The following is a 72,089-nucleotide window of genomic DNA, read 5'->3' as shown; positions in this document are numbered from 1 at the left end:
CAAGTATGTATAGCTATAGGGGGTGCAGAAGTAGCAGTTGCCCTCGGGCCATGGCGCCTAAGGAGCCAAAAGAAGACAACAGTATTATAAATGGCACATGATAGGTGCGGGACCTGTTCCGACATTTGCATTGGGGCCCAGGAGCTTCAAGTTACGCCTCTGAGTGTAGTTAATATTGGGGTCTGTGAGATAAGACTTGGGTCCTTTGTGAAATGGATCCAAGGACATAATTATCTTTGTGGTTTGAATGCTAATATTATCATGTATTAAGTATGTAAATTAGGATGGCAACCAGTGCTAACCAGTCTTAGGTCCCAAACTATGAATTTAGATAGATCAGTTACTGATTTAAAGGAGTTATCTGGGTTATTAAAATTGATGGCTTATTTGCACAGTCGCTACAAATGTAACGGCGCATGCAAGTACGTACGAAGAGGAGGCCCCTTCAAACAGCTGATAGCCTGGGCTGCTGACAGTCGGACCGCCACCAATCTTATATTGATAGCCTATCCTAAGGATAGGCCATCAATTTTAACAACCCAGATAACCCATTTAACCCCTTAACGCACTTTGACGTGCACTTACGTCAAGGTACAGGGGAGAAGTATGGAGCTCTCATCGGTGGACCCATAGCGCGATCGAGGGGCACCAATGGTTGTCATGGCAGCCCAGGGGCCTAATGAAGGCCCCCAAGACTGCCTTCACTCTGCCTCTGTTAAAGAGGCTCTGTCACCATCTCGTATTGCCATCAAACCCCTATCTCGTATTGCAGCAGATCGGCGCTGCAATGTAGATTACAGTAACGTTTTGTTTTTTTCAAAAACGAGCATTTTTGGCCAAGTTATGACCATTTTTATATTTATGCAAATGAGCCTTTCTTAAGTACAACTGGGCGTGTTTAAAGTTATGTACAAGTGGGCGTGTATTGTGTGTACATCTGGGCGTTTTTACTTGTTTTACTAGCTGGGCGTTGTGAATAGAAGTGTATGATGCTGACGAATCAGCATCATCCAATTCTCTTCGTTAACACCCAGCTTCTGGCAGTGCATAGACACACAGCGTGTTCTCGAGAGATCAAGCTGTGACGTCACTTCCTGCCCCAGGTCCTGCATCGTGTCGGACGAGCGAGGACACATCGGCACCAGGCGACAAAAACTGATCAAAAAGTCTTACGTACCAAAAAATGGTACCAATAAAAAACACAGCTTGTGCTGCAAATATTAAGCCCTCACATCCACGAAAAAATGTAAAAGTTATGGCTTTCAGAATATGGAAAAATAATAAATATGGTTAAGCCGTAATCGTGTTGACCAGCAGAATAAAGTAAATTTGACATTTTTACCGCACGGTGAAAGACGTAAAAACAAAACCTAAAAGAAAATCGAGGAATCACAGTTTTTTCCAATTCTACACCACTTAGAATTTTTTTCATATTCCCAGTACATTATATGGTATTTTAAACGGTGCCAGTATAAACTACAACTCCTCCCGCAAAAAAAACAAGCCCTTACATCACTCCCTTGACGAAAAAATAAAAAAGTTATGGCTCATAGAAGGCGGGGACTGTAAAACGAAAATGAAAAAAAAAAGGCTTGGATACTAAGGGTATCACCACTTACAAAAACTTTTGATATGTCATAGAGACATATCAGAAGTTTTGATTGGTGGAATCCATGTTCTGAAACCCCCACAGCTCCTGAAACGAAGGTGCAGAAGCGCTCAGCTGAGTGCCCTACACTTTCGGCTGTTTCGCTACTCTATGTGAGCCGGATTCAGTCTAACTAAAGGCGCTGATCACAGCCGAAAGTGTAGGGCACTTAGCTGAGTGATGGTCTGGCTCTCAGTCCCTGGAACCCCACTGATCAAAAATTCTGATGTCTCTATGACATAGAAAAAGTTTTTTGATAGTGCTGTTAAGGTCCTTTTACACGGACCGACGAATCTGGGCAATATATATTGAGTTGCGTTTCTCTCGTAATACCTTCTGTGTTAGGGCGGAAAAAAATCAATCAAAATAGAATTTCTGCAAAAAAAAACTAATTTGTACATTTCACTTCTACTTTGCTTTAATTCTGTGAAAGGTCTAAAGGGTTAAGAAGCTTTCTGAATGCGGTTTTGAATACTTTGAGGGGTGCAGTTTTTAAAATGGGGTGATTTATGGGGGTTTGTATTGTATGGGCCTCTCAAAGCCACTTTAGAACTGAACTGGTCCCTGAAAACATAGCTTTTGAAATTTTCTTGAAAATGTGAGAAATTTCTGCTTAAGTTCTAAACCTGAGGGACGTGGTCTGAACACTGGCGGGAGCGGACTTATGGCGGATGAGCTCCGCTGATCCCTGGAAACATCAGCCTCCATCCTCCCTCAGGGAACCGGTAATTTCTCCCTGGTGTGCCAGGTAATGCTCTGGCTTGTTACCTGAACGCTGTGGGGACGGTATATTCCTCTCTGGAGCGGTCCGGACAGCGGGTGAAAGACGTAAAAACAAAACCTAAAAGAAAATCGAGGAATCACAGTTTTTTCCAATTCTACACCACTTAGAATATTTTTCATATTCCCAGTACATTATATGGTATTTTAAACGGTGCCAGTATAAACTACAACTCCTCCCGCAAAAAAAACAAGCCCTCACATCACTCCCTTGACGAAAAAATAAAAAAGTTATGGCTCATAGAAGGCGGGGACTGTAAAACGAAAATGAAAAAAAAAAAGGCTTGGATACTAAGGGTATCACCACTTACAAAAACTTTTGATATGTCATAGAGACATATCAGAAGTTTTGATTGGTGGAATCCATGTTCTGAAACCCCCACAGCTCCTGAAACGAAGGTGCAGAAGCGCTCAGCTGAGTGCCCTACACTTTCGGCTGTTTCGCTACTCTATGTGAGCCGGATTCAGTCTAACTAAAGGCGCTGATCACAGCCGAAAGTGTAGGGCACTTAGCTGAGTGATGGTCTGGCTCTCAGTCCCTGGAACCCCACTGATCAAAAATTCTGATGTCTCTATGACATAGAAAAAGTTTCTGGATAGTGCTGTTAAGGTCCTTTTACACGGACCGACGAATCTGGGCAATATATATTGAGTTGCGTTTCTCTCGTAATACCTTCTGTGTTAGGGCGGAAAAAAATCAATTAAAATAGAATTTCTGCAAAAAAAAAATAATTTGTACATTTCACTTCTACTTTGCTTTAATTCTGTGAAAGGTCTAAAGGGTTAAGAAGCTTTCTGAATGCGGTTTTGAATACTTTGAGGGGTGCAGTTTTTAAAATGGGGTGATTTATGGGGGTTTGTATTGTATGGGCCTCTCAAAGCCACTTTAGAACTGAACTGGTCCCTGAAAACATAGCTTTTGAAATTTTCTTGAAAATGTGAGAAATTTCTGCTTAAGTTCTAAACCTGAGGGGCGTGGTCTGAACACTGGCGGGAGCGGACTTATGGCGGATGAGCTCCGCTGATCCCTGGAAACATCAGCCTCCATCCTCCCTCAGGGAACCGGTAATTTCTCCCTGGTGTGCCAGGTAATGCTCTGGCTTGTTACCCGAACGCTGTGGGGACGGTATATTCCTCTCTGGAGCGGTCCGGACAGCGGGGCCAAGTCTGTGGACCAGATCCCCGACCTGAATTTATTACCGGAAGTGTGCGAGCCCCACTTCCGGCGCGCTTGGCAGAGAGTTCTTGGGGCCTGCGGCTGTGGAGTGGAGCATTTTTAAATGCTCCCTCCTCTCCTCACTGCCCTCCTGGAAGCATATGCGGATGGGATTTCTGCCATACATCTTGCGCTGGTGTGCTACTGGATGCGGCCGACATTTTGAGACTTACTGCTCCAACTCTCCGAGACAGCTCCTTTCCTTCCTGGTGGTGCGGTGTGAGAACATATTATTTGGCTGAACCAAATTCTTGGAGGTATTATACACCCAACCTGTGGCCCCACGCATTATATTACATGTAATTATGTGACTGTGTTGTAGCATATGAGGACTCCCCTCCTCCCCTATGCAAACGATAATTTGAAGTATATTCCTGGTGCACTAGCCTGAGTGTTCTTTTTTTGCACGAAAATACTATCTTTGATCTGTTTGTAATGGATCCCTACATACAATCCAAAATCACTGACAAGATAGATAAATCAGTAGGAGCGGCATCTGGGCAACGCATGTCGAGGCCCTCTGAGGCCTCGGCCTCTTCCTCCGCTACTGCAGACACCCCTACAGAACCGTTCATGCTGGATGTCCTAAACGCTATAACGGAATCCCGTACGGTACTGTCAGAAAAAATAGATGCTCTCCAGAAGGACTTGCGAGCTAAAATGGATGAAATGGAGAACCTTTTGAGAAGATGTAATATTCGTTTTGTTGGTCTGCCGGAGGGGACTGAAACCCCGGATCCTGCTGCCTTTTTGTAAAATTGGCTCAAATCGACCTTTGGGCAAACAGCCTATGTTCTGCGTGGAATGTGCGCACCGTATCCCGACCAGAACTCCTCCGCCCGAAGCACCTCCTTGTACATTTATAGCCAAATATCGAAATTTCAAGGATAGAGACAAGCTGCTAGAACTTGCAAGGAAACAAGGTCCTCTGAAACATGATAATCAGGATGTACGAGTGTTCCTGGGTAACTCTTTGGAGGCAACGCTTTACTGAGGCCAAGAAATCTCTGCGGGAGAAGCAAATCCCTTACTCGATGGTTTACCCGGCGAAACTCAGGCTGGTGCACAATGGCTCAACCATTTTTTTGGACAAACCGGAGAATGTTTTCACGTAGGATGTAGTCCCTTTATTCCTGACGACCTTCCTCTCCCGGCACATGAGTGCAGTATGTTTGCTGGACTCGTTCCACATGACGTGGACTATATTTGAAAGTTATATATGGAACTACCTCTATGTGTGGTGTGAGATGGACCCAGTTACTTCGCTCCTGTTCCACATTGTGCTATGGAGATAGACTGCTCCCTATAGTCTTCTTATATGCCAGTTGTATTTCTTAATATGTGGTCCACTCAGCCAAATTTTTCTACTTCCTAAATTTGTGACGCAATTAGGGGAGGGGGTTCACCCCCTCACACATCTAACCGTCTAACAGTATTCTCTAATCCCAGTTTTACCTTGTGCAGGATAGTTACTGCAATTGGGAATGAAACCCGTCTCATGTTTGGAAGGATGGGTAGGGTGGGATGGGGTGGGATGGGGTGGGATGGGGTGTGGTTTGTTTGTTTTAGCTTTCCATAATTTCAGTCATCTACGTCTGATGCAACTCTATCTGCAACTCTATCTGCGGATCAGTAAATTCAAGAGAGCACTATTGCCTAGCAGCGCTGGGGTCCTGGGTTCAAATCCAACCAAGAACAACATCTGCATGGAGTTTGTATGTTCTCCCCGTGTTTGCATGGGTTTCCTCCAGATGCTCTGGTTTCCTCCCAAAAAACATACTGATAGGGAATTTAGATTGTGAGCCCTGATGGGGACAGTAAAAGAGGAATATGTTGGTGCTATATAAGGAACATAAATAAATCAATAAATCTCTGGTATTCAATTTCCTCTCCAGTTATAGTCCTCATATAATACTGCACCAAGAGACTCACTTGCTGCGCTCTAAACTCAAAGCCAATCATAGGCCCTGGGTTAAATATGGATATATGTTTTTCCATCCATTCCTGTGGGGTCTCCTTGCTGGTTCACAAATCTTTACAATGTGTGGTCACGTCTGTTAAAACTGATCCTAGAGGGAGATTTGTTATTCTACTATGCCAGGTATACCTTCCATCATTTATTCTAGTGAATGTTTACAATCCTCCTCCTCTATCTGTCCAGCTACTAAATTATGTGATGGTTCTGGTGACGGATCTGGGCTCTGCGCCCCTCTTATTACTTGGAGATTTTAATCTCCTCCTCTCTCTGGAGTTAGATAAATATCTCGTTGATCGGCGCTCGCTACATCAGCCTATTGTCGGGCCGCTGTAAAAGCCGCTTAAGTCCACACTCTACAAACAACTTATGCGGGTCACTTCTACTAAACTTGATAGAGCCTTGGATAGGTGGTTTCACACCATTCCTTCCATATATGATTGATCCCCTTGATATCAGATAGAGATCGTCTCATTCAAGTAAAAAGTCTTTCACCAAGTTTACTATACTCCCTCTAAATTGTTTAGGATGGGGAAACTTCCTTCTCCTGTTTGCCATTGTTGCCAGAGGGGGGATGGTTCCTTTCTCCACATGTTTTGGTAGTACCCAGTTATACACAACAACTGAAGTAAAGGAATTTATTGAAATGAAGTTGGACTCCCCCTGTATTTTAGATCCCAAAGTCTGCTTACTACTCTAGGTGGAAGACCTTATTCCTGTTGTGGCTACCAGATCCCTCATGATGCTCCTATTTTTTTATGCAAAAAAAACTATACTATTACACTGGAAGTACCCCAAGATTCCTACACTGCAAGCGTGGATTACTTTAATAAACTCCAATCTCCCCCTTTTCAAACTTACATATGAAGCAAGGGGGGTGCCCAGATAAATTTGCAAAAATATGGCAATCTTGGGTGGCTAACGCCCATACTTGCTAGTCCTTGCAAGTACTGAATGTATTGACCAAATTTTACCAGTAACATAAAGTCCAATGTGTCACGAGAAAACAATCTCAGAATCGCTTGGATAGGTAAAAGCATTCCCAAGCTATTATCCCATAAAGTGAGATATGTCAGATTTGAAAAATAAGGCTCTGTCAGGAAGGCCAAAAGTGGCCGCAGCGGGAAGGGGTTAAAAAAGAAAAATAATATTTGTAGTTATGGTGGATAGATTTACTCTGACACATGTGACACATGCAGTCAAAAACCTTGCATATAAGTCAGCGTTGGATACTTATAAATCAACTTTACTGTTAAAAAATATATAAAAAAAAGTCTGGGTCTTCTGAGCACTCATAGTCTCTGCTGCATTTTCTAGAGGTATTATTTGAGCACCATATGAAATTGTTTTATTGACATTGTAAGCGGGGCACTATTTCCGCATTAAAAGGAATTGATTATTATGTTAGTATACTGTTGTGCTATTATTTTGGCATTATACGGCACGGTTACTTTCATGTAATGAAAAAAATACAGTACATTGACTAAATGGACGTGTCCAATAACAATTGGTGTCCACCATCTGTAACAGAACCTTGTGGTGGCAGTGGGAGTGAAAAATCAAGCAGAAAAAGTAAGTACATGGAAGTTGGCTGAGCTGAGATGCCTAAGTGGTTAGCATTACTGTCTTTTTTTTTTTAATTCTTTTATTTGTCATTTTGTTATTTTATATCTCAAATCGTACAAATAATATACACAACATAGTGCAAAAATGGCATTGAAATCATGCAACAGATCCCAGGTCAGTTATCAGCCTCACATCAACTCATGAGTTCACCTGAGAGTACCATGTCGCTGAAAATACTTATGTAAGAAAACTCCGGTATGCACCCTGAACCCGCAGCCGTGCATGGTATGTCCTAAATGTGCATAAGAGCATTAAAGAGAGCAACAGAGACAGAAAGAAAGAAGGAGAGGCCAATAAGTAAGGAAAGATAGAATAGAAAATGGGGAGTGAGTAAGCACGAAGGGAAGAGGGGGGAGGGGGGGAGCTGACCTGACATTCCGGGTCTAGACAGGAGTTCACGAGGCCATGATAATTTTATATTCCTCGGTCATTTGGAAACGAATCCATTCACGCCATGTTTTTAGGAAGGAGGCATGAGTCCCCTTCATTGATGCCGTGAGGTCCTCCATTCTCATGATTTCCTGGATCTTGCTGAACCACATGCCCACCGTCGGCGGACAGGACTGTCTCCACAGTGCAGGAACACATGCCCTAGCCGTGTTTAACAGGTGTCTAACTACCGAACGTCTATACACAGGCAGTGGGACCTCACACAGATGAAGCAGGAAGAGGCCCGGGCCCGGGGATCTCGGTAGAAGGTAATCCGTAAACTTTGAGGAAATGCGCCACACCTCGGACCAGAACCTAGTCAGGAGTGGGCAGTCCCAGAAAATATGCAGGATTGTACCCACATGGTCCCCACATCTCCAGCATAATGGCGAGGCCGCCGGGATCATAGCATGCAATCTGGAAGGCACCCTGTACCAACGGGACAATATCTTAAACCCTGCCTCTTGGAATCTACTGGCCATGGAGGACTTATGTGTCATGGTAAACATACGGTCTTGTTGTTCAGGTGTAAATGTTTCGCCCAGATCCCTCTCCCAGCTGAGCAAGTACGGAGGTGGCGGCAGGTTGGTGGGGGAGATCAAGAACGCATAGATTCTGGATAAAGCATGTCGGATTGTGCCTGTGCACAGGAGTTCAAACGCGGAGCAGTCTCGCAATTGCTCTCCAGGATGTTCTAAGGACGCTAGGAAATGTTGCAACTGGGTAACCTGCCATGTTGAGAAAGGGACAGGGTCCGACAGGGCTTGAATTTGATCGCTCTTCATCCACCTCCCCTCCTGCTGAAATTGTCGGGCCTGCCACTTACCCGCCCGCAGCCATACTTGGAATGGACCGCTATCCAGTCCCGGTGGGAAGGCAGGGTTGCCCAAGATCGGGAATAGCGGGGAGGGGGACGGTGAGATCTCTGCCCGAGTAAACACCCGCGCAGCGACTGCCAGAGTGGGGCCAATTGTCGGGTGTAACCGCGCAACCCTGGGAACATGTCTGCCCAACCACGGCATAGCCTGCAATGGGATAGACATGAACGCCTGTTCCATAGACACCCATTCTTTCGTCCCGCCGTGCCGGAACCAGTCTAAGATTCGTGTCAAGTGGGAGGCGTGATGATAGGAGACAAAGTCCGGAAGACCAATGCCCCCCTCCCCCTTTACACGAAAGAGCAAAGATCGGGCGATACGTGCTGGTTTCCCTGCCCATATGAATTTGTGCATCAGGGACAGCAGAGACTGAAAGAACGGGCGTGGGATATGGATCGGTAGGGCCTGTAGGAGATACAGAATCCGTGGCAAGATGTTCATTTTAAAAATCGCACACCTACCGAACCAGGTAAAAGTGCCCGACGTCCAAGAGTCCAGGTCCGCCTTTATACGTTGAAGAAGCAAAGGGAAGTTCACCGCATAAAGGCGAGAAAGATACCCGGGAAGTCGGACTCCCAGGTATTTTAGCGAATCTCCTGCCCATTTGAAGGAAAAGGACTCCGACAGTTCAGTCACCAGAGCCTGTGGTAACGAGATATTAAGGGCCTCTGACTTCTGGTAGTTTATTTTAAAGTTGGATAATCTCGAGTATCTACCCAGCTCCGCCATCAGGTTAGGCAAGGAAATTCTAGGGGCTGTGAGGAAGAACAGCAGGTCATCTGCGTAAGCGGCAACCTTGTGTTGTCTGCCTCACAAGTCCACGCCTGTAATGTCCGGGTTGGAGCGGATGTGACACAGCAAGGGCTCCAGGCATAAAATAAAAATCAGTGGTGATAGAGGGCAGCCTTGGCGTGTGCCGTTAGTAATCGTAAAGGAGGATGAGAGTTGCCCATTGACCTTGACCTGTGCTGACGGGGAGGAGTAGAGACCAGAGATCCATGACATCATATGAGTCCCTATTCCTATATGTCGAAGGGTGGCCAACATAAAGTCCCAACTGACCCTGTCGAAGGCCTTTTCTGCGTCCGTTGACAAAAAACAAGTGGGGAGTGACGTGACCGCCGCCTGGTACATTAAATTAATTGCCCGTGTGGTGTTATCTCTCGCTTCCCGTAAGGGCATAAAACCCACTTGGTCCATATGTATCACGGTTTGAAGGAGCGGAGACAACCGATATGCCAGAATCTTTGCAAAGAGTTTCAAATCTACGTCCAGTAGAGAAATAGGACGGTAACTCTGGCATAGGGATGGGTCCTTCCCTTCCTTGGGTATGACCGTAATGTGAGCCCTCAGCGTGTCCCTGGGAATGGAACCCCCTTCGGTGAGTGAATTAAAAGCCCGGATGAAGTGGGGTGCGAGCACTTCTGAATAAGTTTTATAGTACGGCAGAGACAGGCCATCCGGTGCCGGGGCCTTCCCCGTAGGGGAGTCCTTCAGTGCCCATGACCACTCCTCTGGGGTGATGGGGGCCTCTATGGCCGCAAGATCATCAAGTGGGATGGATTTCATCCCAGAGGATCGAAGGTACTCCTCGATCCTCTCTAGGTGGCTGCCGCCGTCCTGTGAGGAGGGTGCCTTTGGGAGATTGTAGAGAGAGTGGTAATAGGCACGGAAGGTCTCAGAGATGTCATGTGGAAGTTGCAGTAGTTTGTTATGAGTACCTATGATGTGTGGGACGTATGTACGCGATCTGGTTTTCCGGAGGGCGCGGGCCAAGGTCCTACTGGGTTTATTACTGAATTCATAAAAATGTCTTCTACATTTGACTAGGGTGGCCTTCGCCTTGGCCAGACAGAGTGAACGCACCTGCTCCTAATAACCGGTCCTGTGAAACTTTATGGGACTGTTCCAGTCGGTGGATGCGTAACAGTAGGTCTCTGAGATGTGCCGTTCGCTCCTTTTTGAGTTTGGCTCCCAGACGTATAAGGGAGCCGCGCACCACGCATTTATGAGCCTCCCATATACAGAATGGGTCCATCCCTGGTGTATCATTTCTATCTAAATATTCCACCAGGTCCCGACGTACTTCGGAGACCTCCTACGTATCCTGTAGGAGCGACTCATTCAGCCGCCACTGCCAGGTGGGAGGATGGGCCAATGGGCGCGCTAGGGTGATGGTAATAAGGGCATGGTCAGATAACGTTATGTCATCTATTGAGGATGATGTAAGGCTAGGGAGGTGTGTGTGACGCAGGAAAAAATAGTCTAACCTGGAATAGGAGTTGTGAGGCGCCGAGTAGTATGTGTAGTCTTTGACTGAAGGATGCATAACCCGCCATGTGTCAACAAGTTGATGGTCATGCAGCAATCGCCGTATGCGACGATGTGCTGCCCTGGGTAGGGAGGAGTGCCCTCGTGATGTGTCTAATACGGGGTCTAGGGTGACATTTAAATCCCCCCCCATGACTAGGGTACCTTCCAGAAAGCCCTCCAGAGCCCTCAAAACTCTGTCCAGGTAGGCCACCTGACCAGAGTTAGGGAGATAGTATGAGGCCAGTGTGTACAGTGCATTATCCAACTTACCCTTTACGAAGAGGTACCGTCCCGCTTCATCTGCGCAGGTGTCCCCGTGTTCCCAGTGTAGGGAACGAGAGACCAGAATGGAGACTCCCTTGGTCTTGGAGTCGGGGGACGCACTATGATACCCTGCGGGGTAGTTGGTGTCCGTAAGCTTCGGGATGCTATCTACCCGGAAGTGGGTTTCCTGTAGAAAGGCCACGTGCGCTTTTCGTTTCCACAGGAGACGGAGAATGGAGGACCTCTTTTCCGGAACATTCAGACCCTATGCGTTTAGGGAGACAACAGTAATGTCAGTCATGGCAGCGTAAATTTCAGGTGTGGACAGAGGGGGAAGGGGGGAGAAAGACGAGGAAGAAAAAGAGGGAAAAAAGAAGAACGAATATATTCAGAGCAAGCTCTCTAAAGTCGGAGTACAACACCTCTCCACTACTCAACGCGAGCTGTGCCGCCCGCAGGAAACCTTCAAACACGACACAGCTACACGGAACCCTAATAGGGAACAAGGAAAGACCGGAGTGTAAAGACAGCGCAACAACAGTTAAAATGTCAACTAGAAAATTCAAGTAACCAAAGTGCTTGAGAGCCCCGGACTCACCCTATTAACAGTTAACATTCCTAGTATTCACCTTCCCCTCCGTGATAACCCAGGTTAGGCAAATGAAACAGTTAAAGCAGGTGAACTAGATAAAACCTCCCCCAACAGGTGTGGACCTGCCCGCCCCCACAACCCACAATGATACAACCAGCTATATGGCAGTTCCAGCAATGTGTTCCTGACAGTCCTCCAGGAACCCTATGGGAAAAAGGGGAGAAGGGAAATGCAAAATGTAGCGCAGAAAAATGTCTACAATAAAGGCGTCTGTAGACATTCAGTCCCTCCGCGGCGATCGTCGTCCAGGGGGATGGAGGTCATCAGGCCCCGACCCTCGGTCTCTGCGTGGAGGTCGACGTTCCCTGGCTCGGATGGCTCTGCTCCAGGTCGGATCTGCTGACGAGACCCAAAATCCGGGTACGGACCTCCTCTGGGAGCAAATGGCGTCGGCGGTTTGGTCCAGTCTGGTAACCGCACCGGCGTGGTCTCCAAGAATCTGAATGTTTCCTTCAGGTCGTCAGGAGAGCGGACAGCAAAAGACATTCCCTGCTTGCGAAGGATGTGGAAAGGGTGCCCCCACCTGTATGTTGCGCCTGCTGCCCTTGTTGCTTCCAATAACGGGCGGACCGTTCTGCGCATGGAGAGTGTCAGTCTGGATACATCTGGCAGGACGGTGATATCGGCGCCATTGTATGGGACAGTCCCTTTTTCCCAGGCTCTGCGGGCAATCTCCTCTTTTTGCTTGTAGAAATGAACTCTACAGATAACATCCCTGGGTCGATTGCCGTCTCCATTCCTGGGACCTGCCAGTCTGTGAACTCTGTCCATCTCTATGGGCATATCTCGCGGACGCTCCAGGAGCTTGTTGAAAATGTGGGTCACAGCATCGTACAGTCCATCGGGGGGTACAGACTCGGGCAAACCCCTCAGTTTCAAGTTGTTCCGCCTTCCCCTGTTCTTGACATCATCTAAGTGTAGAGAGAGGTCTCGGAGCTGCGTAGCTTGGGTAGCCAAGGACTGGGAGAGGACCGATATGTCCAGGGAGTCGACGGAGTGCTGGCGTTCTAGGGTGTCCACTCTCACTGCTAGGGCACGTACCTCCTGGGTGACCTCGCCTATGGCCCTGTCGTGTTTCTCCTCCAGTCGTGCGAGGCGGAGGTCTAAATCCGTTTTAGTGGGCAGTACCTTGACCATCTCCCAGAGTTCTGCCAGTGTCCGTTCCATGGAGAGCGGGGGGCCCGAGGACAGGCCGGTGTGGTGGACTCCTGTTTGCCCTGATGAGGTGGGGGAGAGGGTCTCCCGGAAGATGACCGGTAACCCCTGGCTCTGCTGACTGCTTGGCACGGGTAGGGGCCGCAGGTGGTAGTGGCGTCTCCAATGTCCCGCATATGGGCGCCATGTCAGGGGGCCCAGGACTGGTAACGGGCTGGTGGTGGCTATACAGGGGGGGCGAGATCTCTATCTGGGCCAGTGGAGGGGGCCCTGTGCTTTCTGCCCCACACTGACCTCTATCTGCCGGCTGCATTCCTCCTCCAGGCCCTGCGGTGTCGGCGCCGGGCTGTAACTGGCCGGAGTGAGAGGAGGGCGGGGTGTGCCCCTGCTGGATTCTGGAGGGCTGGCTGCGGCCTGTTGGAGGGGACGAGGAGGCCCGTTGCGGGGTGTTTCCCGGCGCGGATCGGAGGAACCGGGCGATATTAGAGGTGCCCGAGGTGTTCCGACGGTGCTTCCCCCTAGTCATAATAAGTCCTGCGGCTGTTTTGTGAGCCCTGTCGGGCGATATTCGGCGGGGTGAGTCCGGAGCTGCAGTTGCACGCGTCCTCACACCGCCATGCCTAAGCCACGCCCCTAGCATTACTGTCTTGATGGCTCGTTTGGCCGACAGCTATCTCTCCCAACTCCCACATACACATGCAAACTACTCAGAAGAGCTTTCATGTGTTTTTAATGTATAGAGGGGAATAAGCCGTTACTAGAGCTGTGACCTCTGGCAGTGACTTATCTCCCATTGAAACAAAAGTTCAAGAATTTTGAAAGTCAACATCCCCGATTCTTATTTTCCCCACATTATATAACGCCCAAATCAGCAGGTTTGGCTGACGTTCATTTACAGTATATGGGCACCTTAAGTATTGGGCAGGTGATATAATTATTGTGCGTGCATCTTCTCAAATTATGACCCGTTGAGGGTACTTGAGGAACAGGGAAAATAAACTCTGTCTAAAGTGTTATTTAGCTATTCTAAAAAGCAACATTTCTTCTGCTTCAACCATTATTTGGTATACTTGGAATTGTATGTTTAGGGTTTTTGCCTTGGTGAATGATCCATTATCAGTTGAACTTCAGTCCATGGAGGTAAATCCTCATATTTCCTTGTAAAATTTGCAGGTGCAATTGTAGTTGTATGACTGTGCTTCACTGTTGGGATGAGGTTGGATTACCAAACATAATATTCTTCATTTACATCAGTTCCCTTTCCAATTCATCTATCGGCAGAGCATTTTTGCAGTAGGTTTCTGGCTCACCCAGGTGGTCTTTAGGCCTGAGTCTAAACTGTATAGAGTAGTGGGCTATGCATGTCATCAATTCCGTATGATTATTACAGCAGATTTCACCTTTTGCCATGCATAGGGGGAAATCCTGGGCAAAATCCACATTGGATAAATCTGCCACATTCGAACTCAGCCTAGAAAGGAAGAAATTTGTGGTATTGGAACAATTATCCAATGTGTATGGCCAGCTTAAATTGCTTTTAGAAAAGTGAAGTAGTTATGATTCCAAAGGTAAATCACAGCATTATCTCTCCCTTCTATGTGGCTTTAAATAGGTTATTAATTTAGAGTAGAGATTGGGTAGTCTAACGAGAGTACTGTCTGAAATAGAAATACTGACCCATGTTTATTATTTTAAAAGGAGAAAATTAGAGGCCCAAAAGTATGGCTAAGGATTCGTTCACATCTGCGTCGGGACTCCATTCATGGGTTCCGTTGAACCTTTTCGTCAGGGGAACCTATGAACAGAAACCAACACCATTGATTTCAATGGTGACGGATCCGGTGCAAATGGTTTGCGTTTGTCATGGTTGTGTAAGGGTTCCGTTGTTTTGATAGATTCAATACCGTAGCCGACTGCTCTATTGATTCCGTCAACACAACGGAACCCTTACACAATCGTGACAAACGGAAACCATTTCCACCGGATTCGTCCCCATTGAAAGCAATGGTGATGCAGTTTGGATTCCGTTCATGGGTTCCCCAGACTAAAAAACCCAGACGGAACTGATGAATGGAGTCCCGACGCAGATGTGAACGAAGCCTAAGGCTTCATTCACATCTGCGTTGTGGCATCCGTTTTAGCAGATCCATTGAAATTGAAAAAACCGGACAGACTAAATGCAACGGAAGGTAAAATATGTTTGTTTTTGACGGATCAGTTTACCTGATCCGTCAAAAAACGGACTCTTTTCTTTCCCTTTGTGTCAGTTTGTAATCAGCTATACTCCGTTTTTAACGGATGCATTTTTATCTTTGCATCTTTCTTGCTTTAATCTTTAGTCTGCGCATGTGCAGAGAAAAAATGGAACCGTTAAACGTAATGCATAACTGATACAAACGGATGGCATATCAGTTTGTATGCGTCATCCATTGACTTCAATGTTAAAAAAAACCGGAATGCTCCTTTCCGTCAGTTTTGACAGAAACAATAGCGCAGCAGACTACGGCATTTCTTCTGTCATAAAACCGGAAACCTGACGGAACGGAACCTAACTGATGCAAAAATAAAGCCCAGTGAAATTAATGTTTTTTTTTTACGGAAACGTTGACTTCCGTTCTTGTGGTCCTCTGACGGATACGCTAGAATGGAAGCCACAACGCAGTGTGAACGCAGCCTAACAGGTGTAAAAAAATATCTAACATTCAGACAATTCCAAATACACCAGGTTTATTAAGAGACAATTTAAGGCTTCGTTCACATCTGCGTTGGGGTCCCGTTCTGACGTTCCGTCTGAGGTTTCCGTCAAAACGGGACCCTGAGCAGACACAAACTGACAACGACGGAAACTAGGGGTTTCTGTTTCCATCACCATTGATTTCAATGGTGACGGATCCGGTGCCCATGGTTTCCGTTTGTGTCTGTTGTGCACCGGGCCCGTCGTTTTGCCGGAAGCTATAGCGTAGTCGACTTGATTTCAATGGTGACGGAAACAGAAACGTCAGTTTGTGTCTGCTCAGGGTCCCGCTCTGAAGGAAACCTCCGACAAAACATCAGAACGGGCCCCAACACAGATGTGAACGAAGCCTAACGGGTACAAAATACATCAGTAATAAATGTGGGCCATTGTGTGTGCACTTTGATGAAATAATCAGCGAATAATAAACTGTTCCCTAGCTCACTCCTAACACAATCACATTAACACAACAATCCTGGTAAATAATTCTAATCAGGTTCAGAACGAGTGATAGATAAAATGTAAGTGTATTCTGTGTAAAAAGGAATATTTGTCAGCAGACATCCTAATTTCGTTTCCATAATCAAACTAATTTACTTTACAGACCCTTGGCCAAGACCTGATGTTAAATAGAAAATAAATGAGTGAATTCCTATTTGATTCTATTGTTTCCCAAGAGCTATTCAACACCCTTATCTCACCCTCCCCCTGCTTCACAGCATCAACATGAATGTTTGGCTCCATGCTAATAGGGAATCAGCCATCCCAGCATGGCCACAGATGTAAAGATGCTACATAGATAGCCGATGGCCAGCATTACAGTCCTCAGCACAAGCCCCAGTCCAATGTAGTTCAATAAGGGGAGCTTATCAAACATTCTACAGTCGCAATTCGCAAAAAATTCGCAGCATTTACGCCACTGGTGCCACTATACCAAAAGTGGACAGGTTTAGCAGGAGGCGTATAATTTATGCCAGAAATTAGTTAGTTAGAGCGAAAATCTACGCCGGGCTCATAGCTGCAAGTTTGGATTGCTGAGACCCCCACCGTTGCTGAAAAGTGTAGAAGCGCTTAGCTGAGCTCCCCAAAACTTCGGCTGTGATCAGCGCTCCTCATTTGGCTGAAGACGGGATCATAGATTTTCTATGTGAGCCGTCATGAGCCTGACAGTGAGCACTGATCACAGCCGAAGGTGCAGGTCGCTCTGCTGAGCACTAATTTGTTTGAGCAACGGTGGGGGTGTCAGACCCGGACCCCCACCGATCCAAACTTTTGATGTCTCTATGACATATAAAAAGTTTGATGAAAGTGTAGTTACTCTTTAACCCCTTCCCGCAAATGGGCGTTACTGTACGTCCTTTTCAGCGGCTCGTTCCCGCAAATGGGCGTACAGTAACGTCCTGAGGATGAAGCAGGCACAGGAGCTGTGCGCGCTTCATCCCCAGCGGGTGTCGGCTGTAATATACAGCTGACATCCCGCTGCAACGGCGGCGATCACTGTTATGTCCGATCGCCGCCATTTAACCCCTCAAATGCCGCTGTCAATAGCGACAGCGGCATTTAAGTGATTGATACAGAGGGAGGGGGCTCCCTCCGTACCCCGTTGGCCCCCCGCGAAAAATCGCGGGTTTCTGATGGTTGCAATGGCAACCAGGAAGCCTAGCAATGGCTTCCTGGTTGCCAGGTACGGGAGCCTATTAGGTCCTGCCCGAGGCAGGACGTAATAGGCTCAACTGTCAGTTGTAAAGTGACAGTTACAATACACTGCACTACATCAGTACATACAGAAGTAGTGCAGTGTATTGTGCAGGGGATCAGAAGATCAGATCTTCCAGTCCCCTAGTATGTGTAAAATAAAAAGTAAAAAAAAAGTTTTAGATAAATAAATAAATAAAAGTTTTATGTAATAAAAACAATAATCATCTTGTGTCCCTGATCAAGTCCTTTATAATTAGAAAAAAATGGAAAAAAAGACAAAAACTAGACATAATAGGTATCGCCGCGTTCGTATCGGCGTGACCTATAAAAATATAATATTATTTATCCCGCACGGTGAACACCGTAAAAAAAATACAATAAAAAACAATGCCAGAATTTCCTTTTTTGGTCACGTTGTTTCCAATAAAATGGAATAAAAAGTGATCAAAAAGCCGCACGTACCCAAACTTGGTACCAATAAAAACTACAGTGTGTCATGCAAAAAACAAGCCCTCACAAAGCTCCGTCGACATAAAAATAAAAAAGTTATGGCTCTCAGGATATGGTGACACTAAAATATTTTATTTATAAAAAGGGTTTTTATTGTGTAAAAGTAGTAAAACATATAAAAACTATATAAATTTGGTATTGCCATAATCGTATCAAACCGCAGAATAAAGCAAACATGTTGTTTATACTGCACAGAGAACGCCGTTAAAAATTGATAAAAAAAAAACAGCGAGAGAATTTCTGTTTTTTGGTCTCCAAAAAATTAAATAAAAACTGATCACATTATCACATTTACCCCAAAATGATACTAATAAAAACGACAGCTCGTTCCATGAAAATCAAGCACTCACACAGCTCGTCAACGTAAAAATAAAAAGTTCTGACTCTTGGAACGCAATAATGCAAAACGACGGCCCAGACTAATTTATATGTGCAGCAGTTCTTCACCTAAAACCCCACGTCATCATTTGCAGCCCCCATTTGTAGACCCTGTAAATGCAGCGAAAACTATGACATTTTGGGGTCTGTGCTACATATGGGGCTAGTGAAGTCAAAGATTAGACAATGCTGGAGTGCGGATGTTTTGTACAATACCACGGACACCCTTTAGAAGTGCGACTCCTACACCCAAAAATCCGGCCTGTGCATGAAGGATTGGTTCAAAGCGTACGTCACTATCCATGGATCATTCATTGTATTATTCATTCTCCCCATTATTACATCATCCTATTATGACCTGTTGCACTCCGCACAGCTGACATATATCCTGATGTACTCCACATAGCTTACATATACCCTGATGTACTCCGCACAGATTACATATACCCTGATGTACTCCGCACAGCTTACATATACCCTGATGTACTCCGCACAGCTTACATATACCCTGATGTTCTCCGCACAGCTTACATATATCCTGATGTACTCCACATAGCTTACATATACCCTGATGTACTCCGCACAGCTTACATATACCCTGATGTACTCCGCACAGCTTACATATACCCTGATGTACTCCGCACAGCTTACATATACCCTGATGTACTCCACACAGCTTACATACACCCTGATGTACTCCACACAGATTACATATACCCTGATGTACTCCACCCAGCTTACATATACCCTGATGTACTCCTCACAGCTTACATATACCCTGATGTACTCCTCACAGCTTACATATACCCTGATGTACTCCACACAGATTACATATACCCTGATGTACTCCACCCAGCTTACATATACCCTGATGTACTCCTCACAGCTTACATATACCCTGATGTACTCCGCACAGATTACATATACCCTGATGTACTCCGCACAGATTACATATATCCTGATGAACTCCGCCCAGCTTACATATACCCTGATGTACTCCACCCAGCTTACATATACCCTGATGTACTCTGCACAGCTTACATATACCCTGATATACTCCGCACAGCTTACATATACCCTGATATACTCCGCACAGTTTACATATATCCTGATGTACTCCGCACAGCTTACATATACCCTGATGTACTCCGCCCAGCTTACATATACCCTGATGAACTCCGCCCACCTTACATATACCCTGATGTACTCCGCCCAGTTTACATATACCCTGATGTACTCCTCACATATTACATACACCCTGATGTACTCCTCACACATTACATATACCCTGATGTACTCTGCACAGCTTACATATACCCTGATGTACTCCGCACAGCTTACATATACCCTGATGTACTCCGCCCAGCTTACATATACCCTGATGTACTCCTCACAGCTTACATATACCCTGATGTACCCCACACAGCTTACATATACCCTGATGTACTCCGCACAGCTAACATATACCCTGATGCACTCCGCCCAGCTTACATATACCCTGATGCACTCCGCCCAGCTTACATATACCCTGATACACTCCACCCAGCTAACATATACCCTGATGCACTCTGCCCAGTTTACATATGCCCACATATTATAAGCTGAAACACCAGTAAAACACTAAACAAAACTACTACCAAGCAAAATCTGCGCTCCAAAAGCCAAATGGAGCTCCTTCTGGGCCTGGCAGTGTGCCCAAACAGCAGTTAATGACCACATATGGGGTATTACTGTACTCTGGAGAACCCCTTAACAATAATTTATGGGATGTGTGTCTACGGTGGTACAAGCTGGGCACAACACATTGGGCACTGAAATAGCATATATGTGGAAAATGGCAATTTTAAATCTGCAACATCCACTGTGCACTAATTTCTACAAAACCTTTGGGGTTAAAATGCTCACTACACTTCTAGATTAATTCCTTGAGGGGTGTAGTTTCCCAAATGGGGTCACTTTTCGGGGGTTTTCACTGTACTGGTACCTCAGCGCAATGCAACATGGAGTAAAAAAGAAATTTTGTAAAATCTCCACTCCAAAAACGAAATTGCGCTTTTTCCCTTTAGACTCTTGCTGTATGTCCAAATAGCAGTTTACAACCACATATGGGGTACTTCCCTATTCAGGAGAAATTTTGTCACACATTTTGGGGTGTCTTTTCTCCTGTATTGCTTGTGTAAATGAAAAATTATGTGCTAAATCTATAGGTTATTGGAAAAAAATTTTTTTTCATTTTCACGGCCCAATTCTAATAAAATCTATAAAACACCTGAGGGCTCAAAATGCTCACTACACCTCTAATTTAATTCTTTGATAGGTATAGTCTACAAAATGGGATCACACCTAGGGAATTTCTACTATACTGGTACTTCAGGGGCTCTGCAAATGTGACATGGCCCCCGGAAACCAATTCAGCAAAATCTGAGCTGCAAAATCCAAATGGTGCTCCGTCCCCTCTGAGCCCTGCCGTGGGTCCAAACAGCAGTTTATTACCACATATGGGGTATTGCCGTAATCAGGAGAAATTGCTTTACAAATGTTGAGGTGCTTTTTCTCCTTTATTCCTTATAAAAATTAGAAAATTCTATGTTTTTTCAGAAAAAAAGTCTATTTTCATCTTCACAGACTAATTCTAATAAATTCAGCAAAAAACCTGTGGGGTCAAAATGCCAACTATACCACTAGAAAAATTCCTTGAGGGGCAGAGTTTCCAAAATTGAGTCACTTTTGGGGGGTTTCCCCTGTTTAGGTCCCTCCAGGGCATTGCAAACACGACACAGCACCGAAAAATATTCCAGTAAAATCAGTGCTCCAAAATCCAAATGGCGCTCCTTCCCTTCTGAGCACTGCCGTGGTTCCAAGCAGCAGTTTATTACCACATGTGGGGTATTTCCGTAATCGGGAGAAGTAGCTTTACAAGTTTTGGGGTGCTTTTTCTCCTTTATTCCTTGCAAAAATTCGAAAATTCTAAGTTTTTCCACAATAAAAGTAGATTTTCATTTTCACAGACTAATTCGAATAAATTTAGCAGAAAATCTGTGGGGTCAAAATGCTAACTATACCCCTAGATAAATTCCCTGACGGGTGTAGTTTCAAAAATGGGGTCACTTTTGGGGGTTTCCACTGTTTTGGCACCACAAGACCTCTTCAAACCTGACATGGTGCGTAAAATATATTCTAAAAAATGGAGGCCCCAAAATCCTCTAGGTGCTCCTTTGCTTCTGAGGCCTGTGTTTCAGTCCATTAGCGCACTAGGGCCACATGCGGGACATTTCTAAAAACTGCAGAATCTGGGCAATAAATATTGAGTTGCATTTCTCAGGTAAAACCTTCTGTGTTACAGAAAAAAATGTATTACAAATGAATTTTGTAAAAAAAAATGAAATTTGTAAATTTCACCTCTACTTTCCTTCAATTCCTGTGAAACGCCTAAAGGGTTGAAACACTTTCTGAATGCTGTTTTGAATACTTTGAGGGGTGAAGTTTTAAAAATGGGGTGTTTTATGGGGGTTTCTATTATATAAGGCCCTCAAAACCACTTCAGAACTGAACTCGTCCCTGAAAAAAATAGCCTTTTGAAATGTTCTTAAAAATATGAGAAATTGCTGCTAAAGTTCTAAGCCTTGTAACGTCCTAGAAAAATAAAAGGATGTTCAAATAACGATGCAAACATAAAGTAGACATATGGGAAATGTTAATTAGTAACTATTTTGTGTGGTATTACTATCTGTTTTACAAGCAGATACATTTAAAATTAGAAAAATCATAATTTCTTCAAATTTTCTCTAAATTTTGGTGTTTTTCACAAATAAACAATAAATTTATCGACCAAATTTTTTCACTAACCTAAAGTACAATGTGTCACGAGAAAACAATCTCATAATCGCTTGGATAGGTAAAAGCATTCCAGAGTTATTACCACATAAAGTGACACATGTCAGATTTGAAAAAATGGGTCTGGTCCTGAAGGCCAAAAATAGCTTGGTCTTGAAGGGGTTAAAGAGGCCCTGTCACCAGTTTATTAATAACCCCTTTCCTAACTAATCTAATAGCTGCTATGATGCTGATAACTACAGTGTGAATTGTTTTAAAAAAACGTTTATTATTTGCCAAGTTATGAGCACTTTTCTAAATATGCTAATTTGGCTATACCTGCCAAATAGGAGGTGACTCTTTTCACTCTGGAGCAGTGTAATGTTTTCTGTATGATGCTGTCCAATCAGCATACAGCTTCACTCCGTTCCCTGCCCACCAACACAGCCTGATCATATAGTATACAGCTTCCATTCCCAAGTGTGTATTCAACTGGTTATATCTCCGGTTGTGTCACAGCTAGAACTGCGATCCTGGTGTCATATGTAAGATTATGCCATATGCCATCATATGCCAGCAGAACCGCTTTTCTAGGTGGTTCACAGCCTAAGATATGGCTATTTGAAGAGATTCCCCTTCCCTCCAGCTTTAATCTCACACTTTGTGAAGCAGCTTCATGCTGATAGGACAGAGGATGTGATGTAGCTCCACCTCAGGAGAATCGCTGGTGTTGACACCCACTTGGCTAGTACATCCTCATTTGCATATTTAGAAAAAAGCTCATAACTTTTAAGATAATAAACGTTCTGGGACACAATTTTCACTAGCGTTATCAGTGTGACAGCGTCTATTATATTAGATAGGGCATTACTAAACTAGTGACAGATCTTTTTTAAGCCAAAACCTGAATTGGATGCAAGAGAGCACACATATAAGAGTAGGAACACACTAGGCATAAACACTGCAGGATGTTACACAAGACTCATTGTGGAAATACGCAACGGATTCATTGTGGAAATCTGCAGCGTATTACAGCATCAGCAGTGTGGGTGAGATTTCAACAAATGTCGACCCCTCACAGCGGAAAAAAGAAGTCGAAAAAAAGTACATAAATTGACCTGCGGTGCAGTTTCCTCAACCGCAGCATGTCAATTAATGGAATCGCAGCTCTTCTGTTGCGGCTTTCCCCCATTTAATTGAATGGGGGGCTTAAAGAGTCTCTGTGAGCACATTATAAGTGCCCTATCTTCTACATAATGTGATCGGCGCTGTAATGTAGATTACAGCAGTGTTTTTTATTTAGATGAGTTTTGAATTATGACTTATTTTAGATTTATGCTACTGACTTTCTTAACCCCTTCCCGCTTTGGCCACTTTTGACGTTCCTGACATCGACTCATTTTTCAAATCTGACGTTTCCCTTTATGTGGTAATAACTTCGGAATGCTTTTACCTATCCAAGTGATTCTGAGATTGTTTTCTCGTGACACATTGGACTTTATGTTACTGGCAAAATTTGATCGATATGTTCAGTATTTAATTCTAAAAAACACAAAAATTTAGCAAAATATTGCATTTTTCTCAATTTAAATGTATCTGCTTGTAGGACAGGCAGTTATACCACACAAAATTGTTGCTAATTAACAACTCCCATATGTCTACTTTAGATTGGCATCGTTTTTTGAACATCCTTTTATTTTTCTAGGACGTTACAAGGCTTTGAACTTTAGCAGCAATTTCTCACATTTTTAAGAAAATTTCAAAGAAGCTATTTTTACAGGAGCCAGTTCAGTTGTGAAGTGGCTTTGAGGGCCTTATATATTAGAAACCCCCAAAAAGTCAACCCATTTTAAAAACTTCACCCCTCAAAGTATTCAAAACAGCATTTAGAAAATTTCTTAACCCTTTAGACGTTTCATAGGAATTAAAGCAAAGTAGAGGTGAAATTTACAAATTTCATATTTTTTTGCAGAAATTAATTTTTAATCCAATTTTTTTATAACACAGAAAGTTTTACCAGAGAAATGCAACTCAATATTTGTTGCCCAGATTCTGCAGTTTTAGGAAATATCCCATATGTGGCCCTAGCGTGCTACTGGACTGAATCACCGGCCTCAGAAGCAAAGGAGCACTTAAAGGATTTTGGGGCCTTATTTTTATTAGAATATATTTTAGGCACCATGTCAGGCTTGAAGTGCTCTTGCGGTGCCAAAACAGTGGAAATCCCCCAAAAGTGACCCCATTTTGGAAACTACACCCATTGAGGAAATTATCTAGAGGTAAAGTGGGAATTTTGACCCCACAGGTTTTTTGCAGAAATTATTGGAATTAGGCCATGAAAATCTACATTTTTTCAAAGAAAATTTAGGTTTAGCTAGTTTTTTCTAATTTCCACAAAGACTAAAGGAGAAAAAGCACCGCAAAATTTGTAAAGCAATTTCTCCCAAGTAAAACAATACCCCACATGTGGTCAAAAACGGCTGTTTGGACACACGGCAGGGCTTAGAAGGGATGGAGCGCTATTTGGCTTTTGGAGTTCAAATTTAGCAGGAATGGTTTGCGGAGGCCATGTCATATTTACAAAACCCCTGAGGGGACAAAACAGTGGAAACCCCCCACAAGTGACCCCATTTTGGAAACTACACCCATTGAGGAAATTATCTAGTGGCATAGTGAGCGTTTTGATCCCACAGGTTTTTTGCAGAAATTATTGGAAGTAGGCCCTGAAAATGACAATCTAAATTTTTTTAAAGAAAATGTAGGTTTAGCTAATTTTTTATCATTTTCACAAAGACTAAAGGAGAAAAAGCACTGCAAAATTTGTAAAGCAATTTCTCCCGAGTAAAACAATACCCCACATGTGGTCATAAACAAATGTTTGGACACACGGCAGGGCTTAGAAGAGAAAGAGCGCTATTTGGCTTTTGGAGATCACATTTAGCAGGAATGGTTTGCGGAGGCCATGTCGCATTTGCAAAGTCCCTAGGGGACCAAAACAGTGAATAAGCTCAAAAAGTGACTCCATTCAGGAAACTACACCCCTTGAGGAATTCATCTAGGGGTATAGTGAGCATTGTGACCCCCACAGGTGTTTCATAGAATTTATTAGAATTGGGCAGTGAAAATAAAAACAATCTTTCTTTCTTCAATAAGACGTAGCTTTAGCTCAACATTTTTCATTTTCTCAACAAATAAAGGAAAAAAAGAACCCAACATTTGTAAAGCAATTTCTCCCGAGTACGGCAATACCCCATATGTGGTCATAAACTGCTGTTTGGGCACACGGCAGGGCTCAGAAGGAAAGGAGTGCAGATTTTGCTGGATTGGTTTCTGGGTGCCTGTTGGACCAAAACAGTGGAAACTCCCCAGAAGTGACCCCATTTTGAAAACTACACCGCTCAATGCATTCACCTAGGGGTGTAGTGAGAATGTTAACCCTGCAGGTGTTTTGTAGAAATTAGTGTGCAGAGTGAAAATGGGATTTTTTCCATAGATATGCCAATATGTGGTGCCCAGCTTGTGCCACCATAACAAAACAGCTCTCTAATTATTATGCAGTGTTTCCCGGTTTTAGAAACACCCTACATGTGACCCTAATCTTTTGCCTGGACATTCAACCAGGCTCAGGAGTGAAAGTGTACCATGTAAAATTGAGGCCTAATTTGTCGATTTACAAAGTATTGGTTCACAACTGCAGAGGCTCATATAATAAAAAGAAAGTGTCCCCATTTTGTAAACTGAACCCCTCAAGGCATTTATTAAGGGGCATAGTGAGCATTTTCACCCTACAGGACTTTTCCATAAATGAATGCGCTGCGGATGGAATGCGGATGGAATGCGTTGCGGATTAATATTTTTTCCTAGATATGCCATTTCAGTGGCAAATATGTCATGTCCAGCTTATGCCACTGGAGACACACACCCCAAAAATTGTTAAAAGGGTTCTCCCGGGTATGGCGATGCCATATATGTGGAAGGAAACTGCTGTTTGGGTACGCTGTAGGGTTCAGAGGGGAGGGAGCGCCATTTGGCTTTTGGAGAGCGGATTTTGCTTGGTAGTAGATTTGTTTGAGTATTGCTGGTGTTTCCGTTTATAATGTGGGGGTACATGTAAGCTGGGCAGAGTATATCAGGGGCATAGTCAGGTGGTATAATAATGGAGTAAAAAAAACAATCAAATGATCCATAGATGTGTGTTACGCTGTGAAGCAATCCTTTCTGCACAGGCCGGTGTCGCACTGATAAATGTTCTTTCTTATGCCCCTTTTGGTCCACACTCCGCACCTTTGCAGTTTGGGGAATTTTGCTCTAAAGTGTTGTCCTGGTATAATACGGGCACCGTCGCTTCCAGCAGATATGTTTGGGCCCTCCCTTTCCTGGTTCCCTAATTTTAAAGGAACAGTGTCATGGCAAATAATTTTTTTATATGTTAAAGATGTTAGTGCTGTAATAAAAACGTTTATATTCATTTGTGTGTTTGTGTTTTACTGTTTCTTATTTTTACACTTTTTCTTCCCTATGGGGGCTGCCATTTTTTGTTCCATTTCTGTGTGTGTCGATTAACGACACACACAGACATGGAGTACGGCAGCCACAGTCCCATAGGGACTGTGAACGGCTCCCGTCCCATTCACGTCCGTGTACGGCGTCTGTGTGGGAACTGCGCATGCGCCGCTCCCACACAGTCCTATTCGAAATTGGCGCCGTCCGGCGCCATTTTCCTGTGGACCGGAAGTCGCGGCCGGACTGTAATATTACTACTTCCGGTCGCGGCTTCCGGACTTGTGCACATGGAACAGCGGCAGCAAAGGGAGCGGACGGGCCGGAGGGAGCCGCGGCGGCAGGAGCAGGTAAGACATTTCAATGTATGTTAGTGTTTGTGTGTGTTTACTACTGTATGTAAACCTACTACACTGTGGGTTACCTCAAAAAATGGCGACACACAGTGTAGGAGGTTAAACCTTTCAAACCCCTCGTTTATCCCGGCACTAGCCAGGATAAAGGAGGGGGGGGATGCTGAGAGCTCACTAGAGCGAGGGCTTTTAACCCAATGTTGCAATGCTGCCACATTGGGAACAGCTCCATCTAGTGACCAAAAATGGGTAGTATTATAAATTAGAAATAATTTATAATATTTCCTGGACTCGTGCAAAAAAAATAAATAAATTTGAACAATGTTTAATCACCCACACACTAAATGTTTAATTTTTTAAAAAAAAACATGTTTTTAGGGCAACACCATGCCTTTAAGGCCTTGATAAATCGCCTCTTGAAACAGAAGAAATGTTCCCCTCGGGCACAACTGCATATTTTTTATTTCCTGACTTATTGTAGCCATAACTAATTTTATTTTTTCATAGACGTAGTTGTATGAGTGCATTAGTTTGCGGGACGAGCTGTAGTTATTATTGGTACCATTTTGGGATACATGCAACTTTTTGATCATCTTTTATCCTATTTTTTGGGAGGCCAGGTAATCAAAAAAACTGCAATTCTGGCATAGTTTTTTTTTTTATATATACAGCGTTCACCACGCGTTATAAATTACATGTTCACGTTATTCTGCGGGTCAGTCCGATTCCGACGATACCTAATTTATAGAACTTTTTTATGTTTTACAACGCTTTGCACAATAAGATTTCTTTTGTAAAAATAATATATTTTTTCTGTCGCCATGTTGTGAGAACCATAACTTTTTTGTCGACGGAGCTGTATGAGGGCTTGTTTTTTGCGAGACGAGCTATAGATTTTATAGGTACCATTTTTGGATACGTGCGACTTTTTGATCACTTTTTATTCTAATATTTGTAGGGCAAAGTGACCAAAAAACAGAAACTCTGGTATAGTTTTTTACATTTATGTTTTACGCTGTTCACGGCGTGCAATAAATAATATAATATTTTATACCTCAGGTCGTTACGGTCGCGGCGATACCAAATACATATGGTTTATTTTTATTTTTCAATAATAAAGGACTTGATAAGGGAACAGGGCGACCGTGTTTTATTTTATTACTTGAAACTTTTATTATGTTTTCAAACTTTCATTTTTTTTCACTTTTTTTTACACTTTTTTTCAAGTCCCACTAGGGGACTTGAAGATCCAACTGTCAGATTTTTTTTTTCTAATACATTGCGCTACCTACGTAGTGCAATGTATTAGATCTGTCAGTTATTCACTGACAGCAAGCCGATTAGACTTCGCCTCCCGGCGGGGCCTAATCGACTTCCGTAATGGCAGAGTAGGAGGCCATTGTGTCTCCTGTTGCCATATTAGCAGTCTCCAGTCCTGATTGCTGGTCAGGGCTGGCGATCTGCTAGCAACCGCTAAGATGCAGCGATTGCTGCATCGAAGGGGTTAATGTCAAGGATCGGCGCTAGCTCTAGCATACAGCTGACTTCCACTGCTGATGACGCCGGATCAGCTCCTGAGCCGGCGCCATCTTGCCGGCGGCTACGAAAGCCGTTCAGGCTCAGCCGCCGGGCGGGTTCTAACTGGCTTCCGTGCTAGGCAGATTAGGCCTCCGGTTGCCATTGCAGCAACCGGAACCCCGGCAATTTCATTGCTGGGGTTCCGATGAGCTGCAAACACGTTAAATGCAGCGATCGCGTTTTAGTGCTGCATTTAAGGGGTTAATGGCAGGGATCTAAGCTAATTTCGGTCCCCGCCATTACAGCCGGATGTCAGCTGCAAGATACCGCTGACATCCGGCGATGATGGCACCGGCTTAGCTTCTGAGCCAGTGCCAAGCATTTGGCGTATGGATACGGCAAAATGCGGGAAGCACTAGCTTTCCATGGCGTACCCATACGTTAAATGTCGGGAAGGGGTTAATAGCCAACTGGGTGTGTTTTTACTTTTTTTTTTTCTTTATCAAGATTTTTATTTTGAAAAGTTTTTTTAACAGCATATAAAACATTGTACACCATTGCCCAAAAAAATTGCACGCAGTACAAAATACAAATTTTCACAGTGTATGAACAGTATATGAAATGCATGAACATCAATGGGAGGTAACCTCCCAGCCATCTAAAGTAAGTATGAATCAAAATACGGTGGTACTAACTGTACCATGTTCACATAAAGATAGTGCAATAAACATGGGGACCAGGCCCCAGTGAAGTAAGAGTTGGTACGTATAAGTGCCACAAATATAATATAACGCCAACACAAGACACCAGACAACAAAGGGAAACACAGACAGACATAGCGCATGGAGTAAGATCACAGAAGTTGCTCAGAACCTTCCATCCAGCCAGAGAGGTAGGTGTTTTTACTTTTTGACCAAGTGGGCGTTGTGGAGAGAAGTGTATGACGCGGACCAATCAGCATCATACACTTCTCCATTCATGTACTCGGTACATAGTGATCTCGCGAGATTACGCTTGCTGTGCTGTATGTTCCACACAAACGTTACCGAAGTGTCGGGATTGTGAATAGACATTGCGTCCTGGCTGGAGGTGATGTCTATTAACTCTCAAGACACTTCAATAACATTAATGTGTGAGTAAGTGACTGCACATCATGATCTAGAGATCACTATGTGCTGAGTAAATGAATGGAGAGAAGTGTATGACGCTGATTGGTCAGCATCATACACTTCTCTCCACAACGCCCACTTGGTCAAAAAGTAAAAACATGCACAGTTGGGCATTAAGAAATTCATTAGCATAAATTTAACATAGGCCATAGGACATTGATCGATTTTCTAAATAAAAAACACTGCTGTAATCTACATTACAGCGGCGATCACATCATGTACAAGAGAGGCCACTTATAATGTGGTGACTGAGCCTCTTTAAACCCACAACAAAGTGGTGTGTTTTGCAACAATTGGAGCGAAATCAGAGCGATTGGGAAATAGCAAGAAAAAAAAACAAGTTATACTTAGGGCTTGTTTACACGAACGTGTATTACGTCCGTGCAACGCGCGTGATTTTCACGCGTGTTGTACGGACCTATGTTAGTCTATGGGGCCGTGCAGACAGTCCGTTTGTTTTGCGCAGCGTGAGGCCGCTGCGAAAAACTCACGACATGTCCTATATTTGTGCGTTGTTCGCGCATCACGCACCCATTGAAGTCAATGGGTGCGTGAAAACCACGCATGGCACACGGAAGCACTTCCGTGAGACAAGCGTGCTTCGCGCAACAGCACTGAAAGGGATGAATGAAAACAGAAAAAAAACACGTGCTTTTCTGTTTACAAACATCCAAACGGAGTGTCATAATGATGGCGGCTGCGCATCATATGGTGATGACATACGGAGCTGTTAAGTGCCTTTTGCGCACGCAAAACTTCGCGTTTTTTTGTGTGCGCAAAACGCACACGCTCGTGTAAATTCGGCCTAACCCAGAGTTCCCTGCTTCTTCTCGAATCCAGCCTCTGGGGATGACGTTTCATCCCATGTGATGGGCTGCAGCGGTCACATGGCCTGCAATGTCATCCTAGGAGGCCGGACTACGCACAGAGAAGAGGGAGGAGGTAAGTATGAAAGTTGTTTTTTTTTGTATTTTCCGGCACTGCTTTACGCAGCGGAAACTCTGCCGGAAAACGCACCACAATGTGGTGCGATTTTTCAGACGCCATTCTCTGTGATATTCAGGGCGGATACGCTGCGCAACTTGACGCAGCGTATCCGCACCGAACACGCTGTGTGTGTTCCTAATCTTAGGCTTTCCTTTATATATTTTTTCTGTTTAGGTTCTGGGCTTTGCAAAAGCTGCACTGTGTGAACAATGCCTAATAGGCCATATACCTAATAGGCCAAGTGTTTTTAAAAATTATGGTTAGGAATAGTTCTAATAAGCTTGTACCATAAGGAAAAACAAGGTTGCTGTTTGAAACATTTCCAGATATACCGGAACTTGTGACTCTTTTGTTATATTACACACCAATCATGCAGCATCCACAATACAAAAGTCAATGGTATAGCAAACATCTATATACAAAAATGTCAAGTTACACTCAGAACATGTACATACTGAGATACAGACATTTACAATGATTCACGCCATCAGATCATGCTGACACGTTAGTCGTCTGGGTTTGTATGTCATACAAGACAATGACACACTACTATATATGTGTAGGCTTTCCCCATTAGTAACATCAACCAGTTTTACAATCACTGGTGCCTCGGAGCATTATACATACAGAACGAGTAGTTATACATCGGCACGTCAATCCGTTTCGAGTTTACAGCAATATTCCAGAACCATGAATCAGCCCAAAAAGGAATCTTAATAATGATGAATTAAGACGCGGCATGTCCTGGAATGTCTGTATAACATGTCATTATGACATCTTCAATATATAATTACTTGTGGCATGGATAATGGATTCTTACTCATGTATGACGCTCTGAATCTGTTATAGGTCAAAGCAATACTTTATACACTAATGTTATACAAATACCATTCACTGCATACGGTGGTAAGGGTGGTGCATAAACTTCTTAAATACCAAAGATTTTTAATTCATTGAAACACAAACCAGCTAGAGACCCCAGGTGTTGTATAAGATTAAAAAAAAACATGGCTGCTTTCTTCCAGAAAAGACGCCGCTCTTGTCCGTGGGTTGTGTCTGGTATTGCAGCGCATCATTGTTCCCTTCAAAATGGGATAAGCTTTAATACCAGACACAAACCATGGACAAGAGCGGCGTCTTTTCTGGAAGAAAGCAGCCATGTTTTTTTTTAATCTTATACAACACCTGGGGTCTCTAGCTGGTTTGTGTTTCAATGAATCAAAAATCTTTGGTATTTAAGAAGTTTATGCACCACCCTTACCACCGTATGCAGTGAATGGTATTTGTATAACATTAAGTTACATTTTCACTGGTCGGTGGGCATAATCTGTACAGGTGGAGAAGGGGTAGTATATCCGTGACATTGTCAATACCACAAAAATTAGGTAATGGGTGGATTTATTTTTTACTTTTTATTTCCAGTCTTTTATTTTTTCCTAGCTTTTTTTCTTAAGGGTATGTTCACACGCTAAACAAAAAACGTCTGAAAATACGGAGCTGATTTCAGAGAAAACAGCCTCTGATTTTCAGCCATTTTTTATGCATCAAGCTTTTTTTTGAAGCGTTTTTTTTACAGCCGTTTTTGGAGCTGTTTTTCTATTGAGACAATGAAAAACGGCTCAAAAAAATGGCTGAAGAAGTGACATGCACTTCTTTGTTACAAGGCGGTTTTTTATGTTCCGTTTTTACAAACGGCCGCGTAAAAAAACGCCTTGTGGGAACGAAACGCAGTTTTTCCCATTGAAATCAATGGGCAGATGCTTGGAGGCGTTCAGCACCCGTATTTTTAACCGTTTTTTGGGGCTAAAAATAGCCTGTGTGAACATACCGTGAGGGTATGTTCACACGGCAGCGTCCATTACGGCTGAAATTACGGAGCTGTTTTCAGGAGAAAACAGCTCCTGAATTTCAGATGTAATGGCGAGTGCAGCCGTTTTTCGCAGCGTCCATTACGGACATAATTGGAGCTGTTTTTCTATGGAGTCAATGGAAAACGGCTCCAATTATGTCCCAAGAAGTGACAGGCACTTCTTTGACGCGGGCGTCTTTTTTTAAAAAAATGAGCGTCGGCACAGAACGTCGTAAAGCCCATTCAAATGAATGCGCAGATGTTTGCCTGCGCATTGGAGCCGTATTTTCGGACGTAATTCGAGGTTAAAATGCCCGAATTACGTCCGTAAATAGGGGTGTGTGAAACCAGCCTTAAGGTATGTGCACACACACCTATTACGTCCGTAATTGACGGACGTATTTCGGCCGCAAGTACCGGACCGAACACAGTGCAGGGAGCCGGGCTCCTAGCATCATACTTATATACGATGCTAGGAGTCCCTGCCTCGCTGCAGGACAACTGTCCCGTACTGTAATCATGTTTTCAGTACGGGAGAGTTGTCCTGCAGCGAGGCAGGGACTCTTAGCATCGTACATAAGTATGATGCTAGGAGCCCGGCTCCCTGCACTGTGTATGTCAGACAGCCAGTGTATGCCCAGCCTTAGGGCAGATTTACACGAGCGGGTGCGTTTTGCGCACGCAAAAAACGCTGCATTTTGCGTGCGCAAAAGGCACTTAACAGCTCCGTGTGTCATCACATAGGATGCGCGGCTGCGTGATCTTCGCGCAGCCGCCATCATTATGACACTCTGTTTGGATGTTTGTAAACAGAAAAGCACGTGGTGCTTTTCTGTTTCCATTCATCCTTTTGACCGCTCTTGCGCGAATCACGCAGTTCGCACGGAAGTGCTTCCGTGTGCTGCTCGTGATTTTCACGCACCCATTGACTTCAATGGGTGCGTAATGCGCGAAAAACGCAGAAATATAGGACCTGTTGTGAGTTTTACCCAGTGGACTCACGCTGCGCAAAAATCACTGACAGTCTGCACTGCCCCATAGATTAACATAGGTCCGTGCGACGCGCATAAAAAAAAAATAAAAATCCGCGTTGCACGGACGTATTACACATTCGTGTAAATTCGCCCTTAGGGTATGTGTACACACGAAATAAAAAACGTCTCAAAATACGGAGCTGTTTTCAAGGGAAAACAGCTCCTGATTTTCAGACGTTTTTTAAGCCACTCGCGATTTTCACGGCTGTTTTTGTAGCTGTTTTTCTATAGTGTCTATGAAAAACGCCTCCAAAAACGGCTGGAGAAGTGACATGCACTTCTTTTTCACGGCCGTTTTTTTACGCGGCCGTTTTAATAAATGGCCACGTAAGAAACGGCCCGTTGGAACAGAACGCCGTTTTTCCCATTGAAATCAATGGGCAGATGTTTGTAGGCGTTCTACATCCGTGTGGACATACCCTTAGGCTGGGTTCACACGAGCGTGGCGTTTTTGCGCACGCAAAAACGCAGCGTTTTGCGTGCGCAAAAGCCACTTAACAGCTCCGTGTGGCTGCAGCATATGATGCGCGGCTGCGTGTTTTTCACGCAACCGCCATCATAATGACACTCCGTTTGGATGTTTGTAAACAGAAAAGCACGTGGTGCTTTTCTGTTTACATTCATCCTTTTGACCGCTCTTGCGCGAATCACGCAGTTCGCACGGAAGTGCTTCCGTGCGACACGCGTGGTTTTCACGCACCCATTGACTTCAATGGGTGCGTGATTCGCGCAAAACGCCCAAAGAACGGACATGTCGTGAGTTTTTTTCAGCGGACTCACGCTGAGTTAAAATCACGGACATGTCTGCACGGCCCCATAGACTAATATAGGTCCGTGCAAATCACGCGCGTTGCACGGACGTTTTTAACGTTCGTCTGAATAAAGCCTCACTCTACATTGAAGTCTGTAGGCCATACACACCGGGCTGTTTCTGCATTTCACATAGACTTTAGTGGAGAGTGGCCGTCCATGCTAGTCAAACATCTGTGGCATATCCCCTCAATACGCCTGCCGCCCTGGATAACGCCTTTAGGCCAGGATCACATACAGTTTTGATGCAGTTTTTGTCTGTTTTTTTTTTTTTTAGCCAAAGGCTGAAGTGGATCAAAAAGGAAGGAAAGGTATAAAGAAAAGACTGATGCATCTCCTTTCTTTTGTGTCCACTACTGTTTTTTGGCTCAAAGAAGAGAGCCAAAAACAGCCACAAAAACGGCAATATATGTATGATCCTGGCCAAAGGGGTTATCCGGGAAGTAAAAATTGTTTACACGTACGTAGCATGTGACTGCTGCAACCAATCAGAGGGCTCAGCGGCCATATGTTGTATTTTCGGCATTATACGAGTCCTCACAATAGAGCCCTGCTGAGCCCTCTGATTGGTTGCAGCGGTTACATGATACGTACATTTAAACAAGCACCGGAACCGCCGCCGAAGCGACAGCGCTGGATCGCCGGGGCAAGGATAGGTAAGTATTGCTTTTTTGTCAAACATGAAAGGAGCAAATTTTTGGAAAGTTAAGAAAAACCTTTCTGAAAGGTTTTCCTACTTTATTTGAACAGGATCGATCCCTATTTAGGCAAGAAAAAAAAAACATGTGGATAAAACACAGACCAAAAACAATAATGTGACTAATCCCTCAGGTAAAAGGGGTATTCCTAATTTACACATGGGAATCCACGGGATATGCCATAAATGTTTGATACAGATCTAGCTCTGATCTCCTGAACCCTGTGCTGCCTGGTGAAGCGTGCTTGGCTGTTTCCGTCTCTCCATTCATCAGTCACCTCACCAGGCAAGACGGGGGTCAGGTGACTGCCGTTCTGGGGACAGGTGCACATCCCCGAGCTGGGACTCGCATCTATCAGACATTTATGGAATATCCCATGGATATACCCTTTAAAGGAGGTTTTGTGGGGACCGAAAATGATTAGCAGGTACTCACTGCAGTAGATGACTACACTCACTAATATACATTCCGGTCCCCCGTTGCGCTGATTCTGAGATTTTATGTTTCATATCGATTTTTTGGGAATTTCGACAGAAGTTGGATACACAATGTGCATATTATAGAGTCATATGACATTTTAGCTTCTTGCAGGAAGTTAAGAATCGGTATCCATCAGGTTATTGATTCTGATATTTTAATGGATTTTTACAGAGCTGCCGGGGGACCAGTAGTCTAGTGGCGCAGTCTAACTTCATGACTCGTACAGTGAATACACTGCTGATACTTTTCGGTCCCTACATAACCCCTTTAAGGTCATACAGGGTGTGAAATATTTCTTACTCCACCTCATGGCTGTTGTACATGTTAAAAACTGTGGACGTCTTTCACAACCGTGGCATATTTTACGACTCCAATTAGCCATACCCTTTTTTTCTAGACAATTCATAAGTGTGTTGAGATATCGGTGTATAGTGTCTAAAACACATGGTGCACGACGTCATGTCCACGGTTTTGGTGCAATCTCCCCAGGGTCATTCCAGTCTTCATAAGGAATAGTGATCCACATTTATCAAAAATAGAAAAAAATGGCCTTGTTGCTCATAGCAACCAATTACAATGCAGCTTCCCTTAGCCCACACGATTGTTACTTATGGGGGCACTAAAAGGCCATGGTGCACTAGCAGAAGATACGGCTACGTCTCCATGTGGACCCCCTATCTGGACCCGTACCCTTATAAGTTTGTTGCAACTTTTTGTTGTAACCAAACCCTATTGATTAGGTTCTGTTCACATGTGCGTTGTGGTTTCCATTAAAAACGAAAACCACGACGCGCCATTGTCTAAGAGTCCCAACACTTAAAATATAACGTTATTTATCCCACACGGTGAAAAAAAGAGAAACACGAATTGCTGTTTTTTCGTCACCTGAACAAAAAAAATGAATATAAAGTGATCAAAAAGTCGTGCGTACCCCAAAATGGTACCAATAAAAAAAACAAGCCCTCATACCACTCCATTGACGGAAAAATTTAGTTATAGGTCTCAGAATATGGCCACAAAAAAACAATTTTTGTTAACCCATTGTTTTGATTTTGTAAAGTCAAAATTTTTTATAAAAAAAAAAGAATATATAAACTTTTTAAAAACAGCCATGAAAAAGTGAATGTCACTACTTGAGCCGTTTTTCATTGACTCTATAGAAAAACAGCTCCAAAAATGGCCGTGAAAAACGCAAGTTACTAAAAAAAACGGCAAAAAAATCAGGAGCTGTTTTCCCTTGAAAACAGCTTCGTATTTTTAGACGTTTTTGATTTTGCGTGCTCACATACCCTAAAGCTAACATGTCGTTTATACTACAGGGTAACAAAACAAACAAAAGCCCAAAAACAATGGAGGAACTGCTGTTTTTTAAACCAATTTTTCAGTGCACTTTATCATACATTAAATGGCGCCATAAAAACGACAACACGTCCTGCAAAAAAAACAAGCCCTCCTACGGCTAAGTCGACAAAAAAATAAAAAAGTTATGGCTCATGGAAGGCGGTGAGGAAAAAACGAAACTGAAAACACAAAATAGGCTTAAGGGGTAAAGGTCGTGCTCTCCGCCACTTTCCTGACACATTCCGCTTGGTAATTATGGTTTACAATCGGTTACTATGGGCAACTGCTCGTCTGCTGTAGACCATGTAGCAGCTTCCCCGAGGGACTGACACACAACCCTCCCCCTCTCTTTGCATTGAGAATACCAGCGGTTAGATAAGTGCCGCCAATTCCCGCCTCTCAGTGCGCGTAGCGCGCATGCGCAAGAACGGCTGCCGTGAGACGTCGAGTGACGTCCGCTCCAAGGTGGGCGTGTCCTTGTAGGAGCTGTTCTCCGTCACTCCCGGAGCGGGCTGCAGTAGACTGGAGGGAGCTGTACCGGGGAGGCCGGGGCTGACGTTCCCTACTCCTCCTCTTCCCTCACCCTACGGACACTCTGTGTCGCCGCGTCCGATATTTGGCAGGTAAGACGCCGCTATTTGTCATGACTCAGGAGACGCCGCTAGTTCCTCTTTCTCTGTGGCCTGTCCAACATGGCTCCCGGTACCGGCTCGTCGCCTATCAGGGACCCGGCCTGTTTTTGTAGTGCGTGTTTGCCGTTGGCCGGCAGGCGCCGTGTACGTTGAAGATGTTGGTGTCTCCGGCGGGTGGATCAGCGTGTGACCTTGTTATCTAACATGGATCACGTAGCTGTTATATCCCGCCGGCCCAACGCTGCCTACGTGACCTGACACCTGCTCCCCCCTCCTCATATCCAGCGGGCTACGGACGTTATGTGACTATCGTCCGATTCGCTTGCATAAGACGGTAATCGGCCATCGTTCTTAAAGGGGAAGTCCGCTCCATGTTCTCTGCTCATTGATACCGATCAACTTGCCAAATGAAAGCGCCAGTCCGCTATGGAGCAGCATTAAAAACCGCCATCGGCCCCTGTAGACAACATTGCATTTCCAGTGACTGAAATAGTAACAATCTTATTGTAATTCTCCATATTCAATCCGTATGGTGGCCCCTTTGTTCCAATCAGCAGTGGGGGTTCTCCGTGGGCCCTCCTACCAATAACACGATGTTTGAAGGTACATGTACTTTTTAAAGGGGCTGTATGAGATTTTAATACTTTCCCCAAAAAAAAAAACACCTTAAAAATAAGAAATTTGGTCTGTCTGACCCCGTTGCTGTTCTGATGGGTGCATGTTGGCGTAATACCCTGCGGCTGTGATTGGACAATGCGGTCAACCTGTGGTGGGGGATAGAAAAAGTGGGGATATTAAAGTTTTTTGTTTTTTTTACAGTTCATGGGGTTGTAGGAAAAAGTGCAAATCTTAGACAGCCCCTTTAATATTTACCCCCACCCCATGGGAAATTGCCCCATTGCAATAGAGAAAATATCGTATGTGTGATCCCACTGGGTGGTGTTTGCTTCAGTCATTTAAAGGGGGTCTGTAGTTAGTAACCTCCACTCTTTGAAATAAATCCACTGGTTGTCATTGGTTACGTCCTCCGGTCTGTTGACTGGGAAAATTGTTCAGATCCTGAAACCTACTTGTTGCCAATTTTTTTGCTCATTCTGAACTGTAACTTTCTAGGATGCTTTAATTAACAATTTTTTTTTTTAGTTCCTCTGCTTGCAATCAGTGGATGGAGATATTGTGTATATTCAGAGGCTATAACCTCCCACCACTTAGCTCGCTCATTCCAGTCTAGCCAAGCCCTCTCATGTAACCACCTCTGTCATGGCTGATTTAAAGCGGCCCGAGTAATGCCCACACAGGCTTGCTGACAGCGTGAATCAGACCGGGCTGCCTGCTGTATCTCCTCTGCTGTGTGTGAGATGTATGTGTCACAGCTGTGTTGCGCGTCACATGTGCAGGGCTTGACTGGTGCACCTGCTCTTTAAAGGGTTAATGTACCCCCCCCCTTCATTGGGGTAAACAGTGTTTGTGTCAGGTTAGGATTAGGGTGGGGGTGCTGTACAATAACATTCACTGAGGGTGTCCCCTTCCCCCACAAGTACAAGGGGCTGATGCAATCTGACAGTGTGAACAGATCTTCATCTCATCCTAGGGAGACACTCCTCCCCTCCCCCCTCTCTCCGCCTTCTCCTTCGGGTCATCCTCACCCCCGCCCGTCCCTGGTGTACAGGAGGAGGGGCAGCATTGCCATCAGACATTTTGTGTGTGTTTCCCTGGCATGTTGAGTTCACGTGAGGTGAGCTGCTGGGGAGAGGAGGTGCAGGAGAGGGGCCGATAATAACCCACTCATGATGGAGCCGCATATTCTGCTGTCACTACTCCCGGCCTGCTCTGCGGTGCAGCGGTGTAGCAGAGTCTTTGGAGGTGATCTTTTTTGGTATCGCAATTTGTTTTCTGTGCTTTTACATAGGGCTGCCGGTCAAACTACCCCATTGTTTTTATTCAGAGCTGTGGGGGTTTCATGAGACTTTTAGCTCTGCTACATTTGTGGGCACTCATCTTGTTTCGCTTTCACCTGACCGGTTAGTGCAATAAACACTTAGTCATAGTAATAATCACCTTTATTTATATAGCGACAGCATGTTACGCAGCACGTTACCATTTAGAGGGAACATAAACAGACCAGATCAGACATGACATAGTGACAAAGCTGATAATAAACCCTGCTCGTGAACACGGATGTAAAGTAAACTGCTGCTGTATACAAGTGGGTTTTTTCTTAGCCATAAAAGAGGTTTTCCTTCTGTTGCTCCATAGTCAGTAACTTCCTGGACGAGACCTCCGAGGACATCCTCATTGGCTGCCATCTTTACCGTGTGGTCAATGTGGGGTGGCAGGACTGGGTGAATGAGGAATATGTACCCTCTCCCAATTACTGCCTTTGTAGCAGCTTTTTTTGGAAAGTTTAGGACCCTTTTTGTAATGTATTTTGGCCTTGGATCAGGGTTGTGAATACGTCCTAAGGCACTGTCTGTAAGGTTGGATTCACACATGGTTTTTGTTGCAGATTTTGGAGCCAAAGCCGGACATGGTCTTAAAAGGAATGGGAAATAGAAAGGAAGAACTTATACTTCGTCTTCCTCCTAAATCCACTTCTGGTTTTGGCTAAAAAAAAATCCATCAAAATCTGCAACAAATACTATGTGTAAATCCAACCTAAGAATTATTATGGAATAAAATACTGTTAGGCTGGTTAACACCTGTGTTCTGCTCCGTCAGAGGACCCGAACACCGGAAATACCGAACGCAACGGTTCCAATTCACAACGGACACCACTGATGGAACCCGTTGTCTAAAATGGGTTCCGTCCGGTTTCATTCGGGGTGTCTGGGTTTTACCGGAAGCAGTAGCGCAGCATGCTACACTTTTTGAGACTTTTCGGCTGGATCTGAAACGTAGGTCCCTAATGACGCCTCCATCAAAGCCTCGGGGAGGATTACATATTTTAGTGGGGATTACATTAAAGGGGTTTTCCCATAAACAATATTTTTTACCTATTCACAGGATATCTGATGGGGGTCTGACTGCTGTTTTCGTGGCCCCATAGAAATGAATGGCTAAGTAAACTCCTTGTGATCGGTGGGGGTACCAGAGGTTGGACCCCCACCGATCAAATATTTATCGCCTATCCTGTGGATAGGTGATAAATATTGATTATGGGTAAACCCTTTTTAACTCTTTATTAGATATTTTTCTCTCTTGTTCTGCTAATATCTCACACATGGCTATGTGCTTGTCTCTATACATCCACCTGTAAGACGGCAATGTCACATGTCCGTACAGCGTAGGCATCCCATCCACAGAGCAGCTTTATGGAAAAAAAGCTGTTTGTCCTCACTAGGGAAGGTTGGGAAAAGTTTTCTAAAGGGCCTGTGAAAGGTGAAATCTTATTGGTTGCTATAGGCGACTGCTGCACTTTTCCTTTGCCTATGATCTCTTCAACACCTGAACTTTCCACCTAAGTATATTAGTTATTAAAAGCGTTAAACAGGTTATTAGAATTGATGGCCTATCCTTAGTCTAGGCTAGGGGTCTCAAGCACGTGGGCCGATTGCGGCCTCTGAGGCTGTCATCTACGGCCCGCGGGACATAGAGCCGCTAGTACAGGCTCTACTATGGGACTCTGTGGCATTCCCTGACATCCGTGTCCATATATGGACACACGATGTCTGGGGCTTCACCAGAGCGGAGTCCTGGGCAGAGCGCTAGTATAGGCTCTGCTCTGGGACTCTGGAATCCCCTGACATTGCTGTCTACATATGGATAGCGATATCTAGGGCTTCCCCAGAGCTGGACAGTGATGTCAGGAGCACAGCTGGAGTCCCAGGCAGAGTGCTAGAAGCGACTCTGCTCCGGGACTCAAGCTCTGGGCAAGCCCCTGACATCACTGTCCATATATGGCACTGTGGCAGCATCTACCGAGCCCACTTACCCGACCGAGTTTGAGACCCTTGGTCTAGGCCATCATTAGATCAGTGAGAGGGGCCGACTTTTGACACCACCGTCTATCAGCTGTCTGAAGGGGCCGCGGCGTTCGTACAAGCGCCACAGCCTCTTTGTTTACATAGTTCTCCTCTCCGTTCGTACTTGCACGTGCTGTTAGGGTATGTGCACACGCAAAATCAAAAACATCTGAAAATACGGAGCTGTTCTCAAGGGAGAACCGCTCCTGGTTTTCAGACGTTTTTTAAGCCACTCGTGTTTTTCGCTGTTTTTTACGGCCGTTTTTGGAGCGTTTTTTCTATAGAGTCAATGAAAAACTGCTCCAAAAATGGCTCAAGAAGTGACATGCACTTCTTTTTAGTGGCCGCTTTTCAAAACTGCTGCGTAAAAAAAACGCCCCGTCGGATGAGAATGCAGTTTTTCCCATTGAAATCAATGGGCAGATGTTTGGGGTTCTGCTTCCGATTTTCTCTCCGTTTCCCTATATTCTTTATACTTGGGTCTTATGCAGACAAGTGAGTCAAGCTCTGACAACATTGTCTGGTATCTCTAAAGTCATTTTATTGCATTTAACCAGCACTAAATGTGCCTATACACATGCAAGGGTGGACGCTTCTGGCAGCAGCTTCTCACGTGGGAGCAAAGGAATCCAACATGCCCAATCCTTCTTTCCCCTGACATCAGGAGAGTTTAAAATATATGTACACCTTTTGAGACCGCCGTTCTCCCGGTATCTAGAGGTCCCCGATTAAATTCATGTTCTGTAGTTTTTACCCTTTCCAGCTCCCCCCCCCCCCCCCCCCCCCCGTATTGTTGATCGGCGCTCTCTTAACGGATGAAGTATCTGCCAATGTAAAAGGACCTTTACTACATGGATATTAGTAGCAGCTGCTGCATATGATTGTAGGGGTTGGTTGCTTTGTTAGATTGGGTTCACAGTGCAGTTAAAAATGCGTTGTTGTTTTGCCTTGATTGAGGCAAAACTGATGCATTTTGCTGCGCCGCATTATGACTGCACCTTGTGAACCGAACACTTCCCATAAATGGGAACGTGCAGCTCCACTGCAGCCTGAAACAAGTGACCTCTGCTACGTTACTTAAAGCCTCACACCTCGTGCACACGACCGCATTCAGGTCGTGAAAGATGGTCCGTGGGGCAGACGGATTTCCCGGCCCGACCGCGGTTCAGGTGAACGGGACTTCTGCCATCAGACATTTATGACGCTAGGAGTCTCTGCCTCCCCGCGGAAATTCTGTTCTGTACTGTATCATTTTGTTCAGTGCAAAATAGCAGTTCCGTGAGGAAGCCGAGACTCCTAGCGTCATAAATGTCTATGATGGCAGAAGTCCCTTTTACCTGTATACACCGACAGTTTTTCATGGCCCTCACTCGGTCGTGTGCAAGAGGTGTAAGGGTATGTTCACACGGCAGCGTCCGATGCGGCTGAAATTACGGAGCTTTTTTCAGGAGAAAACAGCTCTGGCGTAATGGCATGTGCAGGCGTCTTTCGCTGCGTCCATTACGGACGTAATTGGAGCTGTGTTTCCATGGAGTCCATGCAAAACGGCTCCAATTACGTCTCAAGAAGTGACAGGCACTTCTTTGACGCGGGTGTCTTTTTTACGCTCTGCCTTTTGACAGCGGCGCGTAAAAAGAATGACCGTCGACACAGAACATTGTAAAACCCATTCAGATGAATGGGCAGATGTTTGTCGGCGCTTCGGGGCCATATTTTCGGACGTAATTCAAGGCTAAAACGCCCGAATTACGTCCGTAAATAGGGTGTGTGAACCCAGCCTTAGAGTCCTGTTGGCTGAAATAAAGCTCTGTTCACATCTGCGCGAACATTTCCATTCTGTTACCTCAATGGAACGGAATCGCCAGATTCGTAGACTAAAAACGACGACGCCTGGCGAAACCCAGTGACTAAATGTTTCCGTCAGGGTTTCTGTGATTTTGCTGGATAAAATATCTGTCTGGCAAAATGACCGAAACTGCGACGCAGATGTGAACAGAGCCTAAGTATGGAATGTTTATGATGCTGATAAATGTGTTGATGAGATTGAAGTGGGGGGTGTAACTTAATTTTAATGCGTGCTGGTTATATGACGAAATGTGCGTCCGTCCGTTTTTAGTCCTGTAGGTTTTTAATTTGATAATCTATTGATTTGTCCCGCAGCGCGGATTAGAGGTCACTCACGAGGACCAGGGCTGTTGTCTGGAGGCACTTACTGTTGGGATCAATGTTTGCTTGTTTTTCACCATATTATGGAACAATAGGAGTATATATCCTATTTTCTGACATGCAGATCTCATTGTGACCCACATACAGGTTGTGCTATTTTTACTCCCATAATTACATGGAAGCTTTCTTTAGCTCAGCCCATACCCTTGTCTAGTATCAGCTGATTTATACTCCTCATACTCAGTGCAACGAATGCATTACACAGCGGAGCACGAGATCAACAGGAAGTGCATCCTGATATCCGCCATCAGTAACGCGGCTTCCGTGGTCAGAAAAGTGTCATTTCAGAAATATTCCAGGGGACCTGTCGTTTTCTTATGTGCTTTATAAGCCACAGCATAAAGTTAACATGTTGTTTGCTGCGTGGTAATTGCCAAAAAAACATTGGAGGAATAAATGTTTTGTGTTTTTGTTTTTTGTTTTTCACGCAAAGATTTTGTTTGTTTTTTCAGTACATAATATGGTAAAATCAATGGTTCTATTCTAAACTACATCTCATCCTGCAAAATAATAAGTTCTCATATGGCTAGGTCTATGACTCTTGGAAGGCATGGATGAAAAAAACAAACTAAAATAGCTGCATCCTTAAGGGGTTAAAGGGTAATTTCCATTTAATAATCTGGTATACCCCTAGGTTATACCATAACATCGTGATCGGTGGCTCGACCTCTGGGTCCCTTTGATTTAAAGGGAATGTGTCGCTAGAAAAAAATTTTTTTTTTTTAGTTAAACAATTAGTGTGTGGGTGATTAAACATTGTTCTAATTTTTTTATTTTTTTCACAAGTCAGGAAATATTATAAATTAGATTCTAATTTATAATATTTCCCAGCGCTGGTCACTAGATGGAGCAATTCCCAAAATTGCAGCATTGCATGTGGTAAAGCAACCACATTGCTTTATGCTGCAAAATTTGAGAAAACTCACTCGCTCTAGTGAGCTCTCAGTATCCCCCCTCCTTTATCCTGGCTAGTGTCGGGAGAAACGAGGGGATTGAACGGTCTAACCTCCTACACTGTGTGTCGCCATTTTTTGAGCTAACACACAGTGTAGTAGGTTAACATACACTAGTAAACACACAGTAAAACACGAACATACACAGAAATAACTTACCTGCTCCTGCCGCCGCTCCCTCCGGTCTGTCCGCTCCGTTTGCTACCTCCGCTCTAAGTGCACAAGTCCGGAAGCCGCGACCGGAAGTAGTAATCTTACTGTCCGGCCGTGACTTCCGGTCCACAGGTAAATGGCGCCGGACGTCGCACAGTTCAACTGGGACTGTGTGGGAGCGGCGCATGCGCCGTTCCCACACAGACGGCGTACAGCATAGTGGATGGAACGGGCCCCGTTCGCATTCACTATGGGACTGTATGTGCCGTATTCCATGTCTGTATGTGTCGTTAATCGACACATACAGAAATGGAAAAAAAAATGGCAGCCCCCATAGGGAAGAAAAAGTGAAAAAATAAAAAAAAAGTAAAACACAAACACACAAAAATAAAAAAATGTTTAATAAAACACTCAAATCAAATTGATCGAAAAAAATTTTTTCCCCCGTGACACTGTTCCTTTAAGGGTTTTTTCCCATCAGGGACACTTAACATATCCACAGGATATGCCATAAATGTCAGATAGTTGTGGGTTCCACCTCGCTGAGATACGCTCTCTTCTACATACATGGCCGGAAATTACAAGTCGCAGCGGGAACAGAGAAAGATTAGGGGCCCCGTTCTAGAGACAGGTGGGACCCATGTCTATTTGACATTTGTCATATCCTGTGGATATGCCATAAGTGTCCCTGATGGGGAAAACCCCTTTAACTCCTCCACAGAGGCGCTCCTGGCAACCCGTTGTGCAGGGAACTGCAGCACAGCCCCATTCACTTAAACAGGACTATGCTGCACAAAGAGCGTCACTATTCAGGGAACTGCTGTTGTTCCTTTCAGTCTAATGCCCGCTGATCAGTAAGTGATGGCCCATCCTAGTGCAACGACAACACTTTTATTTTAGTATGAAAACCTCTTTAGGGAATGTTCACATGCAGCAGATTTGTTGTAGAAATTTCTGTAACGGCAAATTCTGTAAATTGCTCTTGCTGATTATCCGTAAACTTTATTTTCCAGGTTCTGCCTTGGAGGTCGTCCTTCTGTCAATGTGAAAGAGAGCACACCCTCATGTGTGTCCACCTAGTAAGATGTATTTCTTCAGTCATGCCTGAGGAATAAGAAATCTCGTGACTAAATGTCAGCAATGATAAATGATCTTCCTGGAATTGAAGTGTTTCCCCAGATTCCTAGAATGAAGATCCCTTCCACCTTCTAAAGCAACAGCCTACCAAAAAATGCTTCATAGTCTAAGGATGCCAACTACCTAGATTCATGCGCCCGATCTGTACAGTTGTGGATGGGTTACCATCAGAAGGCACCTTAAGCTCGTTTCCTGGCCCCGTTTCTGTCTTTGAAATGTCGATGCTTCGTGCTTTAGACCCAGTCCAGACTTGGCTGGGACAAGAGCTGGAGAAATGTGGCATTGATGCCATGATATACACTAGATATGTCTTAAGTCTTCTGCTACATGACAGCTATGACTACGACCTTCAAGAACAGGTATGACGGGCGATATTTGTTGTGGTAATCTTGTTTCCGTGTTGTATTTCCTTTAAGGTCTCATGCCCACTTCAGTTATTTTCTTCAGGGTGCTATCTGTTTTGGTTTTTTTTAACGGATAGCACACTGACACATTCATTTCTATGGGGCCATGCACACTTCTGTTTTAACGGAACCATGTGGCCGTTCCGACAAAAATAGGACCGCTCCTACTCCTGTCCGTTTTTGACTGAACTGTCTCGGCCATTTCCTTCATTTTGTCCGTTGAAACAACGGACGGCACACAAAGCCATCCATCCGTGTGCGGTCTGGTCTGTGTTTCACGGATCCATCGTTAGCGCCCGTACGACGGGCAATGGAAGCGTGCATGAGACCTAAGAGAGTCTTTCACTTCTGTCTTTCGATATCAAAGATCTACCTAGAACGAAGGGACCATGTCCCGCAACAAATGCAGCAGCCGTTTTGGCTAGATTTATGTAACCGTTCTAATATCCACTGCATACAATGAAGGTCCTTAACGAATGACTGCAAGCAGAGATCTGAAAAAAACGTCAGGAATTGATACAAAGTATATTGGAAAATTGTATAACTCCATTATACACAGTAGGGATGTCACGATACCAGAATTTGGACTTCGATACCGATACTTCGTGTAATATTTCGATACCAATTTCGATACTTTGCCAACAGAAATAAAAATTTCTTAGGTTTTCTGATGTGAGGCGCGACGTGTGATGAATGCACCTCACATTAATAGTAATTAATCCCATCCTGTTTCTCAGTCATAATGGGTTAATGTGTGAGGTACATGATGGGGTTAATTACTATTAATGTGAGGAACATGGCGGTTAAATTCATCGCACCTCGTGCCCCACATTAATAAGTGAATGAAAGCCGTGTTTATTTCATTTTTTTACAGCGTACACATCATAAATGATGCAAAAAAAATTGTTGTGCAGGTTATTACGGCCGCGCCAATACTGAATGTGTATATTTTATGTAGAGACTTATTTTAATGTTTATTGTAAAAAAAGGTGAATGTGTGTTTTTTTTTAATTTTAACAATACTTTGTTTTTACTTTATTTTTAAACTTTAATGTACTGACATATATCAGATATGTGCCAGTACATTAGCCTGTGGACAGATAGCACACAGGCAGTTGTTGGGACATACCCAAGTATGCCCTAACAACAAGAAATATGGTAAGACAGCCCTGGGATCCGTCAATAGACCCTGGGCTGTCTGCCCATATATGGTATGGCCCTCGATCGCCTTCCCTGTGACGCGATCCAGGGGCATCCCCCCCTTCTCATTTTCTCCTGAATGCTGCAGTCCGCTGTAATCGCAGCATTCAGGGGAATAACGGCGGAGAGGAGAGGTTTCTCTGATCTCCGCCTTTATGGAGCGGGGCTGCGGCTGTGTAATACAGCCATTGCCCCGCTCCTGACAGGAAGTGCGTGCGCGGTCAGCATGAGGTGATGCGGCCGGCGCTGCACTAATGAGCGGCGGTTCAGGCACTGGAGACAGAACATGGAGGTGTTTTGTAGAGCGCCTGACATGTTCTGTCTTCAGTGCCGCCACTCATTAGGGCAGCGCTGGCCGCATCGCATCATCCTGACCCCGCGCGCACATGTCATGACTCAGGAGCGCGGCTGTGGCTGAATTACACAGCCGCAGCCGCGCTCCCATACAGTCATGTATTACTATACTGAGCTGTGCGGCTGCGCAGCTCAGTATCGAAATACAAGAAATAGCGGTATCGAACCGTTTAGGGATGCACAGTATCGAAGTTTCGATGCATCGTGCATCCCTAATACTCAGAATAATATTTATTTGCAGAAAATCTGTTGTGTATACAGGCCTAAAAGAGCGAACAGGAATATCTTGTGGGTGTGAATTTTACAAAAATGAGTTCAGAGGATAAGAAAGAATTGTCTGATATCTATTCGGTGGAGGGCTACAACAAATCAGAATATTTGCTGCTTGACTTTTGTGGTGTTTTCTAAATTGCAGGAAAATGACATCTTTGCGGGCTGGGAAAAGGGAGCTTGCAAGAAGTGGGGGAAAGGCAAGAAGAAGAGTTCAGATCTCTCTATGGAAGAAATGAAGAAACAGGCTGCAGTTCAGTGTCTGCTTTCAGCTTCTGATGAAGTAAGTGCTTTCACGCTGCGGACGAGACACTAAACATTATGATGCCTTTCCAGCTTTACTTATTCATATGGACAGCTCGCTGCTTTTTACGTTGACCATTACTGGAGCAGCACTTTGCTGTGATCCTTGCCATTATCTTGATATACACACTCCCATCCTCTCCTCAATCTTGTTCAGCTGGGTACCCTAAATATTGGGGATTGTAAATTTTAAAATCCTCTGAATCAGAGATGCACAACCATTTCTGGTCCATGGGCCTCATTTATCAGATTGCATTACTCCCAAGGACTGCAACGAAAATCTAAAGAGGTATTCCCGTCTGAGATGTTTATGGAATATTGACTGTATATGCCATAAATGTCTGAATAGGTGGGGGTTCTACTTTTGGGACTCCCACCTATCGTGGGTCCCTGTTTGTCCCTCCAGAGAAGAGACGTGGTGGCATCCGTAAATAGGAGCATTGTCATTTGTGGCAGCGTAAACTACAATTAAGAGCCGCACGCATGCGCCACTACTACCTGGAGGGCTAAATCTTTCAGACCTTTATGGTGTGTCCTGTAGATGTGGCAGACATGTCTCAGGGGGGGGGGGGGGGGGGCACCTCTTAAAGCAGCACTTATGTACTGTGCTAAACTAGGGAAGTGCCTAAAAGGGATGGTACATGACAGTAGAACACTAGTCGGGGTCTGCACTGGGCGTAACACAGTAGTAAGTTTTGCTGGAGCGCTCCTTTAAGCTGCCTAAACTAGAACTACAGCCCATAGTGTCCCCCAGCCGCACCATCAGTACTCACCTGTACCTGCTCCTGTGCTGCACCTCACCACTCCTGACATGGGAGATACATGTGACCTCTGCATCAGGAGGATGTGATCGACAGCCATTTCTTTCTGAACTATTGGGACAGACGAGCATGACTCATGCTAAAAAAAACAAAAAACTTCTCTATTTAGCCATAAAGAGGCTTATGTGCGCCTTCCTTACCTGTAATGTCTGTATAGAAGTAAATATGTTACTTGCCAACACTGGGCGGGGGGAGGGGGGGGGTCTTCTGTATATGAAAGGCATTATATTTGAAGTCTTATTGGTTAGAAATAATGATGTTCTCTCACTTCTCTGCAAATTGCTTTGCTTCCAGATAACAGATAAATCCTCATTACAATGAATCGCTAGTACTAATTGAGCAGCAATCCGGAGTATTTCCCTGTTCGTTTCCCAGCCATGACAGCATTTGCTTGGAGTTTTCTCTTTCCTAGTGTTTGCCGGGTGTTTCCTCCACAGTTTAAAGTGTATGTCGCCTGTCTGTTGTATTTGGCTCTTCCTGTTGACCCCGTAGGCTTTGAATGTAGCGTCAGGGAGCATGTTAGACTTCCGCTTTATTTATACTCCTCACTGCGCACCTGCAGTAGGAGGGGGGGGGGGGGGCCCAAGTGATCAGACGGCTGGGGATGCAATATTTTAGTTTTTTCCTTTCAATAAATTAGCAAAGATTACGAACATTCTGTTTTTTCACTTTGTCATTATGGCGTATTGAGTGCAGATGATTGGGGGAAAAAAATAATCCAATTTTTATTTTAGCACCACGTCTTAACCTAAAATGTGAAAAGTTTAGGGATCTGAAGACTTTACGAATGCATTGTATATATTAAAAATAAGCTGCCCCTTTAAAATAATTTACTTCTTGCTATAATGGGCGCACCCAAAGATCCCGTGTTTTGTTTGTTTTCTTGCCCTGTTTCTTTCTGGTGAAGTTATCTGGCAGTTGTTTCCTACTTTGGAATTTTGCCCTGGCATTTTCAAAGTTATTTTTAGAGTGAACCTTTAGTCAAACAAGCAGTCATCTGATTCAGGCCGTGAGACGTTTGCTTTGATACATGTGTCCTGCTCTAGGCTCCTGACACTACAATTCCCAGAATGAAACCGTACAAGCTGGAGCTTGGAAGCCGGTGCGTAGATTGTAATCTGGAGCAGAAAAGTGGATGCTGTTTCTGTTTTTATTAGATGTAAATGTCGCTGCCAACTTCATGACCCTGATCAATTCTGCAGCTCACCCTGCTTTATGGTGGACAGATAAATGGGTCGTCTCGTTGGGTGACGGGGGATACCGCCATCTGGGCTACAGGTGACTTATGTTGCTGTTTATTGCAGGATTTTCTGGTGATGCAATTTTCAAAAATATTCTATACGTCTCTGCTGAGATTGGTGGTTTTAAAGCGTAACTCAAATAATAACCTGACAAGCCATGCTGCTGCACCTAGTGTGTTATGTTCCTGTTTGCCATTAAATGTATTAGAAAATTACCCCTTTTTGTGCCTCTTCACACAGCCGCGTTCGGTCCGTGAGATATGGCCGGATTTCCTGGACCGAACACAGTTCATGGAGCCGGGCTCCTTTAACTATAGTCCTCCATGATGCTGTGCATCACTGCGTCCCTGCAGGACTACTGTCCCCTACTGTTATGTTTTCAGTACAGGACAGTAGTCCCGCAGCAACGCAGTGACTCACAGCATCATGGATGACTATAGTTCTAGGAGGCCGGCTCCCTGAACCGCGTTTGGTCCAGGAAATACGGCAGAGATACGGTCTGTATCTCACGGACCTGACGCAGCTGTGTGAAGCAGACCTCAGCTCTGCAACTCTCTGTAAGGGTGCAGTCACACGCGGCTGATTTTGTTGCAGATTTTTTCTGCGACTCCAAATCCATTCCATTCATTTGAATGGAACCTGCAGAAATCCGTGTACCTGCGGCAGAAACAACCCCATTCAGATGAATACAACAGACTTGTTGTCACAGAAAATGTCTGCAACAAAATCTGCCATGTGTTGCTGCACCCTAAGGGTATGTGCACACGCCAGCTGGCTTTTACGGCTGAAATGACAGCCTGTTTTCAGAAGAAAACAGCTGCGTCGTTTCAGCCGTAAATGCTCCTCCTCGTATTATGCGAGGCGTCTGTGACGCTCGTATATCTTGAGCTGCTCTTCATTGAGTTCAATGAAGAACGGCTCAAATTAATTTGCAAAGAAGTGCCCTGCACTTCTTTGCCGAGGCAGTCAATTTACTCGTCGTCGTTTGACAGCTGTCAAACGACGACGCGTAAATGACAGGTCGTCGGCACAGTACGTCGGCAAACCCATTCAAATGAATGGGCAGATGTTTGCCGACGTATTGTAGCCCTATTTTCAGACGTAAAACGAGGCATAATACGCCTCGTTTACGCCTGAAAATAGGTCGTGTGAACCCAGCCTTAATCTCCAGTGGGGGAACGAGCTGCACGTTTGTTCTTCCAGGAAACCGTAGCAAGAAAAAAAGAATCTGCTGCAAAGCTCCTATTATTTATAAAAGAAGCCGCACAGCGCAGGGTCATACTCGGTCCGGCTTGAGACAAAACGTGCTTCTTGTTCCCCCGCTGGAGCTTTACAGAGAGTTGCAACACTGCACGGAGGTCTCTTCTGCTGAAACGCAGTAGGGGCTCGTGCACACGACCATTGTCTTCAGTTTTCTAACCGGTTGTGTTTGCGGATAGCATACTGAACCATTCATTTATATGGGTCTATGCGCATGCTTTTTGTTTTTGCTGATCTGTGTCCGTTCCACAAATTATAGAACTGGTTCGTATCTGTGGTCAGTCTCATCCATTCTAGTGTATGGGCCTGCAAAAAAAAAAAAATGGACCGTACACAGAAGCCACTAGGTAGGATCTGTATTTTGTGGTCCACAAAACTGCTCATATCAGGGTTCTGTTTATCGGTTCCATCCGACCTTTCTGTCGGCAGAACCGATGAATGGAAAGCCAAACGGAAACCATACTTTCCATTTTAATGGTAATTATCTAGTTGCATTTGGTTTACCTTATGTGAAGTGTTTTGGTGTGTTTTTTTCACGGAAACAAGGGACTAGTCGACTGCGCTATTGTTTCCACCAAAAAAAACGAACTTTATGGAACGGAAACAGATGGAAATCAACTACAACTAAAGCGCTACCATTGAAATCGAAAGTAATGCAAATCAAAGCTCTAGTTTCAGTTTGGCTTTCCATTCATCGGTTCCTCCAACAGACCGGTCGGGCAGAAGCTGATGTGAACAGGCCCTTATAATTGGAGATTTGCTTTTTAAAATAAATCTGAAATTCCCTGGGAAGCAAGAATCTGTTTGCAGCAGTAAATGTCACACGTTGTATTTACACCATAATGAGATGAAACTGAAAGATCTGATTGTAAGGGGAAATATTCAGATAGTGAAGGACAGTTATTTCCTATTATGCTGTATTTAAAGTTTAGAGGTCGGGTAGAAACTGGGGAAATGGATCAAAGCTGGTGAGAGAAAGTACAGCAGTAGAGCACCTTTTGGAAAATATCGGCGACTTAATTGGTTGCTATAAACAACTACTCCACTTTTTACACATCTCCCTCTATGTATTCATTTTCTCATACCTAAAATGAAGCCTTTTTCAAAATATCACGATGTAAGTCTACCCTACCACAGAAGTAGTTTTTTTTATGGGTTTCATGCAACGTGATTATCACGAAAAGATGTCACTTCTTGATCTGTGGGGGTCTGACTGCCAGGAACCCCTCCGACACTAAGAAGGATGGAGCTCAGTTACGCAGTGTGACTCCTTCATAGATTACCCCTGGACACTTGCTCTACAGGGAACCGCAACACAGCCAAGTGGGGGGCTGGAAAGATGCGGAAGGGTTCTCTGCCCCTTTGTTCTCGCGATTATCTTGGCTATATGTCATAACATTAGAAGATAGGAAATACACCTTCAGGTGCCAGACCTCGGCTCTACTCCTTGCTGCTGCCTAACTACAAAAGAGGAACCCATGCTGCTCGGTCCAGCTATCAATCTGATCATTTGTTTCTTATCTGTTTTTGTTATCAAGTAGTATTTTTTGTTTTCTCTCAAACTGACCAGACCCTGACAGTCTAGTCTTGTGGCGAATGCTCCAAGATAAGTAGATGATGGTAAAACCTCCAATGAAAGTGTCATAAGTTTAAAGGGGTTCTCCGCTTTGGACAATCCCTACTTGTTTGGAGGGTCCCTTGACAATAAGCATATCACAAAGCGACCCTCTGCTAAACGTGGAGATATATAGTTTTCTATGGTTTGATTCAGTATTTGCATGTAAAAAGCTGCTGATGCTGCCAGGATTCCTAGTGACAGCCTGTGAGTCTTCATTGCCCCGCCCACACAGTGATTGACAGCTCTCTCCCTGCTTCTACAAACTCAGACCTGATGCACGTGACCGTAATGGTTTTTACTGTCCGCAAATACTGATCCGACTACTACGAATACACATCCGTTGCCATCCGCGGGTGCGAAAGCAGCCATATACTTCTATGGGTGAGTCGCGGACAAGAATAGGACATGTTCTATACTTTGCGAATCATTTCTACTGCCCGGACACATCTGTAAATATACGGAAAGGTGTCCGTGACCTTTGGAAATGAACGGGTCTGCAATTTCATCTATAATTCCGGGTGAATACTCTGGTCATGGGGCCTTATACAGGAAAAGCTGCAGTTCACTGTGTGTGGGCAGGGGGAATCAGGACTCACAGGCTCTGAGTCCTGGCAGCATATAAACAGCTATTTACATACAAATAGTAAGTCTGAGCCATAGTTTTCTATGATTTGATTCAGTAAGACTGGCGTTTCATACGCTGGAGTAAGATGTGCCAAATTTATTAAAGGCACACGCTTAATAAATCTTGGGTTGTCCGTTTGCCCCACGCTGAAATCTATGCCAGCTACGGGCTGATGTAGAATCCCACTATCATTTAAGCCAATTTCTGGGGTCAATTTTGTTGGGCCACAAATGGGCCCCATCCACGGTTTTTTCTAAAAGAGACGAAAGCGCCGTAAAAGGGGGAAAAGTCGGTTTTGTGCAAAACAGACGTGCACAAATATTTGCAACATTTTTCCGCCAGAATATTAATGCAAATGGAATCATCTTTCCCCTTTATCTCCAAGATCTGCATCTGCCCCTCTATCCAATGATGCCCTCAGATATGGTAACATAGGAGACCCAGCATATCCACTTTGAACATTAGCTTCACATTGAAATCCATGTCTGGGTAAAATGGGGCAGATCCTCCAGAGTGAGCCATGTTCTTTAAAACCACTTGCCACTCTGGCCAAGCTATGAGGATCCCTTCCTTCTGTAAGAAAATGGGTTTCCTATGCTAGATCCTACCCTTGGACCAGCTCAAATGGGTGACATCCCATTGCTTTGGAAAAGACAGGAAAAATTGAAATGAAAATTGACCTAGGGTTGTTCTAACCAAAGTAACTTTAAACCTTTGATAACCAACCTACGGCTGAGGTTTAGCTTTCAGGAAGCGTCCTCTAATCTGTGATGTTGCAGCATATAGTGTCTCATACAGACTATAGATTCTGATTGTCATCCTCGGCAGGAGTGGTCATCCATTTGTTTTGCTTGCATTTAAAGTGTAAATCTATATGGTAAAATAATAGTGTGGGGTGAATCACCCGGTGCCTGGGCTCACGTGGCCGGGCAGCTGACGCGCACACAACAGCTGCTTAATCCTTCACTGACAGCCCACATTCCAGGAAAAGCAATCCAGTGCACGGAGCCTGAATGCCCCTTACAGGAGATCATGAGCTCGCCCATTGCTAGAAAGAAGAAATTATTTATTTAGATTTCTGGCTGCGCAACGTGCGCTTATTATACAGCAAGGATAAAATGTGAAGTACGCACAGCCGTCCAGACCCTCTCCTGCTGGATATTCCATTCCAGCCAGCTTCAGTCGCAGGAGTCTACAGTGCCATACTTCCGGTCAACAATGCTGGAACCTCGATGGACTCTTAGTTAATAAGGTCCATCAGCAGCCATGTAAATCTGTCAGAAAACGGATTCGTCACAGTGTAATTGGGAAAAGTGATGGTAGTGTGAACAGAGCCTTATATTTCTGGTTGCCGTGGTTACATCCAGAGTCTGGTCTAGATCTCTTGTTTCCCCCTCCCCACCCCCCTTTACAAAAAAGGCTCTATTTGCGCTCACGTTCAGGCGCTACCATTGGTCTTGCAGCTCTATTCTTGCTGTTAAACACACCGGAACCCCCGATGGACCTATTAAAGCCAAGGGGGGTCTGTTGGGATTCGCTGGTTTTCTGGCATGGTTGTCATGGCTCTGTCATAATCCGAAGTAATGATGTAGTGTGTACAGAGCCTAAAACGCCTGCATACGTACACTATATTGCATGTGAACTTTTTTTTTTAAAGCATTTTTGACGTTTTATTGAGCAATATACCAGTATGAGCCGACGGTTCAGCACTTGTAGGTCTGCAGATTGCCCACCCCTCCCTGTAACTGTATACTAAATGTTTCTTTGACAGGAGGTCTTCAGGGACGGCCATTTGCCAGTAGCCGGGGTGGTGGGTGGTGTCTGTCAGATCCCTGATCCGTGTGTGCGCCTTGTCGTATTTATAGCGTGCACTTCAATTTCCTGGCATATCCTGAACCCGGGGTTAGAAGCGTGGAACAAGCTGAACAGTCAGATTTTCCATCTCTTCCCTCCTCCTGCTAATGAGGAGGCTTTCTGTAATATCTACTTGGCCATGTTATGTCTTTGGGTGTAGATGGCCTTTCTCCATCATCCTGCTTTGACAGCTGTCACAAACCGAAGAGGTGAAATGTCAGTGCGTTCTCCGTGAACTCATGAAATATTCACTTTTAATTGGCTCCCTGTATTTGTGAGCCACTGCCCAGTTCAGCTCCACACTTAGTCTGCCGCAAGATGCTATAGTGATCTCTTGGGGGTTGGTACGCTGCACTGTGAGCGGCCTCCCCCTCCTCCCTCCCCTTGCATTGCCGGCTATGAACCGCTCAGCACAACAGCATGCAGAACGTCAGCTGGTGCAAGACGTGCCTGATCCAGGAACAAATTGTTTGCTTCCGAAACTAGACTATGAGCGATGGTAAGGTAATGTAGCTTTTGTGATGGCGCAGGGACTAGCAGTATCTTGGGGGATGTGACTGGTAACTTGTCGTTCTCGGGGCTGCAGAAACATAAGTTACGGTGCACTTTAAGGTGTCGCTGGTTATGGAGTGAATTTGCTTAGTCATTCAGCAAAGGTTCAATAGGTTTTGCAGACTCTCTGGTGTCTGAATGCACTATAAGCGTTGTCGGCTGTCACATTAAATATATATTATATAGGAAGTCTAGTAAGGCGTTATTCACACTTCCGTCGTGGCTTGTGTTTTTTTTTACAGAAGCCACAATGCTGTTCTGGATCTGTCGTATGATACCAGCTGCACTTGACAGGCCATGTTGACGTTTTGATGGGAAGATGGTGCTAAATGCAGTGCTATTTCTCCAGTCGAATCTGATAGAATTTGCGGCGGAGGCTTTAAACTGAGATTCCAACACATGTGAACACCGCCTAAGTTATTGACTAGTTTAGTCTTAGAAATAATGTAAACCGGGTAGTCGTGCTGTATGATGCCTCTGTATCCAGTTGTTCTTGGTCACTAATGGTATTTTGCCTCTACCAAGATGGTGTTAAAGAAAAAAAAAAGAGGGTAACCTGCTTGGTGCCGCTGCGATGAACGCCTTCAGGATGCAGATGCAGTGTTATAAATATGACTTGTCCTGAAGCAGATGCCAATTGGCAGCGGTTGTCTTGAATGGATGTAAATTGCACAGTCTATGAACTATTACGAGCTCTTGATTAGAAGACTATTTCCGGCCAGCATTATGACATGGAGGGATGTGGCTACGCATGTTAAGAAGATTCAATAATGTTTCTTTCATATCAGTTGTCCCGTGACCGGGAAATACACATTCATGTGTTTAGTTTTTCTCCTGCTTAGGCCCTGTTCACATCTGCGTGCAGAAGATTTCTTTACCCTAGTCCTGTTTTATGCCTGTGGGAGTAGGGATATTGGCTGCGCTGTCTGGTCCTGGCCTCTTGCTGTCTGGTCCTGGCCTCTTGCTGTCTGTTCCTGGCCTCTTGCTCCCTCAGCCACGCTGCCTCAACTGGTGTAGGCCCTCCGTCTCCTCCCTATCGCCACGTGGCACCAAGCAGTCCTGACTAAGTACTGTGACTGGACGGCACCCAGCGGGGACATGAGCAGATCTCACGGGACAGTGCCTGAAATTGGGACTGTCCTGCTGGATCCAGGATGATTGGAAATTATGGGATAATCTGCTTCCACATGCGCAGATAAGGACTGCGCAGGTTCAAGAGAGAGGGCGATAAACACTTTTATATTCAATGGGCACCATTGTCCGCCAAAACCATTTCTTAGCTGATCACCAGGCCAGCCCCTTTAAGGCTTTGTTTTTAAGCGGATTACAAAGTGTGACATGGTTTGGAGACGAGGAATAGTAATGACCACTTGTCAATACATTTTCAGGAGTAATAACAGAGCAACGACACAATGCACAATTCTATGAAAAGATGCTCCAGTGTTAAATTATGGAGAATGCGCATATTTAATGAAACCGACGTGTCAGGAGAGAAGACAGATCCTCCTTCAAATATCTAGGCACGTTTGGTACCGATCTCTCTTGAATTGTCTATAATAGGAGAGATGGAGGTTGTCTGTGGTATTGGGGAAATCAGATTCATCATGTTTGTTTGTTTGTTTTTCTAGAGCTCTGGAATTGAAACTTTAGTGGAAGAGCTCTGCTCCAAACTGAAAGACCTCCAGAGCAGCCAAAGTGACCAGCTGCCCTCCAATAAAGGTAATAATTTTTCTCTTTAGCAATGATCTGTCCATTGTAGAATGATGCACTGTATACATATATCCAATAAGCAAACCATGAAGGACTTCTCCAATAAATAGGACATCACTCAGTGGCCGTTCTGTTCCATATAGTGACCTCTCCTATGTCATCTGCCTGTCAGTGCGACCTTGCTGCATTTATGGCAGAAATATTGTGAATCTCATCTTGGGTGATGGAAGATTAATGTCTTCACTCTGAGCAGCATTGTGTGAATAGAGAGGGTAGAAAGCCTTAAAGGGAACCTGTCACCAGCATTTCACCTATTAAACCAGCAATACCTGGTGGTAGTGGGTGAAAAATCATTTCTATATAACCTATAATTGTCTTCTTAGTCGGCTCTGTAGCTTTAGTATTCAGCTTTTTAGTGTTCCCACACCGTATGCTAATGAGCATAAAAGAGTCAGATCTTCATTTGAAAAGAGTCAAATCTTCGTTTGAAAAGAGTCATAACTTCATTCCTCAAGTCTTCCCGAGTTTTTCCTGCCTCCTTACTTTTGATTGACAGCTCCTCGTCTTCCCCCAGCACACAAAATCCCGCGCTTATGCACTGATGTCCTTTTCTGGTGTGTGCGCACAAAGGGACACCGGATTATTACGATAAAAGGCGCAAAATGTTTGCAGACCGTTATTTACAGTCGGAGGAGGAGTTTAGGAGAGGGGATAACGGCAATGAACTTTTGATAGCAGCGGCCAGTGAGGGATAAGTAAAGCTCAATAGGTGAAATGCTGGTGACAGGTTCCCTTTAAGAGAGCTGTCCATCATTACAACCCCCTTCACTGGAGATCCATGTTATTGGGCCACGCAGCAGATCTCTCAGCTGACTGTTGTTGAATGCATTAGTTCTAGAGAAGTCGAGGTTTGTTAGACTGAAAATTCAGTATTTAAAGGGAATGTGTTGCCAGAAAAACATGTTTTTTTTTTAAAAATTAAACATTTAGTGTGTGGGTGATTAAACATGGTTCAAATTTTTTTTATTTTTTTCACGAGTCAGGAAATAGTCAGGAAATATTATAAATTAATTCTAATTTATAATACTACCCATTTTTGGTCACTAGATGGAGCTAGTTCCCAAAATTGCAGCATTGCAACATTGGGTTAAAAGCCCTCGCTCTAGTGAGCTCTCAGCATCCCCCCCTCCTTTATCCTGGCTAGTGCCGGGATAAACGAGGGGTTTGAAAGGTTTAACCTCCTACACTGTGTGTCGCCATTTTTTGAGGTAACCCACAGTGTAGTAGGTTTACATACAGTAGTAAACACACACAAACACTAACATACATTGAAATCTCTTACCTGCTCCTGCCGCCGCGGCTCCCTCCGGCCCGTCCGCTCCCTTTGCTGCCGCTGTTCCATGTGCACAAGTCCGGAAGCCGCGACCGGAAGTAGTAATATTACTGTCCGGCCGCGACTTCCGGTCCACAGGAAAATGGCGCCGGACGGCGCCAATTTCGAATAGGACTGTGTGGGAGCGGCGCATGCGCAGTTCCCACACAGACGCCGTACACGGCAGTCAATGGGACGGGAGCCGTTCGCAGTCCCTATGGGACTGTGGCTGCCGTATTCCATGTCTGTGTGTGTCGTTAATCGACACACACAGAAATGGAACAAAAAATGGCAGCCCCCATAGGGAAGAAAAAGTGTAAAAATAAGAAAAAGTAAAACACAAACACACAAATGAAAATAAACGTTTTTATTAAAGCACTAACATCTTTAACATATAAAAAAATAATTTGTGATGACACTGTTCCTTTAAGGGTTTTTTTCCCACACTAGTAAGTTGTCATCTCTCGAAGACTGGACTTCCTATAGTGGGATAACCCCTTAGGGTGTCCTCAGCGCTCTGTTCTTCCCTCCTTAATCGACTGTATTTATAACTTTCGCAGAAGACAAAAGTAATAAAGTCGATGGATCGCTGTCACCGGAAGCTACTTCATCTCCAGCAAGAAAGGATCAGGCAGAAATGTAAGTTCTATAAAGCTTGTGCTATGTGTAAGAATGATCGAGCATATGTTAAAGGGTAGCACAAGCTTTGACAAATGTCAGAGCAGCTTACACGGTAGGTGTATGGGCACTCTTTAAGCCAAATCCAGGAATGGGCCCTTAACAGAAGAAATCTATGAAGAAATGCCTTATAGGTCTGATCTGCTGGATCCAGTTCTGGTTTTAGCCTAAAAAAAATGCATGCAAAATCTGCACTGTGTGAACAAGGCCTAATACATCTTCTGCTAGATCGCAAAGTGGATTTCCATGAGTTTGCATAAGATGGTTTGTAGCAAGGTTTAAAGGGGTTATCCAGAGACCTAAAAATGGTCATTCTTGATAATATCTGTTAAGATGTCACTTACCAATATGCTTTAATTTTGAAATGTGTGCAGAATCGCCGATCCAAAACCCGGTCACGTGGAGCAGTCAGGCTGTAGTTTCATCTTACTCGAAGCGCCGACACAGCCCCACGTGACTGAAGGCTGCCTAGTGCTCCCGTTCGTGTCGGTGCGTCATCAAGCACGTGATCGCAAGTGGCAGGCACCGTGACTGCTCCGATCTGTGACTGCTGTTACCGAAAAGATTACAATTGCGAGCCACTCACGGTCATGTGACTAATCAGTGACAAGCCAATATGAAGCAGCAAGGGACCCGCTTCCTTTTTTCATATTGAGAACCTAGTCCTGATATGTGACTAGCTTAGCTATAGAATAGAGTATTTGTGCCAGTCCCTTGTCTCAGCTCCCAGTAATGTGAAAGAGCATTCTGGGATTTGTAGTGGTTTAGCGCTCGCTGAATGACTAAAGCAGGAAGTAAAGCAGCAGCGTGGTCATCATATCGGTGAGTGGTATGTCATTAAATAAAAAAATTCAAGTTGATTATTCATCAGAGAATACCTAATGGTGTTTAGTACATGTGTTTTTTTTTTCCTGCTGCCGTAGAGCCCCTTTAAAGGTTCTCCCTACCAACCGCACCCACATCCTCCCCTGAAAACACCGCAACCAGATTTCATCAGTCTATAGAGTAAAATGAGTCTACGTATAGTGTTTTGGTTTGTGGCGCTTCCCCCCCCCCCCCCCCCAAAAGTCAACTTGCGCTCATTTTGATAGCAAGACAGAAGTTAAATGAATCCGTTCGAATTTATTGGATTGGACAAGTGAAAAAAAATGTATTAATAACCTGTATGTTATTTTTTTTTCTTCATATTAGGTATTATGAAGCTTTTCCACCACTTTCAGAAAAGCCAATTTGCCTGCAAGAAATAATGACCGTATGGAACAAGTCAAAAATCTGCTCTTATTCTAGCTCCTCCTCATCTTCCACTGCCCCACAAACAAGCACCGAAACTCCATCACCAAAGAATTGCCATAGCGAAAGTGAAGCAGTAACGGCCAACAAGAACAACGGAGCTTCTAACGCTGTACAGGGAAAGAACCAACAAAGGAAAGGCAAAAACGAGAAAGAGAACAAGTTTAGTAATGGCGCAGTTGATGAGAGAACAAATATTTCGAAAAGTGTGAGGCACAAGTCAGATGGAAAGATCCGCCCTCGGTCATGGTCATCTGGCTCAAGCGAAGCAGGCTCAAGTTCAAGCGGTCATCGGGGCGAAACGAAAACCAGATTCATCAAAGTAAGACACAAAGTTAGGGAGGTCCGGAACAAAAAGGGGAAAGCTGGTCCAAAGGTTCCATCCAAAAACAGCGAGAGGAAAAATGTGGCAGTGGGCAGCGGTGCAAGTTCAGTGAAGCCGGGCTGCAAGAGAGCGAAACGTCAAGTAAAAGAATATGCATGGAAAGAAATGGAGAAGGGAGATGATGTCTTCGAAAGGAGAAGAAAGGAAACTGAATTCAGAGAGGAGCCCTTGTGGTATACGGAGCCTATAACCGAATACTTTATTCCTCTGAGCAGTAAAAGTAAATTGGAAACCACCTATAGAAAAAACCGCAACTGGTATAAGGCATCCGAAGGGATAGAAGAGCTGTCGGAGATTGTAAAAGATCTTCATCTAAATAACCACAATATCCACGAAACATACCTCGCCGCGGGCACCTTTATTGCGGGGCACTTTGTAGAAATGCCCGCAGTCGTAACAGAGACTAGTGATCACACAGGGACCTCGAACTGTTCTCTTCTAGAGGACATTTATTTGGATGATGTTCATCCTGTAGAACTCACACACTTCTATGAAGTCGAAATTGATCAATCCATGTTGGATCCAGGTGCCTCAGATAAAACGAAAGGAGAAAGTCGCATCTTGAATATGATTCGACAAAAAGGCAACGCAAAAAGTGATATTGAGGCTGAATCTTGCAAAGCGTTCGACGACCAGGAGTTGCGAGGGGAGAGTGCAATATGGACAGGATCAACTAGTTCTATCGGTGCTGAAGGCTTTTTCTTGCAAGATCATAGTAAACTAGCTCAATTTTGGGAGTCCTGTTCACCTTCAAGTTCAGCCGATGCAGACGGGGAGAGTTTGGGAGGGGACTCCCCGGGTACATTCTCCCCTTTTTTCGACAGCACAAAGCTCAATACACACATGCACGCAGGCAATCAAGATTTATTTTTTGATGGAACGGATTCTTATTTTTCAGTGTTTGAAGTGCAATGCAGTAATTCTGTATTCTCATTGCCCAGGGAGAGCGTGTTCAATGAGAAGTGTAAAGCAGAGTCTTCTTCCAGCATGAATGGGTTTGGGAAAACTCAGTCGCGATTACTTATATGGACCAAAAATAGTGCCTTCGATGAAAACGAACAGTGTTCAAATCTTTCAACAAGAACCTGCAGTCCATGGTCGCATTCAGATGGAACCCGATCAGATACAGAGGCTCTGAACAGTCACCTAGAAGATTATACTCCGTTGAATGCAAAAGATACGAATTATATTCTTCCCACAGTCACTTTAACTTTTCAAGATGATCTTCACGGTATAAAATCACAAAATTCGTTCCTTAAAAACAGAACTTTAGGAGAGGAGCCGGTGCTGGTATTGGGCAAGAAATCGAAGTTAGAGTCACTTTGCGGCATTCAGCTAGAACAGGAAAATGAAGAAATATCCGACACTACAGAGGCTGAACCTAAAAGCAGCGTTCATAGACGCGGATACGGCTCAGGGGTCATCAAAGACTTGTGGGCGAATGTGGAAGATGATCTGTTTCCGCTAGATGTAAATACCTTTAGTTGTCAAGATGCGAACGATACGGAAGAAGCAAGTTTTCAAGAGCCCAGTAAGGCTGTTCAGAGATCCGAATACCATCTTTGGGAAAGTCAAAGGAACCATGCAGAAAAGAGAGCGTTTCTCAACTGCGAGACCGCCAAGGTTGATGGCGGAGATTATATGACTCCCTCGAAACCTTGGGATATAAACCATGTGAATGAGAATTCATTTATTCTTGGAGGAGTTTATGGGGAATTTGGAAGCTTTAATGGTGAAGATGAGTGGGCTGTGGTGCCACAGAGTCCAGCAAAAGCAAGCTTACTGAATTGTGCCGCCTCGGAGGTTGTTACAATAGCTGGTACTGACGTGTTCACGACACCGGGGAATAGCATTGCTCCCGGGCATCGCCAGCTATGGAGACCGTTTGTCTCTTTCGAAGAAAATGAGCAAAATGGAGATAAAGGCTCGAGCAAGGGGTTTTCTTTTATATTGCATGAGGATCTCCTTGGCACATGTGATAATTTTAAAGTGGAGGAGCCGGGCGTGGGTTACTCCTTCTCGTCTTTTGAGTTAAACAATAGATTTTCTCAAGTGCTTCATGTCGAGTGCTCCTTTGAACCTGGAAATATTATTACCAGTAGTCCTAGTTTTAAACCAAAAGCTTTGTGCTCGGATTCAGAGGGCGATATTAGCCATCCCCGAATCTGTGGCGTGGACAGAACGCAGTATAGATCAATAAGAATTTCCCCACGCACACACTTCCGCCCAATATCTGCATCTGAGCTGTCTCCCGGCGCAGGGAGCGAGTCGGACTTTGAATCTGAAAAAGATGAGGTCGTCGCGCCTACTCTTTCGGAGGGCGAGACGTTCGAAGATCCACAGGATGATCTCAAACCTCTTGAAGAAGATGCCGAGAAGGAAAGTCATTTCTTTGGAAAGTCTGAGCTTGAATCTGGGAAGTTTCTCCCTAGACTACAGAAGTCGGGCATGGAGAAAAGTGCACAGACTTCTTTGGATGGTCAAGAAGAATCGCTTGCCGCATTGCCTCCGGAGAAACGGGATCGCTTGGACTTTAGGATTATAGAGTCATTTGAAAGTGACGGGACGGAGAACTCCAAAAGAAGCTGCAAAATGTTGGAGTCGAAAAGTAAAGGAGATGTAAAGGAAAACCTTAATACTGGATGCAATCCTACATCTGAAGAAGACTTGGGGGAGGTATGTACACTGGCTGCACTTTACAATGTATACGATTTAGAAGAATGTGTCATACACGGATATGCACTATTTTCCCCATGGAAATTAAAGGCGTTTTCCCATTAGGGACATTTATAACATATCCACAGGATGTCATAAATGTCAGATAGATGTGGGACCCGCGCCTATCTCTAGAACGGGGCGCCCTAAACCCCATTCCACCTCTCGAGGTTTAGGGGGCACCATTCTAGAGACAGGTGTGGGACCCGCATCTATCTGACATTTATGACATGTCCTGGATATGTCATAAATGTCCCTAATCGGAAAATCTGTTCACTTGTATCCTAGGAATTATTACGCCGCATGCGTAAAAAAAAAAACAACGATTAGTGCAGCACATAGCCACCCGTTAATCACCAAATCCCTGTGTTTTTTATTAGCTTTTTTTTCTTTTTTCTGGAGGATTGGAAAACTTAAAGACCATTTGTCATTATCAACCACAAGCAATAAGGCCTCATGCACACGGCCGTGTTCGGTCAGTGATATACGGACTGCATGTCGGCCGCATTTCCCAGACTGAACACCGCTCAGGGAGCCGGGCTCCTAGCGTCATAGTTCTGTATGATGCTAGGTGCCCCTGGCTCCCCGTGGGAATACTGTCCCGAACTGAAACGTGTTTTCAGTACGGGACCGTATTCCCACGAGGAGGCAGGGACAAACAAAACCTTTTATTTTAGACGTCGGTAACCGTTACAACACCCAGACCCACAAAGTTCTATGGAGCAGAACCCTATGGCGGTTTAAGTACGGTTCACGAGAACCACGCAGGGTCTGGATGTTACGGATGTATTATGGCCTCCCGAAAAGACCTTTCTCTGCTGTGCGTGTGTCAGAAATCTCCAGAGTAGACAAGTTTTTTGTTTTTTTTGGGTAATTCTTAAAACACCTTTTGTAAATGACTTCTCCTCCTATACTAGATTTTATTTAGCAAATATGCATAAAACGAATAACTTTTTTTTTATATATATACAGTATCAAACTCTAAGCATCAACCTACAGGGCGTAAATGCTGTTAACGAAAAGCAGTGCTGGTGGCAGAAGGCGCTGTACTCACCGTTAATTTCTGGATCCTGCTGTGACTGTAAGGAAACTGTTAAACTTTCTAATGACGGTTGTCACTGGTGCGTGATGGTATAAGGCTGGCTGACTGGTACTATTCAGGGCATGAAACCTTGGGTAGACATCAGCTGTTTGGGATCCTTGTACTGAAGGATAACAGTAGCACTTTGACAGTTTTCTCTACTCTGTAGAGGTTTGTTTTCAGATTTTGCTTTTGACTGTCTTCTCTTGATCTTTAAAGGAATGTCCTCAAATAACGCAATGTTAACCAGAAAAAATCTGCAGACTGAACTTACTGAAATATTGTGTATTATCATTTTTATTTAGCATTAATTCAATATTAAATCATTGTCTTTTTTTTTTCTTGCACAGCTTTATACACAGATGCCAAGGAAGACAGTTGTGTAGATCATACAGGTGGGAAGGATCTTCCTTGCGCTGGTTGGCATCCTCTTGAGATTGAGAAAGTAGGTAATGTGGTTTTTATATTCTGTATGCCCCATCCTTTGTACCTGCTGCAGAGTAAACCCATAAGAGGACATTGTAACACCTCAGGGAGTCATTGGGGTATTACCTTGTACTGATATTTTAAGGTGTTTGGCCTGCCCAGTAAGCAGCACTGTAAGACCTCATGCACGTGGCTGCGCCTGTAATCACGAGCCACGATTGCGGGCACTGCCGCGGACAGCCGTCTGCATTTTCAGCCCGTGCTCCCATACAAGTAACAGTGCAAATTATGGGAGCACTGACCGTAAAAAGCAAAGGATAGGAGAGGTCTTTTCTTGCGGTACACTTCTACGGCCCGAACACCTTCCCTTACATAGACGGGAAGGTGTCCATGGACAATAGAAGTGAATGTTTATGTACTTGCGGTCCGCAACTAGAGATGATTTTTATGGTCCTGTGCATGGGGCCTTATTTCAAGAGGGCATCTGAGTAAAGGTTCTTTCAGTGATAGAAATCTGTTAGGCACCGTGCACACAACCGTATTATTCATCCGTAATTACGGACCCATTTGTTTCTATGGGCTATGGACACCTTTACGGATTGGTGTCAGTGCCGTAGAAATGATAATACATGGCTTTTTTTTTTTGTCCATAATTACAGCATGGACTCCCCAAAAGTTTATTGGCGCTTCCGTAATTACGAACTGCTACGGATGTGTAGCCGTCTGTAATTACGCAAGCGTTGCTGTGCGACGCCAAGGGATTACCCAAGATTCCTCCCGTGTTTTTGTTTTGGTTTTTTTGGTGGATCCATAAATACAGATGCACTACGGACCGTATTTACAGACACCGTTCAGGCGGATGATTTATGGATGACTATAAACTAAGGATCTGTATTTAAGGATAGATGAAATCTACGGATGTGTGCATGGGCCCCCATGCACACGTCTCTAGATTTCATATTAAGGTAAATGCAATGGAGCCACGACACCGGACCAGCTCCACATAGATCTCTCCGATTATACCCCAACCTAAAAATTCAATCGTTTTTAAAATCTGTGATATGACGGCCCACAAGTCAGAATAAGTGCAGTCTAAGGCCTCATGCACACGACCGATTTGCGGCTTGGAGGGGCTGTCATCCACGGGCCGCCCGCAAGTCACGGGCTGTGCACATGACCTTGTACATTCATTTCAATGAGCCCGGACCGCAAAATGCGTCCCATATAGGACATGTCCTATCTTTTTGCGGTCCAGGCTCCCGAGCAATGCACGGACCGTGGAAACCACGGTCGTGTGCATGTGCTCATAGAAATTAGTGGGACCCACGGATTTTCAGGTGAATTGCAGCCGCAAAAACAGGTTCTGTTCTCCATATATTTTATAGCTAAAAACACAAGTTTGGGGGAGAAAAAAAGTTTGAGATCTGTCCTGGTTTCTGACAAAATACTTATGTAGGGACCACAGAGCCCCAGCATTAATTCCTGATCATTGTTCTGGGGAAGACCGCACATCTGACACATGAGGGCATCTCTGATCTGTGACATATCAGAACATTTACTACTGAAAGTACACAACCAAGATGTTTAACCCCTTCCTGCATATGGACATACAGGTCTGTCTTCAGTAAGAGGTATATCCTTCATCCTGACATAGACGTACGCCCTGGTAATTGCGGCAATTGTATGCAGTTATATAATGACCAGGGCCTGATTGAGGTATGCCTTAAATGGGTTGTCTCATGAAGATAACCTCTTTACGAATGGAAGCCAGGGCGGCAATCCGCTGATGAGGCTTCTTTTAAAGAGGCTCTGTCACCAGGTTATAAGTGCCCTATCTCCTAAATAATCTGATCGGCGCTGTAATGTACAATAACAGTGGTTTTTATTTTGAAAACCAATAATTTTTGAGCAAGTTATGAGCAATTTTAGATTTATGCTAATGAGTTTCTTAATGACCAAGTGGGCGTTGTACAGAGGAGTGTATGACGCTGACCAATCAGTGACCAAGCAGCATCATACACTTATTGTTCCAGCTGAGCACGATCCACAGCACAGTGTGATTGTGCAGTGAATGAAGCTGGGCTGGAACAATGAGAAGTGTATGATGCTGATTGGTCAGCGTCATACACTCCTCTGTACAACGCCCACTTGGTCATTAAGAAACTCATTAGCATAAATCAAAAATTGTTCATAACTTGCTCAAAAATTATCGTTTTTCAAAATAAAAACCACTGAGAGGGCACTTATAACCTGGTGACAGAGCCTCTTTAAATCTAGCTACTTTAACACCCAAAGAGATTGCCGCCACTTCTGGCGAGACATTTCCCCTGCAGCAGTCTCTGCGAGAGATATATAGCGTTACATGACAGCTATTCGAATGGATGGTCTGAGAGATCAGGAGCTGCTCTTACAGAGGGGCTCTCCTTTCTAGTTATCCCGATACCTCACTGGTATGGCTGTGCCTGGTGCCCACAGCTCATCCTGGGTAAAATACAAATAACAAAGTTCAGCTCATCATATAAAAAAAAGATTTTGATTTCTGACCAGGTTATGTGAACGGCTTCCGCCTCCAAGCTCTAATTTTACTGATCAAGCTGAGGATTGTTTAGTTTCATTTATTTTGTTTTGCTTGTAGACATCTGCATGTAACAAAGCGAAAATGACCATTGGATTCAGTGATGGGATACCAAGTAGCAGCTTCAGGAAGAAGATCTATTCAAGTGACAGTTCAAGCTCTGACGCTGCTTCTGAGGGAGGACACGAATGGGCCGATATATGCAGAGAAGAACTTTTCTCTCGCACTCAGCTGTAGTTCTGAAAGATCCGAGTGTTAAGAAGAGATAACGAGCCCTCGTCCGTCTGCTCCCTCTACAGTCTGCAGCTCTGGACCTCTTTAGTTACCACTTTAGATGTTTGTGTGCTTTTTTTTTGCTTTTTTTCTTGCAGTTTAGGTAGGGTATCAGCCTTCTCGATTCTTTTATTTTTCCTACGTTTTCTGACCAACTTTGCTTAGTATAGCTAGATTAAATTGTGTTGTCAGATGAAGAACGGATGTGCTTCTTTTAGTTAAAACCCTGCATCCAGTTTGCATTACCTCTTTTAAGTAATATTTTTTTTGGCTCCCCCCTTTTAGAGCTGTAGCTAGATTTGTTATCTCAACGTTGTAGAACCTACAGCTACTTCTGCCATTCAGAGAGATCTGACGTCTGGCGATTTTCTCTTACAAAATCTAGGAGATAAATATGTAACACTGTAATCAATCAGTGCCTTTCTGAATGCAGGAGAGTAGCATGGATGACTTGCCCAGTCTTTATTTGAAAACATATTTAAAAAAACGGAAAAAAATGAAATAAAAAGTATTCTAGGAGAAAAAAAAAAAAGTAGAAGCAATGAGATTGTGTTTAGAGACTTAAAGAATACTGTGTTTTCTATCCGATGATATTTTTGCGCCCGCTAACAGAGGAGAAAAGGATTTCATATTCTTGCTAATGGCATGAGCCGAAGGTATTTTGGGAAGTTTGTGCATGGGGAAAAAGCAAAGATAATTTCAGCTAATTTTTATTTTTTATTTTTTTTATTCCACCATCAAAATTTTTTGCATTCTAAGAATATTTGCAATTAATATTGAAAAAAACCAAAAAGCTGTATCCTGCAACTTTGAATTTACCATCAGTAATACTTTCTAAAGGTTTGTTTTTCAGGGTGTTTTTTTTTTTTTCCTCTACGTAAACATATGGCTAGGCAAAGTTTTCAAAATGGCGGCTGCAGCGGTTCTTAAAACGCAGACTGTAGTATCTGGATACTGTCTGATTTTAGTGTTTTGTCTTCTAAAATGTAAAAAAAAAATTGGATCCAAAATAGTTGGCCTACATTTTGGTTTCATAACTATGGAGTGGGTCTCAATCCGTTCTAGGGCCCAAAGTCGATGCTGGAAGTGCCCATTTTGGGTGGTTGTAGGGGGTTTTGATGTCAATTGCACGGACATAGGACTGTGGCTGTAGCAGTCCTCCTACATAGGCAGAAGTCTCACTGAGGTATTACATCAGGTTCCTGGATACGGCTACAATCAAGGACCATTAGGGGTCGAGTTAGATGCGAATATCATCTTTGTATACAGACTTTTTAGGTGCAAATGCTATGTGTGTTTGCCACTTTAACGGCTTCTCTCATGTACAATGACTTGGTCTGAAATCCCACGGCTGTTGCCATTAGTTGCTCCTTTTTTTGGGGGGTTTTTTGTTCTCGTTGCAGTTATTTAGTCAAGTAGTTTAGAAATGTTGTACTTTGAAAGGATGTAATGGGCAAGTATGTGCGTGCAATGGTGAATAAAACATGTTTTGGGTTTATTTTCAACATGAGCGTGGCTGAAATAAAGATTGATCCATGTATCATTTTATTCAACTCTGCACATGGTCAGTGTAACTGTTCACATTTATCGCACTCTTTGTGCTTCTAACACTTTCGTGCAGATTGTTCAAGCACAGTAAGAGCAATATTTGAAAAACAATTTACCAAAAGAAACCAATAAAAAGCATGCTTGGAACATCAGGAAATGCAAAAAGTTTAATATTGCTTTGGGAGAAATGGCGTAACCATAAAAGGCAATACAAAGTCAAAGTATTTGCGTTTGTGACAAAGTTCTGTCGCCTGAATACATGGTTTTGGGTTTTTTTGGTGTTTCCCCCCCCCCCCCCCTCCAAACCCTTCATCCCCAAAAAGTTGGGAAGGCAAAACTGTTAAAATATTTTTGCATTAATTCCTGGTTTTGCTGGGGTGTGTGAACTTGGCCTGACGATCGGTTCCCTCCCACTTTGTTTTGTAAGTTCAATATACGTTTTTGTCATTATACAGTGTTTAATGCAATTTGGGTTGTCATCTCATGACCCCCACCACCTGGGCTTGCTTCTATACAGCACAACTTTTTCAAATCCACGTATAGAAATAACTTGGATTTGTAGAATTATTATTTTTTCCTCCTGGTGGTTCATAAACACCCTTGTCTGAACATAGAGCGTGCGCGTGCGTCATTTTTTTTCCTTCAGACTTGGAATTCCTGGAGCTTCCTGAAAGGGTTATGTAAAACCTGCACTGAAAATAGTGACACGAACGCTTGGTACATTTTTGTTTCCGGTTGCACATTTTAAGCTATTGCAGTGACGAGGGCTTGGCTACAGAAAACAGTCATCAATTGTACATTGATGCTCATCACACAACTTGTCCTACATTACAAAGCACCTTTTTATTTTTTTTCTCACCTCTAACCCTCTATTTCTACTAAACAGTCTGATGTTCTTAGCACGGTGCCATTTCAGCTTCTTCAGAGACTGAGGTGACACTTAAGACCAAGGCAATAATTCATAGACTTTGTTTACTAACATCCTTCATGCAATAGACTTTCAGACCTGGAGTTGTGTACTTTCCTTTACACCCCCTTCCCTCCGACGTTTTTTTTTTTTTTTATTGGCAAAACGCTGAACGCACTGTGGTATGAAGCGCGTTGCATATCCACCGCACTGAAAGTATCAGTTTCCCATTTCCGGCTGAAATTCTGTTTTTACATTTCTTGTTTTGTTTTCTCCCCCTCCCCCCCCCCCCCTTTCAAGTGGTTGTATTGTTCTAATTTTCATGTACACCAAGAGTAACTTTTTGTTTTCTTGTGAACTTATTTAACACCCAATAAAGAGACAAAAAGACTTGTTTTCTCTGATTTCATGTGGTTGTAACCGCTTTACTGCGAAGTATTAACGCTTTGTTGTATAGTGTGGTGTCTATCTGCTACAATTCAGTCTAGCAGGCTGGTCGTGGACTTCTGTAGACTGCTATGGAAATAAATTCCAGCAGAGGGACAAAATTGCAGTCTAGAGACAGTGATAACCCCAAGGCTTAATACTGCTAATAACACACTTTAATTGGCTTAATGTGGATGTAGATCCTTGTCCTGGTTGCTTACACCCAAGAGTGCTCAAAGAGCTTAGTTCACTTATTTCTGTACCGGTGCTGCTAATATTTATAGATTCTCTTATAGTGCCATAAGACTGATGTAAATCTGGTGCCTAAAT

The 72,089-nt window shown here is 44.2% G+C and overlaps 1 protein-coding gene across 2 annotated transcripts; it reads left to right on the top strand.

The window, feature by feature from the left end:
- The first annotated feature begins 37,253 nt into the window (after positions 1-37,253).
- KIAA0232 (KIAA0232 ortholog) lies at positions 37,254-71,723 on the top strand. 2 transcript variants are annotated; one of them, XM_075857802.1, is made up of 9 exons: positions 37,254-37,431; positions 45,748-46,230; positions 48,245-48,382; positions 58,002-58,092; positions 60,016-60,094; positions 61,325-64,484; positions 65,496-65,604; positions 65,955-66,049; positions 68,666-71,723. In XM_075857802.1, exons 2-9 carry the CDS (start codon positions 46,003-46,005, stop codon positions 68,840-68,842), a joined length of 4,077 nt encoding a protein of 1,358 aa, XP_075713917.1. In that variant the 5' UTR covers positions 37,254-37,431; positions 45,748-46,002; the 3' UTR covers positions 68,843-71,723. The 2 variants fall into 2 exon arrangements, with proteins under 2 accessions (XP_075713917.1, XP_075713926.1); XM_075857811.1 differs by having other exon boundaries at positions 65,955-66,053; positions 68,666-68,779.
- Positions 71,724-72,089: the final 366 nt, after the last annotated feature.

The sequence above is a fragment of the Rhinoderma darwinii genome, chromosome 1 (assembly GCF_050947455.1).
Source record: "Rhinoderma darwinii isolate aRhiDar2 chromosome 1, aRhiDar2.hap1, whole genome shotgun sequence".
Taxonomy (NCBI): domain Eukaryota; kingdom Metazoa; phylum Chordata; class Amphibia; order Anura; family Rhinodermatidae; genus Rhinoderma; species Rhinoderma darwinii.
The sequence above is the reverse complement of the archived record's forward strand: the minus strand, read 5'-3'. Positions and strand labels throughout refer to the sequence as shown.

Coding starts and splice junctions, on each gene's coding strand:
- KIAA0232 (XM_075857802.1), top strand. CDS start 46,003: ATGCGCCCGATCTGTACAGTTGTGGATGGGTTACCATCAGAAGGCACC. Junction 46,231..48,244: donor ACTACGACCTTCAAGAACAG/GTATGACGGGCG, acceptor TCTAAATTGCAG/GAAAATGACATCTTTGCGGG. Junction 48,383..58,001: donor TGCTTTCAGCTTCTGATGAA/GTAAGTGCTTTC, acceptor TTGTTTTTCTAG/AGCTCTGGAATTGAAACTTT.